Source organism: Pituophis catenifer, unplaced genomic scaffold, assembly GCF_029215685.1.
Source record: "Pituophis catenifer annectens isolate HBS135680 unplaced genomic scaffold, rPitCat1.0.hap2 SCAF_2, whole genome shotgun sequence".
NCBI classification, from domain to species: Eukaryota; Metazoa; Chordata; class Lepidosauria; order Squamata; family Colubridae; genus Pituophis; species Pituophis catenifer.
Window position 1 is genome coordinate 112430090 of NW_027256882.1, and position 72089 is coordinate 112502178.

The 72089-nt window shown below is 38.8% G+C and overlaps 1 protein-coding gene across 1 annotated transcript; it reads left to right on the forward strand.

Moving 5' to 3' along the window:
* The first annotated feature begins 13548 nt into the window (after positions 1 to 13548).
* Positions 13549 to 55848, forward strand: ARHGEF37 (Rho guanine nucleotide exchange factor 37). Its single transcript, XM_070933976.1, has 13 exons — positions 13549 to 13591; positions 27186 to 27409; positions 28043 to 28166; positions 29559 to 29706; positions 32137 to 32336; positions 33852 to 33982; positions 35773 to 35877; positions 43300 to 43410; positions 43829 to 44158; positions 44731 to 44859; positions 46064 to 46259; positions 50788 to 50960; positions 55221 to 55848. The coding sequence occupies exons 2-13, from the start codon at positions 27194 to 27196 to the stop codon at positions 55443 to 55445; spliced, it is 2088 nt and encodes a 695-aa protein (XP_070790077.1). The 5' UTR covers positions 13549 to 13591; positions 27186 to 27193; the 3' UTR covers positions 55446 to 55848.
* Positions 55849 to 72089: the final 16241 nt, after the last annotated feature.

Genomic DNA, 72089 nt, shown 5'->3' on the forward strand with positions numbered 1-72089 from the left:
GTCCATGAAGGCTTGAAGTAATGTTATGATTTAAATTTTGAGTTACGTTTTGGGAGTCTGTGGCCATGGTCACATAAAACAGCACAAAAATAATTTTAAGAGGGTCCATGATAAAGAAAAGGTTGAGAACCATTGTCTTAGAACAGGGTGTCAAACTGGATTTCTTTGAGGGCCGGATCAGCATTGTAGTTTGTCTCCGTGGGCTGGGGGGGTGGGCATGAGATGGACACCTCCTGCAGCACTTTGCCAGTCAAAAATGGGCCATGCGGAGATCCCGCGAGGCCTCTGTGTGGCCCAGCAAAGGCCAGGGAGGCCAAAAACATGCTGTGTGGGGGCCTCACAAAGCCTCTGTGTGGCCTGTTTTGGCTGGCAGAGTGCTGCAGGAATCAATGGCCTGTTTTGGCCGGTAGAGGCCCCAGGGGCTGGTCCTTTGATAATCTGGTCAGCTCTGTGGGCCAGATTTAAGCACCCCATGGGCCAGATGTGGCCCGCGGGCCTTGAGTTTGATACCCCTGTCTTAGAATGTTCTTTACTGTGGTAGGGTAAAATAACAGAATCTTTAAAACCTGTCAGAATTATTGTCTGTTCCATTTTACACAGAGCTAAATCAAGGTGGGATTATTTTGTGTTTCTTTCTTTTGCTTTCCTCTTCCTTAGGAATTACTAATCTTTTCTGCATCTCCCCCACCTTAATGGTCCATCCTTTCTTTCTCAAGGCCTGATTTACGTTCCTTCACACCACCTCTCCCATCAGAATCACTCCCCTCCCTCAGTTGCAGATGACCCAGCATCTCACCAAGGTTAATGGACAACTGTGAAAAGGAAGAGCTAGATGGACTTGGAAATTGTTCCTTCCCTTCCTGTCGCATGGCAACTGCGACTAGAGGGTCCAATATGAAAAGAAGCAAAGAGACACTGGGGACCATCTTATCATACAGGTAGCAGTTCAGAGGGATGTGAAAATTTTAGATGCAAGTGCTGAACACTTCAGGATAGCCCTTTCAGAGAGTAAGATTTTCTAATTGTCCTTGCTTGCCTTGAAAACCCAGAATACATCCCACCTTTTATTCTTCTTCCTCATCCAGAAGAAGAATGATCAATCACAGAAAGATCATCCCAATGCATGCTCTTGCATACCCCTAGAAATCAGGTACATACTCATGGATCTAGCCTTTTTTTTTTTTTGTTGTTGTTCATTTTGCAGATTTTCCAAATTTGACACCCCTTGGTCACATGGTCAAAAGCAGCTCTAAAACTTTGCATTACCATCTAGTAATTATCTGACTATGGATCATTTCCCTCTGGGAGGGGCACTGTTCATCTTCACTTAATGACCTGTCTCTTAGCAACTGATCAAGGTTACAGTGGACCTCCTGGTTCCAGAATTCTGACCTCATTCCCAGTGGTTACATGACTGCATTTCAGTTGCTTGGCAATCAAGTCATCATTATGGCCAACTGCAGTTTTCCATAGTCACATGACTACAATTTGCAATTTTTTTTGCCAGTTTCCCGCCTTTGGGGCTCGTTTACAGCAACCCCCACCCCCATAGTAATACATTGATTTGCTTAACAACAGTTGCGTTTACTAAATGACTGCTGTGTTCACTTAATGACCATAGCATTCACTTAACAACCACTGCTAAACAACCAATTTTATGACCAAAAGTCATAAAATTGTGTCTGGTCATGTGATTGCCTTGATTTACGACTTTTATAACTTATGATGGAAATTTGTGGCTCCATTACAGTCATAAATTGAAGGCTATCTGTATGTGGTCACACTTATTATCAAACCAGTGTTAAGTGCATTGACTTAGCCAGTGGTGGGATTCAAGTTATTTAACAACCGGTTCTCTGTCCTAATGATTTCTTCCAACAACCAGTTTGCCAAACTGCTCAGAAAGTTAACAACCGGTTCTCCCGAAGTGGTGCGAACTGGCTGAATCCCACCACTGGACTTAGCCCATGTTGTGTTTCAAGCTGTGTCATAATTTATGCACTGACTAGGTGAGAAGAGAAAAATACAGCAATTTACCAGTTATAAGATTTTAATGAGGAATATATAAATATAATCCGCAGTAGAAGTTCCAACTTCATGAAATAGATATTGTTACTATTTCAGATAACTAGATTTCTACAGTGAATAAGAAAGAAACCCATATTCATTACACTGAACCACATCCAGGTGGTCTGGCAATGGTTTACCTATATTTCTAAGATGAATTTCCTGTCTGTTTTTGCTGTCTCTTGCTTTTGGGAAAATTACCTTAAAGCTTTATTTATGAGCTTTTTATACCTTGCACTATGATTAGAGAAGAGTTTTTTTAACTCCTGCATTTGCAGCCTACCATTTGTAAGGAATTGCTTGTGGAAATTATTGTTGTTGTGTCTGAGGCAGGGATGAATGTTTCATTCCTCTTTCTTTTCGTAAAATGCAAAGGTGTATTATGCTCAAAACCAACCACGTCCCTTTCAGTAGTGATGGATGTGAGCAGAGAAAGGGGGCGATGACAAATAATGGATAATGCGAACAAAAAAAATAATCGATGAAACAAAGAAATGTTTTCTTTGGTAAGGTGAAGTTTAAGTCAGAAGTAATCTAGAGCAGGGTTTCTCAACCGTTGTGATATCACAATCCCTTAAAATAATTAATGAGTTTATGTGACTTCCTCTCCCCACCTTATTATACTTTGTTCAGAGCCTGTTTCGCATATGCAAACTGACCATTTCCAGAAGTCACACCTGGCAACTGGGCTCTCTTTCTGTAACCTTTGTGCTCACAGTTACAACTCCTGCAATGCACATTTGACACACCCCAGAGCAACCCAGGCAGGGCCAAGACACACTTGTCTGTCTCACCTTCCAAGGCATCTTCCAGTGGGGAAGGTCACCCTGAATCCCTAATCCTGGGCATTCTGCAAATCTACCCTAAGAAACACAAACTCACTGGATCCTACCTGTGAAAGAGTCCGTGGAAAAAAAATCTGGTCATTGCTAAATAAGGAACAGATGCTGAATGGCCCTTTTGCACAAAAAGAGGGAGTGAGGACTCTTTTCATAGGGCAGGAAGAGGCAACAAAAGAGTTTGAATATTGTTTCTCTACAAAGGGCTTGCTTTTGAAACACAGCATTAACTAGAATATTTTAATTATGGGTTCCTAAGTTTTCTTCAGTAAGGAATTACTTATCAGGAGTACTTAAATTCTTACGAGCTTTTCTAATTGCTAATAGTCCTGCCTCTAAGGGAAATCTGACAGTCAAAAGGTATCATTTTCTTCTGAGAGATGCAAGAGAACAGATATTGCATCTTCCAGGGCTGGGTGCACCAGAATCCAGCATAAAACTCCCCCAGAAAAGGCTCCAGGAAGAGTGATTGTTGGAAAATGAAGAAGGTGAACACCCTGGTCCTCATTGGATCACCTTAGGCAGTGCTTAGAAGCAGTTTGGAATTTTCCCAGGAACTGTTGTGAAGAGTGCAAAGTGTTGAAAAAGATTTCTGGTATTTAGATCCTATGCAGAGCCTAACCTACTGTCAGCAATTAACAAAGGCTCCCATTTCCACACTGAGAAGAGCTGAGGAACTCTTTCCTCGGTTTTGCTTCTGTGCCCCAGATTTACAATTTGAGGCCTTCTGGTCTTGCGAATGTGATGGCACATGATACATGATGTGATTCAGAACAGAACAGAATAACAGCGTTGAAAGAGACCTTGGAAGTCTTCTAGTCCAACCTCTGCTCAAGCAGGATCATATATGATTCCAGACAAGTGGCTCTCCAGTCTCTTCTTAAAAGTCTCCAGAGTTGGAGCACCCACAATTACTGAAGGCAAGCTGTCCCACTGGTTTATTGTTCTCATTGTTAGGAAATTTCTCTTTATTTCTAGGTTGGTTTCCTCCTTGATTAGATTCCATCCATTGCTTCTTGTCCTGCCTTCAGGTGCTTTGGAAAATAAGTTGACTCCTCTTCTTTGTGGCAGCCCCTCAAATGTTGGAATACTGCTATTATTTCACCCCTCATTCTTCTTTTTACTATACTAGATAAACCTAGTTGTCAGGTCTAGTCCTGACAAATTTTGCTACTGGGGTTAGATGGGATCAGAATGTTTGGGTGAGAGCCTGTTTCATGGATAGAGAAATAATGAAATATACAGACACTTGAAGACGGGCATGTGCACGACTTGGAGAAGGGCACCCAAGGCCTTAGAATGCTTCCAAAATGTTGGAACTTGGCTTTGGACTAGGGGGGCATGGAGCTGCAGGAAGAAAGAAGGCCCTGGTGTGGTCAGCAGTTGTATTGTGAGGCTAGCAATGGCTCAATAACAGCAGAAGGAAAAAGACATCTGGCAGGACCAGAGAAGTGCAGAGCAGCAGGGGTGGTACGGGTGGTGGAGTACAGGGTGGCCAAAAAGATTGGGTGGTGGTGGGGGAGATAGGTTGGTGGAGCGGGAGTTGAAGCACCCTTGTGGTTGTAAGGTGGGCTGCCAAGTAACTGAATTTTGATCATGTTACTTTGAGGGCGCTGCAGCGACTGGAACTTTGTGGACCAGGTGTAGCTACCATTCCTTCAGCACTGCAATAACTTTGAACGGTCATTGAATGAATGGTCATTAATCAAGGATTATCCATATAGCAATAGAAGACCAGAATGACTTATGCAAGCTATTTTTACTTATACGCAAACCAATACAATACAAATAAATAGACCCATTTGAATATGCTAGTTTTTTTTATGGGAAATTGCTAAACGAATCTGTTATATTTATGAGACACAGGATAGTGAATGTACTGTGGCTTTTTCTCTTTATTTTCATTGTTTGAATAAAAAATAATAGCAATTCACCTTATTGGAAAGCCATGCTTTTACCTTGTAGAGAATATGCATATTTTGATCTAATTTTTTCTAGGCTCACACAAGTAAATGGATTTCTGGCTTTAATAAACTACAGTCTGTCCCTGTTTGTCTCTTTCTCTCTGTGTATGTGTCATATACACAAACACAAGTGAATGATGAGTAATTCTGAGGATTGCTTTAATCTCATCAAGCATCAGCTTTTCCATTAAATAAGAAATATATAATTCATAGGTGAGGTTGTTGGTTTGTACATAGGTAGTTTAATATTAAATCATGCTTACAGCTACTTGCATTTCTTTGTTTCAGGTTCATTTCATCAATGTCCTTTATAAATTCTTCATTACAATTAGAATAAAATATGAAAAGAAGAAACATTGTTGGCATGTGAATCAATTCACTAGAATGAAGTTCAAAAAACCCGTGGAAGTTATAGTAACAGATAGGAACATCTTGTAAATTTGACTTAGTAGAATCTCTCTTTTTATATATTGTGTGTGATACATTTTTTTACAGCCAGTTCCCAAGACTCTAGGCAATTTATGCAATCCCACTAAAGCAAAGTCCACTAACATGCAGCAACATTGCACCAAAGAGCCTATAAATATACTAAAAAGAATAGAACAGAATAGAATTCTTTATTGGCCAAGTGTTTTATTGACACAAGGAATTTGTCTTGGTGCATATGCTCTCGGTGTACATAAAAGAATTTGTCAAGAATCATAAGGTATAACACTTAATGATAGTCAATATAAATCATAAGGAGTTGGCATAGAAAGAACATTCTTTGTTGTGCTTTTTTGACGTTTTTGATGTTAGGTGTCCATTTTAGGTCTTGAGATATGGTAGAACCTAGAAATTTGAAGGTCTCTACTGTTGATACTGTTTTGTCTAGTATTGTAAGAAGTGGTAATATGGGAGGGTTTCTCCTAAAGTCCACCACCATTTCTACAGTTTTGAGAAAAAGATATAATTGATAGATCTGCTTTACGATAAAACAAAACAAAATATAAGCTGTCCTTAAAATCAATTCTCAGAGTTCATACAAACAAAGCCATTTTGACAGTCTTCTAAAAAAAAAAAAATAATAGAAAATATTCTGGTCAAACCTCAGGATAAAAGGTATTCAACAACTCTGGGCCCATCCCACAGAAGGGCAGTGTTTCGGTTCATTTCTTCCTATTTTACACCCCTGATCATCTTTTCTCTGCATTGGATAGGCAGACATACTTTGGAGAAGATGGTACCAAGAGTTTTAAATTAATAATAATTACATTAACTTTTTACAGACTTTTGGAGCAAATTAATAGAGGTTTAGAGTAAGAGTGCTCTAATTTACCGATAATTCCTGCCTGATTTAGTTATCTGGTCATAGAATGATATAACTAGAGATGTTTAGGGAAAAATTAAGATTGTTCCATATGTCCGTTACTTATTTTACAGGTTAGAGCATGGGTGTCAAACTTGAGTCATCATGTTGCCATCACGTGACGTTTTGTGACATTTTCCCCATTCACGGAGCTGGAGTGGGCATAGCCTGCACATGATGCATCTGGCCCACGGGCCTCCAGTTTGACACATCTGATTTACATGATCAAGCAACGTCAGTACAAGGACAGCATACTATTATACTGTAGAATAACTGTTGTTCTTCCCATATCTATGGAATCAAAGAATGTAAACTTTCAAGTTTTCAGAGGCAAAAACCTCAGGGAGAAATTCCTGTTTATTTTGCAGAACGTTGAAATTAGTAGAAAATAACCATTTTGAAATTATGCCTTAAGTAAATTTTATGGAAATGCCATAAAAAGTGTATGAAATATTGTATATCTTGTTCCAAATCTTCAATGTTTTTGTTTCTTATTAGTTGTATTTTTATGACCCTAATTAAAAAAAATAAATAAAGCAGAATAATGCCTTACTGCTGTTATTTTGGAAATTTGTACTGTAGATTTCAGCACTGTTATACTCCTTGATTGGATCTTGAGCCCACTTCTACCTTTCCTTTTATCTAACCGGTTTTGCTCTCAGGTACAGGTACAGATCCTGGCAAATAGATGGAGAAGAAATGGAAGTAGTGACAGAGTTTATTTTCCTGGGCTCCAAGATCACTGCAGATGGGTACTGCAGCCAAGAAATTAAAAGACGCTTGTTCCTGTGGAGGAAAGCTATGGCAAATCTAGATAGCTTACTAAAAAGCAGAGACATCACCCTGCCAACAAAAGTGTGTATAGTCAAGGCTATGGTTTTCCCAGTTGCAATGTATGGATGTGAAAGTTGGACCATAAGAAAGGCTGAGCGCCAAAGAATTGAGGCCTTTGAATTATAGTGCTGGAGAAGACTCCTGCAAGTCCCTTGGGCTGCAAGGTGATCAAACTAGTCAGTCCTAGAGGAGATCAACCCTGACTGCTCTTTAGAAGGCCAGATCCTGACGATGAAACTGAAATACTTTGGCCACCTAATGAGAAGGAAGGACTCACTGGAGAAGAGCCTAATGGTGGGAAAGATTGAGGGCAAAAGAAGAATGGGACAACAGAGAACGAGGTGGCTGGCTGGAGTCACTGAAGCAGTAGGGTTAAATGGACTCCAGTAGATGGTAGAGGACAGGAAGGCCTGGAGGAACGTTGTTCATGGGGTCTCGATGGGTTGGACACGACTTTGCAACTAACAACAACAGGTACAGATGTTGAACATAGGTATCCCATCATCATCCATAGATATTGGAGAGAGAAACCAAGTGATAGGATGCATATTGTGACATCACAATGCAAGCCCTGCAATTTATATATTTGCATCCAATGTTGGGCCACAAGCACAAGCAAGCAGAATTTCTGTCATAACATCACAAAGTAAGAGCCTGTAGTACAGTGGACTAAAGCACTGTTATTAACATCTGCTGCTTGCAATCACTGCAAGTTCAAATCTCACCAGGCTCAAGGTTGACTCAGCCTTCCATCCTTTCAAAGGTAGGTAAAATGAGGACCCAGATTGTGGGGGCAATAAGCTGACTTTGTATAAATATACAAAAGTATGAAGGCTATTGCTTAACACATTGTAAACCGCTCTGAGTCTCCGGAGAAGGGCGGCATATAAATTAAAGCAAAAAAAAAAAAAAAAAAGTACTTCTCATTATTTTTTTTCATCACTGCAGTAAGTAGTAGACACCTAAGGTGTCTCCTATTAGCAGTTCTCCAAAATAACAATGAATGTAAGGTTGATGAAAAATCTCTGTATAAAGAAACATAGAACAGGAAATAGAAATGTGACATAAAAATAAAATGAAATGGCAGAGAAGAGAATGAAGATAGCAGGTCTGCGTAAATTCTGACATGCTACTGAACATGTAAAAGCTGAATGCACATGGTGCATAAATCTTTGATGGCAAAGATAAGCTGATTCTCAGCTGAGATATCAATTCCATTTTGCATTGAATAAGAAGTAACTTCAAAAGCAATGTCTTCCATTGACCATGTTTTCAATTTAAAATTGTGTTGTTGAAGAACATTTCCATATCATCTTGTCACTGCTTTGAACAGCAGGACCCAAATTAGGCATTTTGGTTTTGTGTCTGCAATTTATAATAATATCATATGAAGATCTGAAACACTAATGAGAAGCATCCTCTTCAACAAAAACAGACACCTGCATCTTAAGAGGAAGGAGGACTGTTTTTTTTTTTAAAAAAAAACAACCTGCATTATTTAGCAGTTTCCTAAAAATACAACTAAGCAGGTGCTGAAATTTGGCTGAAGTTTCTAAAAATTAGAACTCTTCTTTAAAACAGTGGAATGAACCAGAAATACATCGACTCAAAGAAGAAGTGGGAAAACATATATTTGCTTTGTATAGCTGGATCCACTAATACTTCTTTGTTTCCTTCTACATTAAACTCAGCTTGATGTTATTTTAGTTAGCCATGCTATCTTCTTGCTGATTAAATGCAAAAATGTAATTAAGTTCCTTAAGTTATTGTGGTTGTTATTATAATTAGGTAATAGGGGGGGGAAATCCGCATTACTTCTAGTAAAGTTTTCACTAACATCTACATTATGTGGAAAGTTGCATTTCCAAACTTACATCAAAAATTTTTTTTGGCCATTTTTAAATTGCAACTCTCAACTGTCTAGTAGATCTAATAGATAATAATCACTATGTCAAATAGTGTATTGATGTAATTGTGTCTTGAAAGTTGTCTGTGATATCAAGTGATGTCTAACAGCAGAATAGAAAGAAGTATCAGAAAAAGAATCAAGAATAGCCAAAGTGGTAGTTCTAGTAGGTCAAACAGTTGTTATGTCTAGATTGGAATCCAGAATGGCAACTTTTCTACAGCTTTCTTGCACAGAAAAATCTTTTGCTAATTTACCTTCTAAGGTTATTACATCACTGTAACCTGGAACCTAGGAAGCGGCAAGAAGAAATAAGTGAGAGACTCAAGATGTAACAAGGAAAGATGTAAGCTCTTCCAAATAAAGCTACCTTTTGCAATTGACTGGTGGTGATTTTTGTCAATGCTGATGGTGTTCAAGTGGTACTCCAGTGGTTTGGGGGTTGCATTGCACCCAAAGTGCCTATTACTATTAATACTATCTTTGCTTTCTTTTGCCACAGTTAAGTTTGTATCCAGCTAATAGTTCCAGCAGTGTGTTGCATCACAGTGTATTGTATGGCCCAGGCATTGATAGCTTTGATGCTGTTTACTACAATTCAATTTTCTTACTCTTTGAATGTATTCTTTACTAAACACATTTTTAACTAGTTCATGTTTGATGTCATCCAACTGTAAAATACCCAGATACTTGTAAGCTTCATCCTGATGGCTTCTGATGGTTTGTCTATTTAACATTAGAATTCCATTGCTGTTTGTGCTTTGCTCCACTTTATTGTACTGTACCATACTTCTTTAGGCCAAATTCCACTGCTATATCTATGCTAAAAATTTGTACAGTACTTGTTAGTGACTGGATTTCAATTTCTGATTTTCCATAAAATTTCAGATCATCAATATAAAACAAATGTGAGATTTTTTTAGCATTTTTTTGCCACTTGATTGCTAAGATTTTTTTACTTCTGATGTCCTGGATCATGGCAATGGCAAATAAAAAGGGTGATAATGAGCCAGCCACCCTGCAAGATGCCTCTCCTAATTTGACAAGCTCATATTTTTCTCTTCCGACCACCAATTCTGTCTTCCACTGATTCATTATTTTTTCTATACAATGTTTGTACCGACACCATGTGTTTCTAGCACTTGATAATCCATCTATGGAGTAAAGAATCAAATGCCTTGTTATAATCAATTCTGACCATATGTAAATTGTTCTTTTGCAGTAACTATTAATTAAAAGTTGGGCTTTTATACCTTTGCTTTTCCTTTAATTTCCTTTCTTTCTATTAGAAGGATGTTATTTTCTATTATGCTAAATATCATATTCAAGCATGTTATTGGCCTAAAGTTTCTATTTCATTAGTCTTTTTAGCCTGGAGTTGGAAGGTGATTGATATCCTCAGTCTTTTCACCTCCCAACATAGACCAGTTTCCCTTAAAAGCAGTATTATTTGTAGTCCATACATAAGTTTGTTGATACATGAGGACAAATTCTTTGGCTAGGTTTACTCCAATTTCAAATAAGAAACATAGAGTAAAGCCCTATTGATCAGTCAAGAGATGGCTTCACTGTACATGGCCTTCATTTGGGAACTGAAGCCATTGTCTAAGAAGAGTTACATATGGGTCTTGTTGGAGGGGGGAAAAATTTGTGATCTCGATTTGGCTTCCTCCCTCTTTGTAATCTTGTACTACACCAATCTCTGGCTCTAATCATGGTTCACAACAGCTTTCTCTTGTGGGGACTATTTTAGATATTTAAATAATAACAATAGTAACACCTCTCCTACTTATTATGTTCTCAAATATTTTTCCACCTTTCTACAATAAGTACTCTGAGCTTTACTAACTGTCTGTCTGTATTATAGTTGGAAGAACTATATAAATGTGAGATAAAATGCATGGAATTCCACCTTTAGTTTACATTCTTTATTATTGGCATATCACACTTCTGCAGTAAATTTAGTTTATTGCAGTCCAACCATAGCTGATACTGATGCTGTGTGCTTCAAATAAAAAAAGTTCCTGCCCAATATTTATAGTATAACGTTTAAAATTATCACATGGAGCTCACATGCATGCAGCCTCTTGTGTCATTTGGGTCTTTTTTATTTTTAATCGTAATACTATTTTTGGTTATTATTTAATAATAATAATAATAATAATAATAATAATAATAATAATAATAATAATAATAATCTTTAATATTCCAGGAACAAGGGTCATTCTCTGTGATGCAGATGAACTGGATTCCACATTCAAATCTAACTACTGATTTATAGACTGGGTTTCTTATTATTTAAATATAACTTTCTTCCTTATCCATTTCTATTCCAACATACCTGCAGTCCTCTGCAAAAAATTAAGGTTGTATTAGTTTTTCCTTTTTTTCCATCTAAGACCCAGTTTATTGATTCTGCCTTCTTTGCATTGACACAACAGGGAATTTTTGATCTATTAAATGGTGAGCTATATTGCCACAGCCTCTTATTTTTACACTGATTTTTCTCCTACTTTGCTGCTAGCATCAGAATGACATTTTGCTGTTCTAATGCTTTAATGTTGGCATTCCCAACTACAGCGCAAGCATGGCAGCATTTCTCTGTGTCTTGCAGCCCTCCCACCATCCTTCTTGCTGTGCTATTTCCTATAATGAACTTCAAAAAATTGCAGGCCGAGGCCTGTGGCAGAGAAAAATGACAGAATAAAGTAGAAGGAAGGCATTGGATTGGCAGAGGGAGCTAATGGAAACGCAGAGAAGAAATTGTCTGAAATAAACAACCCTGGGCAAACATTTAGGTGAGATCAGCCTGGTTGCTGGTGAAATTAGATTTAAATCCTGAAAGATAATGTTGTGCTGAATGCAGGTCAGGCTATTAAGCAGATCTTTATCTGCTCCGAAATGTACAGTCATCAGAACAATAGAACCTATTGCTCCTTTGCCAACTATAAATAGATACCTTGAAGTTAAAACATTGATATTTAATACCTGAGTTCTCTTGCCCTTATAGTTATTGACTTCCATTTTTTTTTCTCTCACCATTCACAAGATGAAAATGGCCATACAATCAAGAGAGTTGGGATGATAATATGATGCTCCTGGATGGATGGGAATAAAATAACTCATCCCTTTAAAACTATAGAATGTTACCTAGGTAACTATTTCACTGAACTGCAGTAAAGCTGTTGTATAGACTAATGCTAATTAATTTGGGCAATTGTGCTCAATTTAAATATTAAAAATTTAAACATTTAAACATTTTAAATTTAAGGCTTAATTATCTGCAAATTATTTAGCTGGCAGCTGGTATACTAATAACAACCAGCATCCCAAATGTACTATATTAGGATATAGTTTGTGTCATTCCCATTGTTATTCCAATGAAACCAAGCAATAGCAGACTGGAAAGTATGATTTAGGCAAATAAGGAATTTTAGGACTCTAATTCCAACAATCTAAGAAATCCTGGTGGTGAAGTCACAGGAGATCTAAAGGGATTTAGTCAGGGAAGTGTTTAGAAATAACATAAAAGAGTCAGAATAGGGCGGGAGGGACTGTTTGTCAGATACAAAAGTGGAGCAAATGTCCTGAGTTCCATTTAAACTGAAATGCTGCTAAGATCCTGGCATGTACAATAAACTATTGTTGATCATTTCTGGAAGTTTCTCAATCCTCCAGGGTCATTTTAAGGATATGATATGGTGGGAATTGCAAGGCTTTCTGCATGCTCGTGCATGCAAAGAGGGAGGGAGGGAGGGAGGGAGAGAGAGAGAGAGGGAGGGAGAGAGAGAGGGAGAGAGAGAGAGAGATTTGGGAAGAGGTAAAGAAAGTTGTATCATCAAGCTGAGAAACCGGTCAGTTTGCTTCTTTTTTTCAGCTCCTCTGACTTGGAGCAAGGTTATAAAGATATGAAAATGTAGTAAGAGTAAACCTTACCTTTTCTATTGGAATAATTTGTGTATCTTCTCAATCAAAACTCTCTTGATTTAGGGCTATTATGGCACACACAAAAGTGATTACTAAATGCTCAGAAAGCAATCCTAGGAGAGAGCTTATGTGTCCCTCCTCCCCCAGTTAGGCACGGAATGAATAATACAGCCCATTTATATTTGTAAGGAGATTTATGCCACACAGTTTGCTTGCTCGCAGCTGTCAGAAACCCCCTTTGTCCGTAAAAAGCAAAGAAAGCTGTCCACGGATGTTGTGCCTGGAGCAAGCTGAGGGCTGCTTGTTAGCGAAGAGGCAGTGAAAGTTCTTTGGGCTTTGAAGTGAAAGTTTTTTGCGCTTTCAAAGTTCTTTGACCTTACCCTGTGCCCCCCTGTCTCCAATTGTCACTGGTTATTGATTCCCTGGCAGGCCACCTTCCATTTTCATCCAGCAAGCACCAGAGCTGGCCAGCTGCCACAGAATCGGTTGCCTTGGCTGCGTTTAGCTGCATAGGGAGTGTACTGAACAGAACAGAACAGAAACTCTCAGCTGACACAGCCTATTTCTGCAGTAAACAGCCCGCATGCACTTATCCGAGGGGGCTGGGCTTTCAGCCTACGTAACAACTAGAGCGCGGGGGTTTATCATTAACTCTAAGAGCAGCACAGCAGCTCGAACAAGCTTGAAGCTCTGGGCTAATTCGCAGGTAAGAATTAATAAGTCAGAAGAGAAAAGTGTTTTGCCGGTAGTGAAAATATTTTCCAACACAGCAGGTCAATCAGATGTATACTTAGCAAAATCTACAGGATAGCCATTCATCAACACCAGGTAGGTTTCTATTCTTGCCTGGGTGAATGAAAAGGTTACATAAACACATTCTAGATTCTTCTCATTCCATCATCTTCGGGAGAAGACAAGGCCAGGAAGAATTGAGGGGGAAAACTATACTCTTTCTGTGATTTTCATCAGTCTGTTAAGTTTTCCACCATTAACTTTCTGACAAGCGCACTGCATATTACACGGAAATTAAGCAGGTACAAATTGAGACATGTTGTTATGCCAACTGGCATTGGTTAAAGTTTGTTTGTTTTCCTGCCACTATTAATAACATAAGGCACAAGGGGAAGGAGTAGAAATAAAGGAAACCAAACATGTCTGGATACAATTTTTCCTAGGTAGTCCGTCTATGGTGTTTACATGTTTAGAAGGAGCATGTGTTAGAGTGACGCTGCTGGGATTCGACAGTTCATTACCGAAGGCCTATTTTGATGGCTCCCCATTATTAAGAAGAGTCAGAATATAGATATTTGAAAAAAGCAGTGTGTGTGTGTGTGTGTGTGTGTGTGTGTGTGTAGGTTTTTGTTATTCTTACAGGACATAAATATTTGCAGGCAGAAATTTTGGCCTTGTTGTTGTTAATGTCAATAGGTTCTCCATGGGCATTTTGTGACAATCCCATTGAAGTTGTGCTATTCTGTGTGCTGATCTGTACTGTTCTTTCATATGATTCCTGGCATAATACCCAGCTCTCCTTCATTATTTACTGTTGTGCTTGCAATGGGACTTATTGGTTTCAAAATCTGGATGCTAGATATACTGTAGAAAGTTGGTTTGTAGCTACCTAGCCAGTGATTGGCCCAGAATTAATTCTTCAGTTGTATGTGAATACTCACACATTTTTATATGTGGGTATACATATGTGTGAGTACAGGTAATCCTCAATTTACAATAGTTCATTTTGTGACCAAAGTTACAACAGCACTGAAAAAAGTGACTTATGCCCGTTTTTCACAGTTTCAACCTTTGCAGCCTCCCCATGGCCATGTGTTCAAAATTCAGATGCTTGGCATATGTGTGTGTGTTTAAATCATATGTGTATTGTTGAGCAATATGACATTCACTTTCAAGTTTTCTGATTCAACTCCAAGGCTGAATTCTACCAAGGTTAAGCCCTTTCATCTCCACCTAGCATTCAGGGAAAGAACTTTCATACTCCTTGCTTTCCAGAGTCACATTCAGGGGTGAAATCCAGCAGGTTCTGGCAGGTTCTGGAGAACCGGTAGCGGAAATTTTCAGTAGTTCAGAGAACCAGCAAATACAACCTCTGGCTGGCCCCAGAGTGGGGTGGGAATGGAGATTTTGCAATATCCTTCCCCCAAGAATGGGGTGGGAATGGAGATTTTGCAGATCTCCATTTTGCAGATTTTTGGCAGATCTTCCCCTGCCATGCCCACCAAGCCACGCCCACAGAACCAGTAGGGAAAAATTTTGAATTTCACTCCTGGTCACATTGATGTACTAAGATTAGAAAGTACAACTTGCAGAATTAATCTAATATTTAAATCGAACCAATAAATAAATAATATAAGAAAGTTATAGCAAAGTTACACTTCGAATTTTAATGTAGACTTAATAGCTTTATATCTCTTTTTTCTAATCCTCAAATCATAGTTTAAAAAAATCCACATCCTTTCTTTTCTATCTCTACATCAAATATTAAGTATCATCTTATACTTACTTTATATTATGATTATTATTAGCAATCCAAATTAGTGCGTTTCTTTTATGAATTTTTATTTGTTTCTTGGCAAGTCATTACAAAACTGGAGCTAAATTCAGAGACTGAATTATACATCTGTTTTAAGGACTCTCAGGTGTTTCAATTAAACTCAAAAAAGTTTCTCAACTAAGAACTGCATTTCAAAGAAATAGTTGGGCTTTAGAGCAGGGGTGTCAAACTTGATTTCATTGAGGGCTGCATCAGGGTTGTGTTTGACCTTGGGGGGGTGGGGTGGGCATGGCCAGTTTGATGTCACTTGTGTCAGGGCTTCTGTGGTGGCCCGATTGCTCGGGTGAAAATGGGCTCCCAGGCTCTGTTTTCAGCTGCGACGGCCTCCTGCCGCCCTCTGCCATTGCAGCTGAAAAAGGAGCCTGGGAGGGCCGCACACAACCCTCCCAAGCTCTGTTTTTGCTGGCAGAGGCACCGCCGGCCAGTTCTTTGCTGTTTCTAGGACTGCCAGATCTAAGTACCCCGTGGGCTGGTCTGGCCCCCGGGCCTTGAGTTTGACACTCCTGCTTTAGAGCTACTGCAAACTTAATCGTAATGGGCCTGGTAACTTAGCAGACTAAAAGCATTGTGATTAACACCAGCTGTCTGCAATTACTGTAAGTTCGAATCTTACCAGGCCCAAGATTGACTCAGCCTTCCATCCTTTCAAAGGTAGGTTAAATGAGGACCCAGTTTGTGGGGGCAATAAGCTGACTTTGTATAAATATACAAAAGTATGAAGGCTATGGCTTAACACATTGTAAGCCGCCCTGAGTCTCTGGAGAAGGGCGGCATATAAATCAAATTTTTAAAAAAAATCAAAAAAACCCATGACTTTTTGTAAAAATTGACCATAGCAATTGTAGACAAACCACCTCAGATAACCTCAAAGAAAGGAAGGATAAGAATTATAAATAAGAGAAATCTTCTCTAGTAACCTGGCTCTAAGGTATAGCATTTTACACTTGTTTGGAAACAAATTGGTATCACTCTTTTTAGAATAACTACAATGTGTCTTTGAGCAATTCCAGAAACCATTTTAACTGATGAGTTTTATAACATCTGAAATTTCCAGATTAGACACAAGGACAATCCCAAGCAGAACATATCACAATAGTTAATCTTAGAGGTTACATACTTCGCTGGTGTGTGCTATGTTGTTTCAAAATCATTTTAAGGATGCATGTGGCATATCAGCCACAGCTAATCAAAAAATGATCCTGGACATTGTTTCAATTAGAAAAATGAAAAAGCGATTAAGTTTCAGATCCAGATGCATCCTCAGGCTGTGTTTTAGCTTCTTGTGGAACAGCATAATTCCATTCAGAATTACTTTTCTTACATTCTTTGACATTCTAATAAGCATCCTGATCTTTTCTGGATTCAGACTCTTTTTTTAATCTCTCTTTCAACCCATTGTTGAATGCAGGCAAGCATTCAGAAAAGTTACTCCATTAACTGAAAATGTTACAGAAATCTGCTGTCATTACAATTATATCCTTGCCCTTGATGAACAGCTTCCCCAGATACTACCATTAGACTAGAAGTAGGCAATCGTTGATGAATCAAAGTCTGAAACTCTGTCTCCCAACTTCCAGGAATGCTATGACTTAATAGCTGGCCATTAACATCCCAATTACCAACTATAAACCATACACAGTCAGGTACCACATAAATACTATGAATAGAACAGACCAATGCATACATTTTGGAGACTTCTGAAGGTCCGTGGGGATGGACTCCAGCACAAGTCTGACAGCTTGGAAGAATAAACCTCTGGTCCAGGGGACTGACTCAGATTGGATCCTGCAATCCTGGGACACATGTATTTGCCTTCATTTGCAAATCCATTAAAAGCCATGATGGCATCATTGGAATGGATGAGACCATCTCCTTTTGTTTTGATTCCTGAGTGGACAGGAATTAAAATGGAGGCTTCTGGAAAACAGTTTCTGTTTCATTTGGGTGTGGGAAAGTTAAAATGATAATGGAAGCAGGTCTCCTATTTCTCACTTTTAATTTGGAAAAAAGAAAAAGTGACTGCTGAAGAAAATTGTTGCTGAAAATTGACAGATTTTGTGTGGAATTGTGTGCTCTTAGAATGAGAAGATGCAAATGAAGTGCTATATATGCCAACCACCAGTTATTGTGGATATTGAAAAGTATTGAAGATTGAATGGAGTCTTGTGATATATACAGTATTGTACTAGTTGCCACTTCACAGACCATTTCCAGAAGACTCCATATGAAATCTGTCTGAGAGATGGGAGCAGAACCATTGCAACAATACTTCTATTCCCAAGTCAGTTAAGTGATCCAAAGGAATATTATTATTGATTTTGAAAATTGTTGAGGAGACCAAAAAAAAAAAAAAAGAAAAGAAAAGAAAAAAAAATCAACTGGATCACTTTTCTTTTGTCAAGTCCCAAACTTTATCCATTAGTATGTCCAAGGTATTCTCAATCCCTATCCTGCTCTGAAGCCAGTTTGAAATTGGTGAAGACAATCTCCTTTCTACAGAACTGCCTGCAGCTGAGAAGCTACCATCTTCTTTATCCCTTTAACAAAGCATGGCCAGATTGTTGTGGATTTAATAAGACAAACACAACTTTTGGATTAATCAGAGACAATTTGTATATTGCGCAATAGGTTCAAAGCTCTGTACATGAAGCGTTGAACAAAGACAGAAATTAGGTACAATGGTTTTATACCCTTCTAGACAAAGGATTCTGTTAACTCAGCAATTCATATGGTCATATACATTTGTCATTTTTAATTGACATTTCCTAATTACTGAGTTTCTTTGCAAAACAGTTATAATTCTTTTTGTAGATTACTGAAGCATAGACTCAAATCATCTTCTGACGATAGACAACTTTTAACTCATGTGGATCCCCTTGACCTAACCAGCCTTTAAGCTGTATGTCATTAGAATGTTCCTTTCTTCTGACAACTTAGAGGCCTCCTAGAGGAACCAAAAGGATTTTGGCTGAGTTTGTACTTTTTCCAACCGGATGCATTGCTTTTTAGAATAGAGTGAATAGAAAGTTATCCAGTGGTCATCTATCAGAGCCCGCTTCATTTACATTAAGATAGGGACCAGTATACAAATACCATTCTCTAGTTACTTCACAAGAGCTCTAATAATTGCTTTATTGTGGGTTCAGTTTGGAATGGAGGACATGTCCTCTTTTTTGCCCTCATGTCCTCCAACCAGAAGGCATAGCCTTAAAAATCAAATATTGTCTGGCTTTTTGAGTATTTAACTGAATCCTTTTTCTGTGCAGTGCTTTCCTAATACAGTATTTTTCAACTTCAGCAACTTTAAGATGTCTAGGCTTCAATTCTCAAAATTCCCCTGATCTGGCTGGGGAATTCTGGAAGCTGAAATCCACATATCTTAAAATTGCTGAGATTAAGAAACAATGTCCCAATAGCAACAGTGCTAACAGCAAGTTAACAATTGACAAGATTAATCAATTATACCCTGAAGTCTTTTGCCTCCTAACTGCTCTCCACAGCAAGCATCGTAGGCAAACAGCTGGTGCTAGCATATACCTCCCAATCTCTGTGTGTTTACTGACTTATGATCCTTTCCTCTCCAACAAATGTATATACAAATATTAAAAAGTTAGCATATCCTGTTCAGATATCTGGAAAGGCAGGACAGACAAGGTGGTATAAATTTCCCCTTTGAAGTATCCTATGTGTTGCTTCAAAGATGCACAGGCAATATGTCAACTTTACTAACATAAACAATCCTATCTTATACTAATTTCCTGCAATCGAGATAGTTTCATATGAGCCTGTTTACTTCCTGAATTTTCCATAATTCCTCTTAACTTTGTGGCCTGAGGTCAAATGATCTTGTTATGCTGTTGTTTTTTGGAGGGTGTGGATTCTATTTTTTAAATTGTTTCTTTTACATTTTTATTGTCATTGTGACAATACCAGCGTCCTGATACATTGTGGTGACCATATAAGTTTCTTTCATAAATAAATGAGTTAAAATCTCTACTTTTATTTCTGACATTGCTTTTTTAAGTACTGTAGATAGTTTTTTCCCTCTTTCCTTAAACTGCTTTCACTTTCAATTCTCTTTTCCCAATCTGTGGACAGAGTATTTTTTTTTCAGCCTGCTGGCTCATGTTGTAGATTCGTTTCTCTTACTGTCTCTTTCTTAGTAATTCCAAATTAGTGAATCACCCTTTATCTCAGACTATAGTATAGACTGTTTTTCCTTCGCTTGCACATAGCTCTTAGCTGACTATGCTTCTTTCTGTTGCTCCCACAAATATTGATTTCCTGGCTGTTACACATTGTTCTCTTTCTGGAGTGGCGTCTTCTGTCTTTTGATGAACTTATATGTTCTAGGATCAAATATGCCAACTCCTCCTTTATCACACCCCAAACACAGCAATGCATCCTGCCCTTTAGTTAGCAATTGGCAAATAGATGAAAATTCCTGTTTTCTCTAGAATGCTTTCCTATTGTACAGGGTAGAATTTGTATCATCCAGAAGTTTGGCTTCTGTCCAAAAAAACTCTGCATGTTTTCAATCTGTTAAAGCTGTACTTTACATTTGAAGGAAAAGTTTGCATTTTCCAAAGTCCTTTCCATATACTTTCATTAAACAAGAAAACACTTCTGCATTGAGCTTGCTAGTTTATCTGTAACAAAACCCTGGTTTAGAAGAATCAACAGCACATTTGGGACTAATGAGAAAAAGTCTGATGAAAGCAGAAAGATATGTGCCATGAATAGTTTTGACCTTTCTTGGAGAAACTAACCAATGTTAGCCTACAAATTAACATTTAAAAAAAAAGCATGTATCATACTCTAAAATTCAAACATCTACATTTTTAACAATCAATAATATTATTTGTCACATATTTAACATTTAAATAAACAACTCCTCAGTCTGTTTTATTCCAAATTGAAAACTCTTGATGATCTTGTTTCAAAAGCCTGATCTTGATGGTATGATTCTGGTTGGAAATTTTAGTCAGAGTGTTTTCTTTTCATTTGAAACTATTAAACAGAATTCAGGAACAATTTTCTTTATCTGTCTTAAGTTCCTCTAATTTTCTGCCAGCTGGAAGGAAATAGAACAATAGAAGGGGGTATATACATTTTCAATCAGCATTATTCACTATTTTCTGTGGCAAACAACATGTATGCGCTTCAAAAAAAATCTCCCAGCAAGCCTCCTCCAGGGATGACAGATGAAAAAGAAGATTAAACGGTTTCCATTTTTTAACAGATATAGTTTTATTGACTGTTTTTAAGCCTCGAGTCAGAAGTTTGTGACAGTCAGGGACAGTTTATCTGTGGAAGAAAGGAGCCCAAGGGCCATATTTTTGGCAAGGATCACTTGCTGCTTTCCAAGAAAGAGGGATCCCAAACAATAACAAGGCAGAGATTCTTACACACTCTGGGACTGAGAGGCAGGAAATCTGAGGGATCTGATTCCCTGGCAAGTTTTCTTTCAGGAAGTGAGGTAGATGTTAAACAGGGGCAATCTTTTTCCTATTGTAAAACGAGAGCCACAACTCTGTGACAAAGTGGAACCAAACACCCATGTTGGATTCTGAGGGACTCCGTGCTCAGATCACCCTTTTGGCAGATAGGTGAGAGCTTTCTTTTAAATGGGAGGGGGGAAGCAGGAAATGGCTGAGGAGAACAGGGGGAAAGAATTTGCAACAGGAGATGGGAGAAGGAGAAAACAGAGGCAAGGGTGGGGGGTGAAGGAAACAGGACATGGGAAGAATTTGCAGCCTTATTTCATTATTTTTCGCCACAGACTGATACTGTTCACTGGTATTGCAATACTACTGAGAATTTATAGAATTTATAGAAGAGGGGAATCTGTGTTGGTGAAGCATTTATCTTTCTCATAGCTCTTAATAATTATTCTGTGATTGCTATATGGATTTGGGGGGGAGGGGCTGGAGGTAGATGTTTTTGATCCTGCCTTCTTTGTTACTTTTATAAGTAACTTAAGGCAACAACCATCCATGATTTGGGCTAAGAGAGACTGGTTGATTCAAAGTCACCCGGCTGATTTTTCATGGTTAGACTAGAACTCAGTTTCGTGATTTCTAGGCCAGCACCCTAAACAACTACACCAGTTTGGCATTCCTAAGTTTCGTTGTAGGAACTGCTTGTGACTGAATTGCAATCACTTTTCCTTCTGATTTCATTTGTAATTCCCTCTTTTGTTCCCATTCGTTATCGACATACCACATGCCTGCATTAAATGTAGCATGTCGCAGTTAAAGTGCAGCTGGTACTGACACTGTGTTTCCATATTTTGAGGGGATTGTCTACTCTATGGTTTTGATTGAGTTGTGGATATTTGCCAATTTCCTAAGGGAAACCCTAGCCAGTTTCATCCTAAGTGTCTGTTGGAAGGAAAAAGTAGTTTTTCCCTTTAAGGATTGTTGGAAGCCAGAGCTTTCCCTTAAATTCAAAACTCCCGGCTGGGAGATTACTTCGCCAATGATTGGAGGTCAGCTGCTTGAGAACAAAATTAGTTTATTGTTTATAGGAAGGCAGGCAAGAAACTAATACAAGTACAGCGTTCCGAGGCTAGCCTGTTTGAACTGTAAGAGTAACCCTTTTTTATATCCTAAAACGTCTTTTGATTTTCTATGTGATCCTTTAGAATCTTTTGAAATTCTTTTGATTTGGCGTGTGAATCCTTTGATTTGTGTGTGTGATTGTTTTATGGTGTTGAAATCCTGTTTTTGTTTGTGATTGGGTTCTTCCGTCCTGGATCTGGCAAATAAATAATTGTTTTATAGTCCACTCTGTGTTTTTCCCAGCCCTTTGTAGTTGTTTGTTCCCTATAATCATTCAGCTTGCTATTTCTGTATTTTCTCCTTTTTCTCATGTGTTTAAATTACTTTGGCTTGATTTCTTTTCCTTTTTGGGTGTTTGTTTTTCTTTCCTGTGTCCCATATCTGTTTGGATGTTGCAGGCGCCTGTAATTTTGTCTTTCCTTTGTTGTGGAAAATAGGGTGGCTTCAGCTTCTTAATGGCCCATTGATAAAGGTGGGGGCTGAAACTCTGCCTGAGTTTCTGCTTATTTCTTTTAGGGGAATTTCCCTGCTCTTTTAATATTGAGTTTCTCATATCTTCCAACATGTCAATATAGGCAGAAAAATAAGTGGTCTTTTGTTCTATTGCTTGGGGTTCACTGATGGGTCATGGTTGGTGAGTGGTCTGGGTGGTAAAGATAACATAACAGGTGTCTTACCTTCTCACGGTGCTGCTGAAACTCAGTCCTAATCTAGGTCAGGAGTTACTTCAGAAATGGAGATTGCACTTCCTCCATTCCTCAATAAATGCTCAGGAAAGTCGGAAATGCAGTGGTGTTTTGCCAATAATGTTCTGCTGGTTCTACAGACAGCCTTCAAATATGAGGCATCATTTTCATAGTGGTGCTTTCATATATATTGAGTTGGGTATTCAGCTAAAGGACATTGGGCAATGAATAAATAGAACCATAATAGTTTAAAAGGCACAGAATAATTGAAATACCAACTTTTTTTCCATAATAACCTAATCAGGTAGCTGATACTTGTGCTGTCTACATCCTGACTTAGCTGTCCAAGCCTTCTTTCTCTCTTTAGGCACAAATGGGTTGACAGCATGTAGGCGGAATTCAGTGCTATTTGCAAGAGACATTCTCAGCCAGTAGTAGCTTCTACTGGAGACCTAGGAGGAAATACAGAAGCAAATAGAGGCACATTTTAGTCATGGAAAATCTCTATACGAATATTGGTCCCTTGGTTGTGATTTTATTTTTTAAAGAGTCATTACAGTGACTTGATTGATTTATTTAATTTGATTTTTGTTCCCTCCAACTTGAAATACGATTCTAACTAGCAAACAACAGTTAAAATAAGAATAAAAACATCAACAAACCCCTCCCAAAGAAACATCATGCCAGAGGCAATGCACATATCCATAACCCCTGAAAAATGGATTCATAAACATCCTGGCCCAATGCCCATGGAAAGAATCAACTTTTTAATGCCTTATGGAAAGTCATCAGGGCCACAGAGTAGGCATGGCAATAGAAAAGGCAGGTTTCTTTGGTTCCATCAAGTAACATAACTTAATTGAGGGGAACAGAAGCGTGCCAACTTTGTTGGATTTTTGCAGGCAAAAATAATAGGAGACAAATGGATAAATCAATTCTGTGCCATGAAAGGCATTATGGATGACAACCAGCATCTACTCTGAGAGCCAGAATAGTTCATAAGCTGGCTTTACTGCAAGGGATGAACCAAGACCAAGGAGCTATGGTAGCGTGCAGTCGTTAGAATGCAATATTGCAGGCGAACTCTGCCCACTGCCAGGAGTTCATTCCTGACCAGTTCAAGGTTGTTTCGGCTTTCTCTATTTCCAAGGACCAAGATTGTTGGGGCAATATGCTGATTCTGTAAACTGCTTAGAGAGGGCTGTAAAGCACTATGGAGCAGTATATAAGGCTAAAAGCTATTCCTATTACTAAGGCATACCCATAACTACACATAGTATCCAGTGATGGGTTACCCCTGGTTCGCACCTGTTCTATAGAAACAGTAGTAAAACCGGCGGGAGGTTCCGCCCACTGACCCTGACATCATGAAAACGCTTCTGCACTCGTGCAGAAGAGCGCATGTGCGCGTGAGAAAAGCAAGCGCACACACACGGCCCCGTTGCAAACCGGTAGTAAAGGTAAGTAGAACCCACCCCTGATAGTATCACATTTTGAACTAGCTGGGCTAGCTGCAATTTCTATGTGGTGTAGGACATTTAGGCAGTAATTCAGATGGAAAGTAACTGGGAGCAAAACCTCCTGATCTAGGAATGTGCACAATTGGTAAACAAAATGTAATTGTGCAAATGCCCTTCTAGCCATGGTTATCCTTTAAGCTTGAGTTAAGATTTTAGGAGGAGCCCAGCTTGTGCAACAGTTCCATTTGGGTCAGTACAATCCTTTTCAGACCTGTCAAATCCTGTGAAGTTGGCAAGAAACATTGGGATTCTGGAGATTTTTCTAGATTTCTTTTTTGTTAGTAACATAATGCCACAGAATCTTGAAAGATTATCAAAACAATTCTCTTGTACGAGGTATATTTTGTACTTAAGGCATGAGTCCCTTTCTCATCACTTGAACTCAAGAACCTTTTCTGTAATGGGGCTACTTCATCCTTCAGATAGCTGACCTTAACCATGAGGGACAACTACTGGGTTGCAGATCACACTTTGGGGAATCAGAGATAAATCCTTGAGATATTCCATAAAAAAAATAAATGTTGCACAACCACAGCTCAGTGCTTTGGCAAGATGCCCACTTGCCTTGAAAATGAAGTAGGAGAGAGAGCAATCTGAAGGACAGGAGAGAGGGGCATGGAACAATCTTGTCTTTTACTTCTTGATAGATATTAATGTAAAAAAGTATTCTGCATCCAACCTTGCTGTAAAGACACTATATAAGTGAACATATATCACTTCTTTCTCTTTCTATGCTTGTCATCTGACAATAACAGGTTATGTATTTATTTGATAAAGTCGATTCCCATCCATGAAAATAAATGCCATCATAAATCAGTCCTGAAAATAAGTCAAAACTTTTTTGTTGTTTTGTTTTACTCACAAAAAGAAACTGATCTATGGCTTTACCTCAATTTTTTGTTTCTTATGCAATGAAGTTCTGTACAATTAGACAAGGATCCAAGTTTTTCTATTATTTAGCCTTATCAATTATTTAAATTGATATCATTTAAAACAAACAAAACAAAATTACATAATTAGCATTTTAAAAATTCTATTTGTGATTGTTGAGATATGCTTGTGTTTTTAATTGTTGTTTTATTTTGTATTTTAATCTTTTCTATTAGTCAACTTCAACTTTTTAAAAAATGTAGGTATACTACAGGATGTCTTTGTATTATGACGGCAATTGGGATGAGAATTTCTGTCACTCATTGATGCAGTAATAAATAATAAACTAAGGGTTATAATGTAACCTTAGATGATGAAAGTACAAAGAACTGAATTTGTTAAGATTTACACCATTCAATTGAATATTGCTGAGATTAAAAAAATCCATCAGTTAAAGTAATTTAAAGGTTATCTCACTATTCCAGGCAATATTGATTTTAAAATGATGATTTCATCCAAGGTCACAGAACTGTGATTTGCATGGCTCAAGGTGCTTTATAGAAACATCATTGAGAAATGTTATGTGCCTTCAACCATGGTCAGCTTTCCCATATTTTAATAGGCAGTTTTATCAATTCCAGGCTTAACTTTTTATGTGGATGATGATAGCCACTATGTAGAATTATGTATGATGTCATGGCAGGAAGAGTCAATGAACTCTCCTCAAACTTTAAAAGCCCTTTTCACATCAATCTGTGAAGCGGCGTCATTTTGAATAAAGCTGGGGGTCATGAAAGAAAGTCACAAGGAGTGGCTTGGTCTTTTCTCATCAAATCATATTTTTGCTCAACAGTAACTGTTCTCTCATTGGTGCAATGATAAATTCAATGTGGGTGAAAGTGTCATGCAGACCACGAGAACAGCTTGATTAATACAAGGATCACTTAGAGAAAGGAGATCTCATTCTGCACCACAACATGGTCAAAACTCTGTCAGGGAGAGGCTCTTCTTTTTAGTCAGGAATCTATTGAAGAAAGAAATAGTTTCACATCTATATTACATTTCTTGCCCCAACACCTGTTAATAAATAAATAAAATAATAAATAAATAAATAACTTTATTGTCATTGTACATGTATACACAGTATACCCATACAACGAAATTCACTTAACACCCAAAGACCAGGTCCAACACACATAACAATCCCCAAACACACTCCCACCCACCACAATTTTCCACCCCTAAGCCACCCAAACATCCACACAACAGACCAAGTAAATAAATAGGGCGACTTGCTGGGAATCCCAAACAGTTGTTTAGAATTAAATTCAAGTTTCATAGTAACTAATTAAGAACAATTAAGGTTTTTAAAATTATAGGTTACCACCCAGAAACAGTGGGTAGCTACAACAAAATGTTGGTGTAAAACAAAAATTGGGAATCTGTTGCTCAGTGAAAAACTTGGATTCAGTGGGAACTGATGTAGTTAAAAGCTTGTATGATTTTGATGTAATAGTTTATTACATCTGATTAATTGGTTCTGAACATATATGCTTCTTCCTTCCTACAAAATGGCTTACTATCAACTGAGTATAAATACTCGCCAATAGAATTTTTGCTATTGGAAAATTCCTCCTGTGAATGATAAATAATATTTACAATTGATAATCCCTTTATGAATGATAAAGAATATTTACATTTTGATAAGCTGTTGCCAGTATATGTTAGCTAACTCCTTATATTTTCAAAATGTAATATTGTGCTGCCCTGAAAATAAGACTGGGTCTTATATTAATTTTTGCTCCAAAAGACGCATTAGGGCTTATTTTCTGGTTAGGTCTTATTTTGGGGAAATACGGTACTAAATGCACCCATCTGATTGACAATCTTAACTGGGGCTTATTTTGGGGGTAGGGCTTATATTATGAGCATCCTGAAAAATCATGCTAGGACTTATTTTCCAGTTGGGTCTTATTTTTGGGGAAACAGGGTAGTAAACAAAAGGGAAAATTCTTATTAAAATACACCTAAGAATTGACCTGACTATTGCTCATATGAACAATGATCAAAACTTCTCATTCTGCCTTTGTAGCTCCTAATATGGCAAATGACTACACTGAAGAACCTCCATCCAAGGTGCCGTCAGAGGATGAAGAACATATCTATGAGCATATTTATGAAACTCTGGTATCTTCTGACAAACCAGAGCTGAATCACCAAATGGCCATGGATGAGCTCATCACTACAGAGGCTAACTATGTACACAACCTTCAGCTCTGTATTTTTAATATCCGTGATCACCTCCAGAAAAAACAGGTGAGAATGAGAGAGATGGTCTGTAATCATCAGCACTTGAGTTATGATAATTTTTTAAAAGTATCTACAACAGGGAATTCTGTTTCGTATAAATAGCAATGCTTTAAGGCATTAAGGAAACTAAGCATCAGTGGCTTGTCTCAAATTTGAGACCTTAAAGTAGACTAAGCCATTAAATGAATAGTAAGAAATAGAGTGTAGGGAGAAAAGTCTTCAACTGGATATACTATGGAAATTATGTTTAAGGCAAGAGAAAGAGAGTATATTAGTTGTTAATGTATTCTTTATCAAGTAAGGATGGTGAACCCTTGACTGATTGGAGATATGGCTTGAAATGACCACTGGATCTTGTTGTGAGAAAGTTTCTTCCTGCTGTACATCTATTGTATTCTGTAGATTCATTCTTCAACAATGTGCCCTCAACTTCTGCACCTGAAGAATCCATAGATCAATAAAGCAGCATGATATAGCTGCATACAGAAATACAAAGGGATTTGTCCGAACGCACAACCCATAGATGTTTACGGTTTTAGAAGCAATATTGGGATAGAAATGTCACTGTAAAAAGGTAATAACTATCTTTGTCTTGTAGAATAGGAAAAGAAACTGAAACATTGTACTACTCTATTTCAGCTGCCTGAAATTGACCTGGAAGGATTGTTCTCCAATATAGATGATGTCCTGCAGGTTTCTAAACGTTTGTTGAAAGGACTTGAAGCTTCTGTGAACCAGGGCCAAGAACAACTTTTTCATATCAGTAGGTAGTATCTACAATGATGTATCTACTGCGTACGGTAGTTTTTAAATACTGTTGTTATTAAAGCAACAGTATACATTCTATTATAATAACAAGAGTACTTTGATAACTTTGATACAAGTGCTATGAGGCAGTGTCAGATTGCCTAATGTCTTAAAAACTGGATTCAATATCACCTTTTCAAGAATTGAAAGATCATCTAAGTGTTACTTAGCTTGAAGTTAATCAGCTATTTCTGTGATGCCAGAATTACTTTTATTATTTGTATCAGAACAAAATAGTTACTTTGAATATTGTCCAAAAGCGTAGTTATTTCAAGATAATACATGAAATTATGGACTAAAGAGAGATTATTTAACTTCCAAAAACAATAAAATGCTGTTGTGCTTGCTAAGTAAATGGAAGTCAATATGTATTTTTTTCTTAGATATTTTTAATTTTTTGAGTTCAGATTCTGGGGACAGCACGGTATGAGTCATAAAAGGGGACATTTAGGAGCCATCTGTGAAGCATCTTAAAGCACTCCAGGGAATACTGTGGATAAAGAAAGAGAAGAATGCTGGAGAACCTGATGAAAAGATAGGGTGGCTAAGGGGATAAAATAAGCAGAGGATCTTAAAGTTTAAAGAAACAATGGGTAGTGAAAAACAGTAGATAAAGGAGGAGACAGTGTAAAGTGAGGCTAATATAATCTCTCATATGAGACCTAATGATAAGAAGAGTTTTGCACTGTGATGGGTAAGTAAGAAGCAGGAAAAGGAGGAATCCAAGGGAGAATAGAGTTTCTTTGGAAACTCTGCCTGCTGAATTCAATTATCACATTTGAAATGTGAGCTAATATCCTTGGGAGGTGTGGCACGTTCAACGACCTGGAGGGTGATAGTGAAGGGATAGCTTCTTAATTTTATAATTAGCCAACTATACAGTGGTACCTTGGTACTCAACTGCTTTGAAACTCATCAGATTTGCATGTTGTTGTGAAAATTTTGCCCCAGTACTCATTGTTTGTTTGGTACTCAATGCACAAGCTAGAACCTGTCTGTGCTGGCTACCTTGTGATTCACTACATTATTCCTTATGGGAAAAATTTGTTTGGTATTCATCATTTTTGCTCCTCATCATGCCTCCCAGAATCAGTTAGCAATAAGTACTGAGGTATCACTGTACTTCAAATGTGTACACTCTTTATCAGCCTGAAAAGTTATTCCTGTATCTATATACTTACATATATGTGTATATGTATGTGTGTGTGTGTATGTGTGTGTGATACTTGCATAAAAGTGAGTCTAATTAATGAATTTTAAGAACAATTTGATGCATTAAGGCTTTTCAAGATACCGTATATGTCTTGGGAGTCTTCATTCTGATGGTTTTATAATTTTGTTATGGTAGGCACTTTATTCCAAGAGCTCAAAGCAGAAATGGAAAATGTCTATAAAATTTATTGTGGGGACTATGACCAAGCTCTTTTACTGTTGGATATTTATAGTAAGGAGCCAAGATTGCAAAAAGAAATTATGGAAACCTTGACTACCACTGTGTAAGTATACTTTATGATGGTGGCAATCACACAACCCAGATTTTTAGTATGTTAACCTTTTTACTTTTCAAAAAACACAGCCCTGGGTTTAATAAGGCATTTACATCAGTCAGTGATAGGCAGCATCTGTGCCCTTTGGATCACTTCATCCCTTCAGCTTGCTGAAACAGATACTTGAGTAGGGGAGCATAGCTGTGAGAGATGACAGCTCTTTTTCCAAATGAATCACAATACACATCCAAACCAGAGGGTGTAAATCTGCCATGGTCCACACAAATCAGTAGGACGTGAAGCAAGTCAACTAATGCCATTTGTATTTAATTTTGAATATAGAGGCCTTTTGCTAAATATGAATCATGTTTAAAAGCAGAGGAACAAGTAGATTTGCAAATATGAGCTATATGTCATCTTTCCATTGGATTTCCATTGGATTGTATTAGTTTCTTGCAATTGTGATGTTCCATGAATTTATGGCAAGATTCAAAGCTTATCCTTTTCCTTCACAGAATTCAGTGTCATCAGATAAGGTGGCCATTGTGCCAAATAAGTTTTTAATGGGATTAAATAAAACTATGCTGTTTAGCATGCTTGGTTGGGATACTAATAAAAAGACATAGTGTAGACTACACCATGTTTCCTTCTTTAGTGGATATTATTTTTCATGGAAGGTGCCATGAAAAAATGGAATCTAGTAATGCTCTGTGAGCAAAGCAAAGCTATTGAATATTAAAACCATTCTCCAAAAGCTATTAGAGACAAATTTGAATCATTATGTCCAAAGAGAGTGTATCACAGAATACCAGAGGCACAGTTATAAAGCTCAGTTGCTTAATAGAACTGGAGATGGTCTTTGCTCCAGCAGTTTGAGTCCTAGCACTGCAGGGAGGGGTGAGCTCCCATCAGTTGCCTCAACTTCTGCCCACCTAACAGTTTGAAAGCATGTTCTGTGCAAGTAGATAAATAGATATCACTTTGGTGAGGAAATGAGTTGGTACTTCATTCAGGCAGTCAGATTCCTGCTAACTCTGAACCTTCCCTGTTTTGGTGCCCATTTGCAAGGTGGCTCCAGGGAAGGGAGGGGCGCCTTGGATGCTGCTGCAGGAAGAGCCACTTGTCTTTCTTTTTGGTGCAAAGCCACCTTGCTTTCTGAGGCTCACCCTGGGAAGTGTGTGAGCATGTCCTACAACAGAGCTGGTAAATTGGCAACCGAACTACTACTTTACAATAGCATTGTGGTCTCCTGACTAATGTAACAATGCCATATGATAACAACAAAAATAACAGAGTACCATTTGCTGTCCTTGTTGGCCTTCTTTGAAACAGGATGTTCATACATAGGACATCAGCTTACACATTTCTTTCCGCCACTACTTCCAACTAGAACCCAGCTGCAGAAAAACCCTCCAAACTTAACAGAGCAGCAGCAGCAGCAAGAAACCTTCCATCAGGCCTGCATTGTTAATCAAGGCTAATTTGTAATCTTCACACACAATGGCGAATTGCCCATGTTCCAGGCAATGGCATGGTTATAGCTTACCATTGGGCTTTAAAGATTAAACATCTTAACTTTGTTGGAAATCAAGCATAACAATTGGAGGTGGATTATCAAGTGGATATAGAAGATACTTTAGAATTTTATGAAGGGAGGATGGCTATTGTATTTGGTTCATGGATTTTGTTTTGTTTTGTTTTGGGGTTTTTTTGTTTCATAGGCTCAAATAAAAAATTATGTAGTGGGTAAAGTATTGGACCAGAAACTGGGAGATGGGATTTCTAGTATTATTTTAGGCAAGGAAGCCAATTGAATGACTGGATTGGGGCACACTTTTTCACCCCAATCCACCTCATCAGATTGGGGAAAAGAATTATTATGTACACTGTCTTGAGGTGTACAAAAGAAAAATGAGATGTAAATCAAATAAATAAATGGGGATATAAAAGGCAAATCCTGCCCTCTATTAAATACATATGAAATATTCAGTTTCACATTTGGAAAGGCTGAAACAATTTAAAGCCGCTTTACATCCTGATGTTTATTTATTTAGGAGCTTTAGAGGACGCTCATTGCGAAATGACTCTGGGTAGCTTACATAAAATAAAAACAAGAAATAAAACAAGGTAAACCATTAAGAAAATCCCTGCATCTACACAAACCCACTGCCTCTAATAAAAATATCACCTACAGTGTTCTATAAGCACCCCACCACAAGACACGGGGGGGGGGGGGAATCAAGATTTTGAAGGCGTTCTGAAACATTACCAGGATAGGGGGTTGATATGGATCTCTGGGCAGAGAGGGGAGAGATCTTATTTCAGAGAATAAGCTCCATGACAGAGAAAATATGCTTTCTGGATCCCAATAGATGGCGCTGTTTGCTTCTAAGGGACCCAACATGCTCTTACTGATATCCTTATGCATTTCTTGATTAGGCCTCACACTGGTGCTTCAAACTTGAGTTTCTTCCTGGTGATGCCAGTGCAACGAATCACAAAATACCCATTGTTGTTGCAGAAGATTGTGGAAAACATTTCAGGCACTGACAGTGCCTTTGGAGCCCTGCAGGCTGCAGCCACCGCTATGGCAGACGTCAATGCCAATATCAATGAATATAAAAGGCGGAAGGAAATAGGTAAGAGAGATTGATCTTCTCTGGCCAGGAACCTTCAACTTCCAATAGCGCTCAATCCGTTACAATAATTTGTTGGAAAATTGAAATCCGGTATATCTGGAGTGAGTCAAATATATGGAATGTATTTATGCAGGACTTGTGATCTAATTTCCTTGAGTTTACCTAGGGATATGGGTGACATATAATAGAATTAGAACAACTCATGGGGTGCGTGCTGACTCCCTGTATAAATGGGGAAAGACACCTTCAGCACAATGTGATTGCGGGGCCCCTCGACAGACTATCCAGCATATAGTGAGGGAATGCCCTAACAGAAGGTATCCAGGAGATTCTAGGGACTTCCTCTGCATAACAACGGCAGCTACTGACTGGATCTCCAAACTCAACATTAAACTTTGAAATGTTATTTCTGTTTTCCTTTTAGGTTTTCTTACTGCTTTTTTATTGTTTTAATTGTTTTTAACCTGTAAAAATGAAGTGTTTTAATACTGTGTGTGACCAACCATACGCTAAATAAATAAATACCTAGGGATATTGAAAGTGTAATAATGGCAAAATAAAGGGAAAGCACTTTTAAAAATGTGATTCTAACATCATTTCTACCTTGGCACAGCAAGAGGTTTTCTGAGTCAGCATTTGCAATGTAGGAAATTAATCAGCTACAACTCACTTATAGCTCTGGGTCTAAAGCACAATGGGCAACATTATTCATACACGGATTTTTTCTGCTGCAGTTCCAAACATGCAAACAATGGAGAAGTCACTTTGGAAAGGAAAGATACATTTAAAGCAAGGGTGAAATCCAGCAGGTTCTGACAGGTTCTGGAGAACCGGTAGCAGAAATTTTGAGTAGTTCAGAGAACTGGCAAATACCACCTCTGGCTGGCCCCAGAGTGGGGTGGGAATGGAGATTTTGCAATATCCTTCCCCTGCCATGCCCACCAAGCCACACCCACAGAACTGGTAGTAAAAAAAAAATGAATTTCACCACTGATTTGAAGGCATAATTCTGCTTTGGGAGAATTGACCAATCATGCCTGAGGATGAGAAGGTCTGGGTTTGAACTTCAAAACAACAAATCCCTGAAATGTAACCATGTCTGAAAGTATTCCACCGCTTTTAGTTTCAGACGCGGTTGTGTTTCAGGGATTTGTCATTTTGGAGTTCATTTGCTTGCGAGCCCAGCCCTTCTCATTGGATGATCTCGCCTCAACCAAACGTCCATTAATGCAGCAAACTATCATTGCCTAGGAGTATAAATCCTTCCATTCCCCACCATCCACTTAGAGCTGAAGAAGCTTCTTGGATGAGAAGCAAAATGTCTTCAAAAGAAAAAACCAGAAAGTCCAGTTGCCTCTTGAAAAAGCACCTTTGGGATATCAAAGTTAAGTTTTGCCATGGCATTCTTTTTCTTATATCTACTGAATAATCCTTAAATACCCAGAAACAATTTCTTCCTGCCTTATATAATTTGTTCTGTTACATTTCTCACCTTCTCTTTTGGACTGAGAACAGCAGATAAATATAACAAGGCTGGGTATCTGACTCTGCGAGAACGTCTGGCCCGTATCAATACCCACTCCATTGCCAAGAAGACTGCGCGGTTGAGCCGCCTCTTCATGCATGAAGCTGGGATTGTGACCAAGGTAAATATATGTCATTTTGCTGTATCTCTTGGTACTGAATGCCCTGCAGTAGTCTGGAATGGCAAAAAAGAATGAAGAAAGGTTTATAAAGGTTGACTCAGCCTTCCATCCTTCTGAGGTCAGTAAAATGAGGACCCATATTGTTGGGGGCAATATGCTAATTCTGTTAACAGCTTAGAGAGGGCTGTAAAGCACTGTGATGCGGTATACAAGTCTAAGTGCTATTGCTTTAAACAGTACAGTTATAGATTGAGTATTCTAGGAAATGTAGATTCCAGGACCCTCCATCTCGTCCACAGTTTCCATTCCATTCAACTGAATTCACCCCGATGCCCTCAAGATGCCCTCAAGCTGTTTTGTGGATAGCAGTAGATGATCACACTGCAGTCTTTAAGAGTTCATGTGCTTCATTTATGGATCATGACACATTTTGGAAGGAGATCACATAACAACTTCTGCTTGTGACCCGGCTGAGGATGATTCCTTCACATGTAATGACAGGAGTAGTAATTTATGTAGTGCTGCAAGCATGCCGAGCATTTTCCATTCCTCATTACATCCCTAATTGAGATATTGGGCTTAGCACTGATTCCTGTTTGTCGAAGATAAAGTATTATGACCCTGCTTAAAATTAGCTTATCTCTGACGGCATTGAGAAGCCTGTGTGGAACTATCTATTGGAGTAATATTCCTTAACTCTCAACTTAGCCATTTTAGGGCAGTAAAAAAAAATTCAAGAACTGAAGCAAATTTAGTGAAATCAGCTTTTCCTACTGAAATAAATTTCTTTCAATTATCTCTCTTCTCTTTCCATGGTAATTTTCCAGCGGTTTGTCTCTTGCCTCTTCCAAGATCCAATAGAAGAGTCTATACTTGCATTAGACTTTCCTGTTGATCCAGAGTTATCAGAAATAATATAATTTCTGGTAATTCCAGAGATGGCAGATATTTGCTTTCCATACCATAGTCGCCTATTCATCTGCAATACTTAAATTTATAAGTATTGATAGAAGTTAAAAAAGCTTCTGATTTCTCTCCCCCCCCCCCCACCATCTTCTTTTAATGCCTTCTAATCTGGAATCAGAGAAATCCTGTCTTCATTCGTAAAATATGATGTTTCCAGTGGTGAAATGTAAAATTTGTTACTACCGGTTCTGTGGGTGTGGCTTGGTGGTGGTGGGTAATGTGACTGGATGTCCATAGCCAACTTTTTTTTTTTTTACTTTTAAAAGCATTTTTTCTACAACCTTAAGAGGCTGCAGAAAAAAATGCTTTTAAAAGCCTCTGACAATCAGGCAACTCAGCTGGGATCATCAGAGGCTTTTAAAAGCATTTTTTTTTCTATAACCACTTCGGCCATAACAATACCATGAGACTCAATTGGACAATGTGACCTGGTCTAATAGGGGGGAGGGAGAATCTAAATTTTAACTATGTGGGTTTGCGCAGGAAGTAGCGGTAGTTAGATTTGGTTTTGTCCTCATCTTTGCTGAAGTGATGTATTCAATAAAGTTTTGCATGAAGAGATTGGATCATCTCGCCCGTGCTTGCTTCGGTTGGGTTCGTCAGTTGGAACGTTGATAGACTCAGTGTTTTGATTTTAGGGATGCTTGCACTTGCCCAGGGAGATTGCTTTGAGGAAAATTCTCCCAACAGTATGATTGACGTTCATAGAAGTCCATATTCACTAGCGGCATTCTATTGTCTTTTGCATCATTGCTCAATACTAATCTTTTATTATCTGTAAATTGCCTTCTGACAAAATGTAATTTCTTTTCTTTGATCTTTAGACAGAGGATAAGAAGTTTGATAAACTGGAAGAAAAGTTTCAGTTATTGGCATCAGCTATAATTGAACTGAAAGAGAATGTGGCCTGCTTTCTGGACAACACACAGGTAACATTTTTGTATCTAATGTCCAACCAAACTCATGGAATTATAGAGCACACTTTAGAAACTTGACTAGAGGTGTCTTTTTGTGGTTGATAATCCAACATTGTCTCTATTAATGTTTCTGAGATTGCTTTAAATCATGACCGGAGAGAAATCCACAGTATTAGGTTTTAGCTTTTTTAAAGCTAAAGATAGAATCAAGATCACGTGAAGTGTTAATACCACTATATAATGCCTTGGTAAGGCCATACTTGGAATATTGCATTCAGTTTTTGGTCGCCACGATGTAAAAAAGATGTTGAGAAAGAGTGCAGAGAAGAGCAACAAAGGTGATTAGGGGACTGGAGGCTAAAACATATGAAGGACAGTTGCAGGAACTGGGTATGTCTAGTTTTTTTTTTTTTTTTTTTTTTAATTTGATTTATATGCCGCCCTTCTCCGGAGACTCAGGGCGGCTTACAATGCGTTAAGCAATAGCCTTCATTCTTTTGTATATTTTATACAAAGTCAGCTTATTGCCCCCACAAACTGGGTCCTCATTTCACCTACCTTAGAAAGGATGGAAGGCTGAGTCAACCTTGAGCCTTGGAGAGATTCGAACCAGCAGAAATTATAGGCAGCTGTGTTAATAACAGGGTGCACTAAACCCCTGTACTATCAAGGCTCTTAATTTAATGAAAAGAAGGACTAGGGGAGACATGATAGCAGTGTTATCTCAGGGGTTACCACAAAGAAGAGGGAGTCAAACTATTCTTCAAAGCACCTGAGGGTAGAACAAGAAGCAATGGGTGGAAATTAATCAAGGAGAGAAGCAATTTAGAACTGAGGAGAAATTTCCTGACAGTTAGAATAATTAATAAGTGGAACAAATTGCCTGCAGAAGTTGTGAATGCTCCAACACTGGAAATTTTTAAGAAGATGTTGGATAACCATTTGTCCGAAGTGCTGTAGGGTTTCCTGCCTAGGCAGGGGGTTGGACTAGAAGACCTCCAAGGTCCCTTCCAACTCTGTTATTCTAAAGCTGTTAGTATGAATATAGTTACTTTGATCCAATATGTCTATTTTTGCAAGATGGAAAGCTGCTAAGTCTATTTAAGAAAGTCTGTGCAGAAGATGTGGTAAAACAAGTGGCCCAACCAGCATGTATCTGCTAGTTTTTACTCCTGCTTGAACTTCAGGCAGCAGTTACACTGATGTATATGTCATTTAACTCTTGTCTTGGAAGGAATCCAGCTATATACATGCATTCTTTTTCCATCAATACATTCTGAATGTGTGAGCTGGGATATGTATTCATGAAGGAGCAGCTCAAAATGCAAACTTTCCCCATCCTAATGAGGGAACCCTAGTCTGAACCTAGCAAAACTTTCTTTAAAGTTAATGGACTTTAAGTGGGCTCACAACCAAGTTTTCATGATTCCCAGCTGCAAATATTATGAGGTTCAGAAAACCGAGTAACCTTAGTCCTCTGTCACCTGTTACGTTCATTCCTCTTTCTTCAGGGAATTGACCTTGGAGAACTTGGAAAGAAGGCAGTAGGCAAAAAAGAAGGAGCAGTAGCTAAATTGGGCTTCTAAGGATTCCAGTGAACATTCAGAAGGAAAATACCAGGGGTTTTATACATGTTTAAACAGAACCCTGGAAGCATGTCAAGATATGGTAATGCAGGTAGGAAGTTTCAAAAACATTTTTTTTAAAAAAATTGAGAACTTCAATAATGTCCACAGAATTATGAGATTAGATGTGCATCAAAAGTTAGCTAAAAGAGACAAGTGGTCCCACACTTAAAAAACACCCCTCTTTTATGGAGCATAATAAGAAAAGCAAGTGGAAGAGGAGTGGTAAGGGAAACCCAACAGATCCTTCCAGAAGGGCTGTGCAATATTTTCCGGGCTGGTAGCCATGGTCAGCCAAGAGCTGCATTCCCAAAAAATACTGAACAAAAGCTAAATTTGATGGTGCTTACATGTAATTAATATAAGTAATATGATTACTTTCCAATGATGTATTTAATTACTGCTTCCATCTGTCACATTAAAAAGTTAGTGCTATGCCAAATATTCCCCCTGCTTTAAATTTACTGTACCATTTTTGTGAAGGGGATATACTGTAGAAGCAGAGCAAATAGAACTGGGATAAGGAGAGATGTTGCTTGACTTTGTTGGTACAATTTTCCCTGCTTTCTTTTTTCTTTCTTTTTAAAACCTTTAATAGCCTTTCGTTCTGTATTTTTACAATGCTTACAATGCTCATTGTAAGTAGAAGATATAAAGAGAGTCCTTACACTACTTTAAGTGTTAAGCATTTTAAAAGAAAAACAGAGCATCGGTCACTTATAAACCATGTTAATGTGACTCCTAATTCACCTTCTTGTTAATAATGACTTCCACAAATGTCTGGCCTGGGATTACTGTGAAATTTCAATTTACCAGATGCAAGGGACTTTGCATGCAAGGGACCAAATTCTGCTGCGATTTAGCCTATTGACATAATTAAGTTTATTGTATAATACATCGACAAAAATATAACCTTTAATTCTGTTTGTCTGATCACACAAATCACATTCATCAATCTGATCATGTACCTTCCAATTTACTGGACATTTGTGAATAATAGACGGCCTCTTCCCACATAGGCCATTAAAATAAGATTTCTCTACTTAGGAACCTGTTTAGAATTGCAATTGGATACCAGCACCACAGACAAGATTTTCAGCAACACATGCAGTCTTAATGTATCTTGTCACTCTCCTCTGCCCTACAGTGCAATTATAAAAAAAAAACAATTCCTGTCTAGTTCAGGTTTCGATTCCCGAAGAGTCCAGACAGCTTTCTCAGTAGAGACCACAAGTAAGACATTACAACATTAGCCTTTTCCTGCTCTTTCCCTACAGTAGTTCAGGGAGATACTTTAAGAATCACTGATAACATATTTCTGCTATGAATTCAAGGATTTCCCTTTTAAAATGGGAAAATCTGTTGTCAACTGCAATGTCCATCAGGAGCCATTTGCTGAATAAATACTTTCTGCTGTCAAGGCTAATCTCCTGCCAAAGCCTTTCCATTGTAGGCTAAGAAGATTTTGAAAAAAAACAAAACTATAATGAATTTAGAGGAAGAGAAATTACCAGCTGGTTGGTAAAATGTAAACTACTTCCCTAAAATACAATGAGGATTAATTCTGAATAATCACAAAACCATCTGAACCTTAAAATATAAAAGGGCTTAATCAATCCAGGGAAAGTTAACTCTTAGATATAATTGCTGTGCATCTAATATTATGAGGCAGTAAGTTCAAATAATACTTCAAATTATGAATGAAGTGGACTGGAATAGACTTTAATGGATGGTAATCTATGCCATGTGCACAAATAGTGGGTTTTAGTAGTAGCAGGCCCATATGCGAATTAACTTTAGAACTGATTCCTGTTTGATGCTCGCTGTTGTAAGCGCACATAGTGAAATGGCATAGAAAATGGCCACAGAGGCAGATCTTTACAGCACCACAGTTTTGAAAGGAAAGCCTGGGAGATGTTTAGCCAAGATTTTAATCTTGCTTGCCATTTCCAAATTCAAATTTACATCTGCTCATGGGCTGCTCATCTAAATTTTAAAAGCATCAGAATGGAGAAATATTCTTGTGAGGGAGAAGTAACCCAAAGGTGCTACCCCCCACTCCCGAAAGGCAACCAGAATTTCTTGTTTTTTCCTTCTTTCAAGCTTCTTGGATGAGAAGTGAAACCTTTTCAAAGGGGGGGGGGGACCCCAAGAAAGTCCAGTTGCCTTTTGAAAAAAGCACCTTTGGGACAACCATGACCTGGTGGATAGAGAATCACCATAGACAGAGAGAAAAGTGATACATTTTTGCAAGAACTTAGCTAGCCTCATCCATTAAGATTTTTAACGTGGAAGCAAATCTTAGAAAGGGAACATATTACCGTAGCATATATTCAGGTATGCCTGAACACCAGATTGCCTATTGCTTCCTTTTTATATCCAAAACAATAGAACCAACCAAGCAGCATCAGAAGAATAGAATATTTTGCTATCTGACTCTCCAGAACCAAGGCTGGAAATAATGTGTTCAAAATTGTTAATAGCATTTTCTGTTGAAATTAATAATGCTGTTGAAATTAATAATGAACATGCTTCAGTATTTGGGGAACATTTAAATTAAATGTCCAGGAGCAATCATAATTCCAACAGCGGAATTATGTAAGAAGGCAAAAGGAAGAAAAAAATCCAAAACATCTGGCACACCATGTGGCAGGTAGGATTTTGGAAATATAGTATAAATATCCCCTTAGTTCTGAATTGGAAGGAATGATTGTGCAGTGACCAAACTTCTATCATAGGCCATTAAATGTGGGGAACCCAGGAGGGGAAAGAGGAAAAGGAAGGGGTGGTAGCAGCACACATGATGTCTTCTCTGAAGTCAAGGCATCCACCAAAGTAAAGAAAATATAGGTTTACCAGCCACTGATGCTCCTCAGAATAGGATGTCAGACTCAATTGGTAAGAAAGTTTTCCCAAAGAGAGCATTTCGTCATCAGGAATCTACAAGAGATTTCAAATCTGATGCAACAATATTGCAAATTCGTCTTAGACAATCCTTCTTCAAAACGTGTAACCAAAAGGCACATTTTAAAGACTTAAATTTTGTTTTGTTTTTTAAACTCAGACATCTGAAGTGAATTATTATTATTATTATTATTATTATTATTATTATTATTATTATTATTATTATTATTATTATTATTATTATTTTGAGATGATGGGGAGATGTTCAAGGTAGGTCAGGCCAAGAAACCAACATTGCAGGAATTCTAGCAATGCTACTTGTTAGAATTTCTTGTTGGGGTTCATTAAGACCCACTATGGCACAGTGATTAGAATGCAGTACTGCAGGCTACTCCTGTTGATTGCCGCCTGCCTGCAATTTGGCAGTTCAAACCTCACCAGGCTCAAGGTTGACTCAGCCTTCCATCCTTCTGAGGTTGGTAAAATGAGAACCCAGATTGTTGGGGGCAATTTGCTGACTCTGTAAATTCCTTAAAGATGGCTGTAAAGCACTGTGAAGCAGTATATAAGTCTAAATATTGCAATGCTATTAACAGAATCTTGAAAGCCTGTAGAGAACCTTCTCCTTTCTTAAGGACAAAGTCAAGGGAGGGGTTATCTCATTCTGATTCTCATGCTTTTTTACTTTTCCAAGTAAAAAGTAACCATTTCCCACCTGCTTCTCAAGGCCTGCTCTGTAGTCAGAGCAAAAGAAGACGACCATGTTTATGAATATTTAATTGGAAGTAGACTCTGATCAATGGAAACATCTGTGTAAATGTGCTGATGAATTTGTAAATTTGTAAAGCATTTGTAAACTTTGTAAATTTGTAAATTTGTAAACTTTGTAAAGCAAAGTTTGGGAGGCGACTCATGAAACATTTGCATTAATTTATGGTCCAACCTCAGTACACAGACACCAGGATTCTCCCAGAATGAGACTTCACAACAATATCCATAATAATAATAATAATAATAATAATTTTATTTCTATACCGCCCTTCTCCCGAAGGACTCAGGGCGGTGTACAGCCTATTTAAAAACACAGACAAAACAATGATATAAAATTTAAAATAATTAAATAAATGGCTCAAATTTAAAACCCCAATAAATTTAAATACCCCAATTTAAAACTATTGTATTGATAGTCCGGCCTGGCGGAACAACAGGGTCTTCAATGCGCAGCGAAACACCCGGAGGTCAGATATCTTACGAATTTCCGGGGGCAGTTCATTCCACAGGGCTGGGGCTCCCACAGAGAAGGCCCTCCCCCTGGGCGTCGCCAGCCGACATAACTTGGCTGATGGCACCCTGAGGAGACCCTCTCTGTGGGAACGAACTGGTCGGTGGGAGGCTATTGGTGGCAGAAGACGGTCTCGGAGGTACCCGGGTCCTATGCCAGAAGTGCCACCACCTATTAATAATATTTGTGTATAGCATTTTTAGTCTTTGTGTAAACTGCAATTTTGAAGTAGAAATAAAAACCATAACTGGATTCTATATTTATTTATTTGATTGGTGTCCTGCCTTTATTATTTCTATAATAAAAGCTGGACAATGGCAAATATTAACCTGTGATCACAATTCACCACTTTCCAACTTTTATGGAACTGACCAAAGCTTCCTTTCTCCCTTCTTTCTAATCTCTTTCCTGCATTCTCTTTTTCTTTTCCCTATTTTAGATAGTGTGCTATAACTCATGGATTTAAAAAGTGTATAACTTTATATATTTTTTTAAAAAATACTAAATTAAACAATAAAGAAACAGGAAAAAAGATTTGAAAAAGAAAACAATTCAGAAAAGGGGACAAGACAAAAGAAAAAAATAGAAAAAATAGAAAAAGAATGAATTCTGACTTTCTTTGGTACAGATCAGTGGTGAAATTCAATTTTTTTACTACCAGTTCTGTGGGTGTGGCTTGGTGAGCATGGCTTGGTGGGCGTGGCAGGAGAAGGATACTGCAAAATCCTCATTCCCTCCCCACTCTGGGGCCAGTCGGAGGTGGTATTTGCCGGTTCTCCAAACTACTCAAAAGTTCTGCTGGTTCTCCAGAACCGGTCAGAACCTGCTGGATTTCACCCCTGGTACATATAGATAAAAAACATGCATCAAACTCTTATTCTAAGATTAATATTTGCTGCATTATTTTGATGGTCCCACAGAATCATCAAATCTCCAAATCAGTTTTTCATTTCTGCCCCACAAAAAGTCCAAAAGTAAATTACCAAGTAGAAATAAAATTTGTCAAAGTCTTTTTTTTTAAATCAAGGCTGCCAGTTTTGCCATCTCCACCAATTCTACCAGCTTCATCATCCATTCTTCCATTGCTGGTGTTTGTAAGCCCTCCCACCTTTGAGCATATAAAGTCTTACTTCCATTATCATATGTAAAAATAAAGTTCCAGAACAGGTTTCTATTTGTTTGTCCATTAAGCCTAAAAGAACAGTCTCATTGTATATTTACTTTTAAAACCATTTTCATCAAAATACGTATTTGATTCCAATATTTTTGCTGCAGGTCCACCAAAGATGAAAAATGTACGGTACACTGTTTGATTACATTTTCAACAAATATTTAAAATTTGCTTTTATACATTTTGGATAATTTATCTGGTGTCATGTACCAATGATACATCATTTTATAAAAATTCTTTAAAATTAAAATTCAATGTAGTTTTCAAGCCTTTCTTCTACATATCCCCCCTTTATAATCTAACTGTATATTATTTCCATAACTCATGCATGTTTAACCTGAAAAATACTGCTTTTCAATAAATAATAATGGCATTTTAGAGACTGATTTTGTGGACATGATCCTGATAAGATCATGTTTTTAGGTTATCAGATTAATTTCTTTATCTTTCAGATGTTCCTTAGTTTCAAACCACATGAGGATGAATTGGATATAGAAACATACATTATCCAACCGTATTGTTCCCTTGCAAAAAAGCTTCACAGCACCATCTTTCCTGTCTACGTAAGTATAATTTCATTTCTAGTTTGCCAAATTTGGGAAGAGGAAGGATCGGATTGACTGATTATAGCTTTGCCTTCTCACATTTGCAGGCAAACTGGGATTTTAGGAGTTGTAGTCTCGGCATAACTGAAGACGATAATGAATGATGATAAACCAATTGTGAGATACAGGGCTTTTTCAAAGGAAAAAAAAAATTTCATCTTACCTAATGAGCCAATTTCTGAGAAATGGAACATAATGTCATATATATATTCCAAAATTTCAAAGCAAGTTCTTTGAGATTGTTCTAGATGATCTAAGATTTCTCTAAATATTAGGTATATAGCAAGGAGAAGGACCAGAGGCTTCTGATCTTCCACTTCGGAACAGAGCAAAGGAGGTCAAGATTTGAGAAAAGTCTGCATCTCTTCCTTTACAGAAGCAGAGGCTGGAACACCTGGTATATAAGCCGCTGTGCAACTTGTCAGAGACTCTGAGAGGACCCCAGAAACTAATCAAGAAGCGATCGGATAAGCTGCTCGACTATGAGGAATATGAGGAAAAGAGGAACGAGACGGGCAGTGTGACCTACGAGGAAGAGGCTATCATGAATGCCTATCTTGGCATTAATTCCTTGCTTGTATCTGAGCTTCCTACATTCAATCAAGTGGCTCTGAAGTGGCTGGCCTGCATCCTGTGTTCTTTCGTGACTCTTCAGAGGGATCTGGCCAAGCAAGTCCTCCAAGAGGCAGAAGGGGAGATTGTCCAGGTAAGAGGCGATTTCTATTTGATTCTTTCCCCCTGCATGCAACCAATAGGCATATACTCGAAGGGGGGAAAAATGTAGCATTTCCTTGAAAACACAGAAATCCCAGTCCATATCCTAAAATATTTTTATGCTGATGTGCAGCCTGTTATGAATGGTATAAATCAGAGCTGGTATTCAGCAGGTTCTGACCAGTTCTGGAGAACTGATAGCGGAGATTTTGAGTAGTTTGGAGAACCGGTAAATACCACCCCTGACTGGCCCTGCCCCCATCTATTCTCTGCCTCCTGAGTCCCAGCTGATCAGGAGGAAATGGGGATTTTGCAGTTTCCTTCTCCTGGAGTGCGGAGGGAATGGAGATTTTACAGTGACCTTCCCCTGGAGTGGAGTGGGATTTTACAATATCCTTCCCCTGCCATGCCCACCAAGCCACACCCACAGAACTGGTAGTAAAATTTTTTGAAACCCACCACTGGTATAAATAGCAGGAGACCTGATACAAAGTTTAAGAAAATTAGGAGACTAATAGTTTTACACACAGTTTCAGTCATTTAATTCTAGGCTTATTCTTACAGCTGCCCCATAAACATCTCTCTGCAACTGAATTTTGGAAAATGGTAACCAATACTTTAAAACAGGCTGAAGATCAGCTGTACTTTCTCCAGGAGAAGTTTGATACTGTATTGCCAAGTCCCGTTGTGCAGGTATGATGCTACTGGAAAAGCAGGAGGGTGGGTGTTTACTCGTACACAATTTCCTCAGTTGACTGATGAATAGTTAACTCATAAATATTTGGCATGGGCATGGAAAAAGCAGATGCTAATTCCAGGTGAACTTTAGGTCTTATCCAGTGATATTCTGTGATATTTGGATGCTTGGATTGATTTGTGTATAAACTTGGAATTTGAGTGCAAGGGAAGTGAATAATTCAAAGGCTTGCTTGCTTGTCTTTGGAGAGTTTGCTTTACCCTTTTGTGAAGTACTCAAGATGAGTTGTAGTTGATGATGTCACATTTTTCATTAAGGCACTCAGAAATCTTTACTAAACAACCTATTTGTGCATTGTATGCATTTTAGGAGAAAAGTGTATGAACCCTTTTAAGATCTTTTTTTTGAGTCATTGACCCATACATGCCGTAGTGTATATAGAAGTTATTTCTGCAGCAAATGATGGTTTTAGTATAAATTGTAGGCCAATGGATGGCCTTTGTAATAACTTCTGACTAAACAAATTTAGTTACTAGTAATCCCAAAACAATCTCAGGGCCAGTAGAAGCATTAGGAAGGATAAAACAGATAATCTTAATCAGTTGATTTTGCAGTACCATTAAATGAACTTGCCATTAAAGAAATTACTGGCAAGATTGCTTAAACTTTATAATTTGAGAATTGTGCACGTAAAACATACAGACAGATTTTAGATATTTCAATCCTGAGCAATGGAAGGGTAACAAGTAGACAATTATTATGGTTTGCATTTTTAAATTTAATTTAGGCATGTTTTATTTAGCCTACTGACATTTTTCAAAGTAGTTGACCTTAGTTCAGTATGATTGTTTGAAAGGCTGTAGCATTAAGATTCAGCAGCAGCTGTCTCGAGCAAATGTATTGCTTTTGGCCCTGTAGAAGAAATAGAACTGGTAGTATTAGAAGCAGATGAAAATAATTTTCCCTCTCCTTTTCCCAGTGTCCATTTTCTTGCAGTCCTACTCTGCCTCATTTGCAGAATTGCCTATTTTATCTGTTTTCTGAAACTATTTGTCACACTTTGTTCTCGGATATTTTTGGTTAGATGCATTAGCACTTTGTTTCATTATGATTCATGCATAAGTACATAAAACACAGCAGCGTATTTCTTCCACAGGGGATATTGTTTCTGACTCATTTCTCCTTCTACCTTTTCAATAGGCTCTTAGCTCTGCAGAGGAGAAGAAGGTCCATTTGCTTCTGAACAAACATGGCCCAGATAAGTTGTACCAAGTGACAAGTGACACCGGTGGCTGCAAAGACATGGACTTGACTCTGCAGAGAGGGCAGATAGTGGCTTTTTTGCATGGCATGGACTCCAAGGGCAACACAAACCGATGGCTGGTTGATTCAGGAGGTATTGTTAGTGTTGCAATCACCCAGAACCCTTTTCTTTGTACTGATAAGGAAGAATGTTTGTAGCTCAGGGTTGAAATGAGGGATCCTTGGTGTTCCCTGAGCTTGGTGGTTTCCTTGCAGATGTTTCATGATCTAAAGTAGGTAATCATCATCAACTCTGCAAGAAAACAAGCAAGTTCAGGGAGCACCAAGGACTTATTTTCTTTGTTACCAAGAGTGGTAAGTTGGGATGGTCTGATCAGTCTAAACCAGTGGTGAAATCCAAATATTTTTACTACTGGTTCTGTGGGCGTGGACTGGTGGGCGTGGATTAGTGGGCATGGCAGGGGAAGGATACTGCAAAATCCTCATTCCCTCCCCAATCCTAGGGGAGGGATATTGCAAAATCTCCATTCCCACCCCACTCTAGGGCCAGCCAGAGGTGGTATTCTCTGAACTACTCAAAATTCCTGCTACTGGTTCTCCGAACTACTCAAAATTTCCACTACCGGTTGTCCAGAACGTGTCAGAACCTGCTGGATTTCACCCCTGGTCTAAACCCAGTCTGTGAATATCACACATTATTCTGTTTTGTGAAATTTGAAAAGTAATGCTCCCCCCCCCACTTGTACCTGCCTTTTTTAAAAAAATCCATTGTTCTTTGAATATCTATCTCAAAAACCTAAATAAGATCAGATCTGTGTAATATTTGAATGGGAGATTATCAGGAATCCTCTGGGCTTGTAAAATAAATGATGACATGGTGTATGTTATGTGTCGTTGTTCATCTTGGATTTGCCTACTTTTAAAAACTGCTAAGGATCAGATGGTTTTTATTATGTACTGATACGTAAAACCCTACAACACAAAGGGGATGTATTTTCTTTTTCACATATCTGTATGTGGGTATACCCTGAAATCAGTAAAAGTCAAACTCAACTGAAGGCAGTTGTTTGTTTATAGACAAAATATTTTTGTATTATGCTTTTGCATCAAAATCCCATCATGGCTAATTTGTATAGCTGTATACAAATATATGCTGTTTCGTATACAACCTAGTCTACCTACCTGGTTTATATTTTTTTGAATTATATATTATTATTATTATTATTATTATTATTTATTAGATTTCTATACCGCCCTACTCCCGAAGGACTCAGGGCGGTGCACAGCCAGACAATAAAAACACATACAATACAAAATTTAAAAAATAGAATAAAATCAAATTAAATAATTTTGGCCCCGACAAATTTAAAACCCCAAACTTTTAAAACCAATTTAAAATTGAATATATAAATACTAAAAGATATTTAAAATTTTAAAAATCTTTTATAAAAGAGGGGGAAAATTAGGCCAGGCCGGCCTGGTGAAATAGTAAGGTCTTTAAGGCGCGGCGGAAGGTGCGCAGATCCGGGATATGCTATAATATATGCATATAATATATGCTTTAATATAAGCATATAATATATGCTTTAATTGCAACAAGTCCTTAAACAATGGAGGTTGGTATTATGGAAAGATGCACCTATAAATTCAAATGATCCAAAAGGACTATTTTACAAAATACATATTGGCATTTAGAACTTTTTTAGCAGGAAAAGAAGGGGTGAGTAAATTGATCTGGCTGCAGAACAGTCTTTGATGAAGTGAAGCCTTTTGATGTAAAATGAATCTGCGTCTGATATCTCTTACATGCCTACTGCATCAGATAAGAAGCTTAAGCCGTAACCACAGAAGATTTCATTGAGCCTAATCTGGTGAGGTCCAGATGTGTTGGATTACAACTCCCAAATCTCTGGCTGGTTATCAGGGGAATTATAGTCCATCAGATCTGGAGTTCAGCAATTTGGGGAAGATTATTGTAGAGTGCTATTGCTCATGTAACATGTGATCTAATAGTCTGATTAGCTAATGTGGAAGGAAAAAAGGAAATCTGCAGTCTTTCCTTTGGCAGATTTTTTAAACTTTTCAATATAGTTTTTATTTGTGTTCTAAAACCATTAATATTTTTAAAAAATACCGTATTTTTCGGAGTATAAGATGCTCCGGACTATAAGACACATCTACCTTTTTTGGTGAGGAAAACAAGAAAAAGAAATCTGCCTCTGCCTCTCAGCAATTTTGCCTCTTTGCAGCAAACAGCAAACACCCTGCTTTACTTTCATTTTCGTTTTCAGCATAGCTTGATTAGCACAAGAAAAAAAAACTGCTCCCAGCAATTTACCTCTTTGCAGCAAGCAGCAGAGGCCCACACAGCAATAGGCAATGGCAATCCCTGCAGCCTGAAACAGCTGAGATTCGGGAGGCCGATCCAAGGGACAATTAACCTGTGCTAATTAGGCTGTGCTGAAGCAGACTGTTTCTTCTTGCAGCTTGCTGCAAGGAAGTAAATTGCTGGGAGGCAGAGGCCTTAGGGTGGGGGCCAGTGGGTTGGCAGGGCTACATTCGGTGTATAAGACGCACCCAAATTTTCACCCTCTTTTAGGGGGGAAAAAGGTGCGTCTTATACTCCAAAAAATAGGGTAGATTAAGGCACATCCAGCATTTTGTCATTCTTCTAGTTTAATTGAGAGTGCTTACCACTGAACAGTTGGTTTTATATGCCTTTTAGTATTTGAGTGAATTAAAATACTAGTCACTGAGCTTCTTAGAGATCAAGAATTGACCACTGTGGAAACCAGGGTATTGGATCAAATGGACCTTTAATTTGATTCAGATAGATTTATATTAGCCAGTCACATTTTATTAGTTCCCATTGAGAATATAATTCCTAGCCAGTTGCATTTTATTAATGAGAAGTAGATCCCCCCCGCCCCCGGGACAGTTTCCCTTGATTTTCTCAGCAACTAGGTCATAGGGGGGAAAAAAGATACCTTTGTATACTTGTTAAATGATTGTAATGAAAGAGAGAGTTGCTTGCTCTCTGAGCAGTGAAAATCAAATGTCAGGAGGAAAACTAGAGCGGTGATAGGACAGCCGGACTCAAGTATCCCAGGAGTTGTAAGGTCCCCTACCAGATTTTGCATGCATTAGGTAATTGCAAAAAACAGGAGAGATGCCTCTTTACAGCAATTGTACCATAGTCCTGTTAGGCAGAAAATGAGACAGCCATTGTCCGAACTTCAGGGGGTGGTGAGTAGCTACAGAGAGGGGTGAAGGAAGAGAATTCTTTTCACCAACCAGGAGATCACTAACTGAACTATAAGTTGCCTGTCCCATGGCTGAATTTTGCCTAAAGCAGGGGCAGAAGTCCAAATTGCCCTTTCTTTCATCTCTCCCATTCTTTTATACTGACTTTTCTACCTCTCTCTGCCTTCATATTGCAACCAGTTCCTTTGCTCTCTTTTTTCTTGTCTTTTCTTTATCTATATTAAACACCCCTTCCCTTCCTCTATATTTTCCCTACAGTGTATTTTTTTCCAGGCCTTATTCTAATTCTATAGCTCTATATCTCCCCTTCTTGTCTCCATTCATCATATTTGTGCTAATGTTGGTCATCTTTCCCACTCATCTTGTTTCCCTTCTATAACATAACGTAATAATAATATAATGTAATAATAATATAATATAATATAATATAATATAGCATAGCATAACAACATAACATAACATCATAACATAATATAATATAACATAATATAATGTAACGTAACGAACAACATCACATCACACACATCACAACACAACACCACAAAACACAACATAACACAACACAACATGACATGACATGACATGACATGACATGACATAACAATATCAAAATATTATAGTTCAAGAGCCATGGTGTGCAGTGGTTAGAATGCAGTACTGCAGGCTAATTCTGCCAACTGCCAGCAGTTCAATTCTGAGCTGCTCAAGGTTGACTCAGCCTTCCATCCTTCAAAGGTTGGTAAAATGGGGACCCAGATTGTTGAGAGCAATATACTGACTATGTAAACCACTTAGGGCTGTAAAGCACCGTGAAGTGGAATATAAGTCTAAGTGTTATTGCTAAGTGCTATTATTAAGTTGAAAGACACAAATAAGAAAGCATAGATACAGTATAATAAAAAGGGTTAGTATAAAATAAAACAGTTTGAGATAAATAAGTTGATAGATATTATATTAAGCATTTTAAAACGTGTACATTCATAAATCAGTAAAAACCTATAGCCATAGTTAAAAGTTTAGCCATTGTCGCTGTAACATTAGGCTTTTTATATGAATGTAAAATTTTAATGTATTCAAAAATATCTCCTCCTGGCCTTGATTTTTAAAACAGGACAGATTACATCTTGCCAAAACCTCTTGTAAAAATCACATCCTTTCATTAGTACATCCCACACATCCTCTCTTCTTTCCTACAATAAATGCTGCCTTTTTGTCCATTCCTTTTTATATCAATCGTTATTTCTACACCATTATTTTCCAATTATGTCAAGTTCATGCCACTTTCATTGGAGTTGCAGTACAGCCATCGGCTAGCTGATAAACAACAAGGGAACAATCTGCTTCTCGTCAGCAGTCTAGCCTTCAACCAGACCTTACCTGTCTTATGTGCCATGCAGGTCCAAGAGGTTATGTTTCACCTGGAAAACTCCAACGGTACCATTATGTCCCCAACTCAAAGCCCAGAACAACGACGTTGCCTCAGGGTGATACTGCTGGGAAAATGCATCCTACTTACAACTTCCCCCAAACTCCCGATCCCCCAGCATACTTCAATGCTCCAGTTTTACAGGTGAGTAAAGTACAAGCTTTTCAGCCACTCTTGTCTTTGTCTTTCTTGTTGCTTTGATTTTCAAGGACAATAGTACGGGTTGTGTACAGGCAGTGAATTTATGGCTGGAAACTGGCAGATGATGGCATTTCCTGTCCTGTTATGTTGATTTATATTTTAACAGGGCCATTTCAGGATGCAAAATTGGGCATATCTCTCAAGTGATTTTTTTCCCCTCCCCCAGGTAGCTTGTTAGAAATAGGATCTCAAATGGATTTAAATATGGAATAGCCCAGATATGTTGACTCACCCTTGAGACATTTATAAAGTGAAACATGAGTGTGGGTCAGATTTGGGAACTGGCAAGGTGTTGGTCAAATAAAAATATATACATGTAATCAGCAATGAAAACCAAAACAAAAATTGATAAGGAGCAGCAGCCACATGAAGGATTAGTTTATGATTATGTCTAACAATACATAAGATCACAAGATAGATCATAAGATCACAGCTAGTCTTGGGCATTCACTTGCTGCTTTTGTAGGAGCTAGAAGTCAAAGTTCTAATAGGACCCTGAAAAGTTTAGTCCGCATGAATTCTGAATGAAAACTATTCACCACCATTTCTAAAACCATTTCTGCCTCACAACTAGAATCTGAACTGGAAAAGATCTAGAAAACTTGTTTCCTCTAAAATCTTTTTTATGATGTTCCTCTGATTCCCCACCATCTTTCAACTATATTCTTTAAAACAGGGACATTGAACCCTGGGTAAAATTAATTAAACATAGCCATAACCAGGAATGTCAACTGCTTCTTTTAAAGTAAGGTGGACATTACTTTCTTCCTTAGAGAAACATTGAATACTTCCTGGATCCAGCTATCCATGTCCTGCCTAGCTATGTGAAAGGGCAAAGAAAGGCCTGAATTCAAATCACAATTGGCAACATTAAAATTACTGAAAATCCTATCAAGTGAAATCGTTTTCCAAAAATCTGCAAATTCATCCAGTACAGTATGTGTGCAATCACTTTGTCCTGTTCATCTTTCTCTAAAAGATTGTAATTTAGCACAAGCATGAATCTTTAGCACAAGATGAAATAAGCACGGAGAAGAACTGCCACATTGCAATTCTTATCACCATTGTGTAGGCTGAAACATGAACTTTCATTAATGTTTGGTGTTATCTGCTTCTGGTTTTATACCTTTATTGCTTTAGATCTCTTTTCCATCACTCCACTTACATCAGTTCTCTAGTAAACTAAGGAATCAATAATTGGGGGAAAGCCTCATGGGAGTAATCCCATCATCTCTTGTCACCTCTGTGTTTTAAGGATTGACTACACTGAGATACAACAGTTTGCCAAATTGTGGGGTACACCCCTAAATGCCCCTTGGATGTCTTGTGGGATGGGGTGGATGGCTCTAACTAATCCTCCATCTTTGAGGAGATCCAAGTGTTCCAAAGAACAATCGTTAATGTTTTCCATCTTCAGATCACATCTTATCTGCAAATAAAGAGCAAATCTAGCTTGTGTCCTCTCACAAAAGTTAGGGATGCAATTACATGTGATGTAGTTGATGTTTGCCCTTAAGGCCATGAGCATAAAGAGCTACACCAAACTCCTTTCCCAAGGTATGAAGGTCAAAGTCATCCAAGAGTATGAAGAATTCCAGCACCAGCCACAAGATACCAAGATGAGATCCAAGAACTTGTAGAACAGCTCAGCAACATACTACTGTAATTGGTCCATGCATATGAGCATAGAGCAATAGTAGTCATCCTGGCAGCTGGTGCTATTAAAGCTATAGTGTTGTAGGCAAATTGGCACTCCCCCAGACATCATAAATAATGATAGTGCATTGCAGAAACTGCTGTAGGAACTGCATCTTCAAGAGACTGGTTCTGGGAACATTGAGCAGTGACTATTGTACAATTTTGTAACAGTAATGAGTCATCACCCAGTGCCACTAAACCAGAATGCAACAAGGTTCTATTACTAAAAGTTAAACCTATTGTATTGGGAGAAGCTTTATGAATGTCTCTTCTCTGGACCTCTCAGATGAGCTGCTTTTGAATTTCAGTCCAAGTGTCTTCTGAGAAAGTACTAAGTCCATAGTACAAATAGTTCTTGTAATAGGTAAGAGGTCCAGAAGAGGGTAAAGCAGGAGAATGAGCAGCAATGGAGTTAGTATGCAGCCATAAGCATGCAAGGGAGATTGGTCTGTGCATAATATCATCACCTAATGCCGCTGAATTCAAAATGGAGCGAACAAAATTGTTTTTCATCCACTTCCCAAAGCGACGATAGCAAATGGTGCAGCAATATTTAACTCTTTACTGGTAAAAGAAACAGAAAACCTGTAATGCACCCAATGGGGACAGAACCCACAACACTGAATAATATGTAGTATCTGGCTTTCCTTCCCCATTTAAATCAACCTCAACAGCACTGAACGAGGGCTTTTTCTCAAGAACAGCAGTAAAATATTCTTTAGAAGAGCAATAAAGACAGATTCATAAGGAATCTGGATAAGGCCTGGAAAGTATTAGTCAGGAGGAACACAGACAAAGGACTCTGCAGAAGGCAGATCTCGGCTCTCCCCTTCAACCCAGCTGAGGATAAGATCAGGGGTGAAATCCAGCAGGTTCTGACAGGTTCTGGAGAACCAGTAGAGGAAATTTTGAGCAGTTCGGAGAACCAGTAGCGAAAATTTTGAGTACATTTGGGTGGCCCGAGAGTGGGGTGGGAATGGAGATTTTGCAATATCCTTCAGAGTTTCCACCCATTGTTTCTTGTTCTACCCTCAGGTGCTTTGAAGAATAGTTTGATTCCCTCTTTTTTGGGGCAACCCCTGAGAGATTGGAACACTTCTATCATGTCACCCCTAGTTCTTCTTTTCATCAAACTAGACATACCTAGTTCCTGCAACCGTTCTTCATATGTTTTAGCCTCCAGTCCCCTAATCATCTTTGTTGCTCTTCTCTGCACTCTTTCTAGCGTCTCAACATCTTTTTTACATCGTGGCGACCAAAATTGAATGCAATATTCCAAGTGTGGCCTTACCAAGGCATTATAAAGTGGTATTAACACTCCACGTGATCTTGATTCTATCCCTCTGTTAATGCAGCCCAGAACTGTGTTGGCTTTTTTGGCAGCTGCTGCACACTGCTGGCTCATATCTAAATGGTTATCCATTAGGACTCCAAGATTCCTCTCACAGTTACTACTATTGAGCAAGGTATCACATATACAGTACCTGTGGATTTTGTTTTTCTTCCCTAAATGTAGAACCTTGCTTTTTTCACTGTTGAATTTCATTTTGTTAGATAGTGCCCAATGTTCAAGTTTGTCAAGATCCTTCTGTATCTTGAGCCTATCTTCTGGAATGTTGGCTATTCCTGCTAGCTTGGTGTCATCTGCAAATTTGATGAGTTCTCCATCTATCCCCTCGTCCAAATCATTGATGAAGATGTTGAAGATCACTGGGCCTAAAACAGAGTCCTGGGGTACTCCACTGCATACTTCCCTCCATGTAGATGCAGTTCCATTGAGGACTACATGTTGAGTGCGGTTGGTCAGCCAGTTACAAATCCATCTGGTGGTGATAATGTCTAACCCACATTTTTCTACTTTATCTAGTAGTAGGTTATGGTCTACTTTATCAAATGCTTTACTAAAGTCCAAGTAAATTATATCGACAGCATTCCTCTGGTCCACTGATACCTGTTCTGTCTCTGGATATGGCTACTTGTCATAACTTTCAGAATAAATTTCTACTTCTTCAAGATGTTTGCAGAAAGGCACCCCAGAAAGTTGCTTTATGTCAGAGTGTTTACAGTGTAACTACATTTCGAGACCACCCAGGAGCAAAATACAGGAGACAGAAGTTTGTCTTACAAACAGTGATTTATATACAATTCTATCTACAAATATACACATGGTAGGAACACCCCAGACAAGCAATCAGTCTTCTTCAACTCTACCCAGAGAACTACAATGCAGATAAATGAAGAGAATGATACACAAGGAGAGAGAGGGGGGGGGGACACCCTCTAATGGCCTCCTTTATATAGACAGCTTCTTAAAGGGCAATAACCCTGCTGACTCATCCTCAGTCTTAAAGGGGTTGGTCAGCTTTAAATCTTCATTACTCTGACACTTTGCCTATCTGGATAGGACTGAGCTGGCCATGTTTATTTAATTTTTTGATATCTTATCCTGTATTATAATGATCAAAATCATATCCAGTATTATAACCTTGTTTCTTTTTTTCTTAGGTAAGTGCTGCTTATCCTTTCACAGCCAGGAGCAACCAGGAAGTCAGTATGCAAGCAGGCCAATCAGTGACTGTGCTGGAACCCCATGATAAAAAGGGAAGCAACGAATGGTTCTTCGTGGAAGTGAATGGACAGAGGGGCTACGTGCCTTCCAACCACCTGATCGTGTTACCCCCACAACCACCTGGATGGGTTTCACCCGTTTGGCCATTTCCGGCTCAGTAAATGCAACTGTTAAGAGATGCTTGGTTTAGAAGTCAGCTATGTTTTCATTGCCTCTCTTTTTCCCTTTCTTTCATGACATTCAATGGGCAAAGAGGCTGACAATGAGGCCAGGAGGCCTCTGGAATATTGTGAGTTTCAGTTTCAGAAATTCAGAATGAATTTGTGCCATATTTATTGAAAAAAATGTGAAGGGATGTAGGTACATAAGCTACTTATAATTGTGATGGTATTTCTTGATCTAAGGCTGACAAGGGATCTTCCAAATATTGGAAAAGAAGGGTTCTTGCAGTAATCTAGAATAATTTCTACACCATTATCATTACAAATAGTCCTCATTCAATGATCTCATTTGGGACCCACAACTCAGTTATTAAGTGAAGTGTTTGCTAAGTGAACCCACAACTGTGCTTACAATCTTAATTCGGCTTTGTTTTACAAACCTGTAAATGTTGCAAAGCTACTTTTACGTTACTGTCATAACTATGAATTGTTGCTAAATGAGACAGTCACTAAATGAGGACTACTTGTATTTGATCAATGCATGGTCTCAAACCAAAGATATCTGAAGGACACATAAGTGCCTTGTGCTTAGTGCAACAAAGGCTTAGAAGGGGAATGTGTCTCTTCCTAACTCATTCCAGAATACCCATCTCAGTCAGTTAGCAACCCATCATGACAAAGAAGCTGTGAGCCATAGTCTAGTTGAAGCCCCGTTCTTCTTTCACTGGTATAATGTCCTTTTGGTTTTATGATAGTGAAGAAACAGCTAAAGGAACCATCTCAGCATTTTCCAATGATTTACGGTAGAACTCCCAGATTACTATTGTAAACCCAGTTGTTCTCTTCAGTAATATATCAGTCTTAATAATCTGAACAAAATGGCTGTGGTGTGTTATAGTGGGTAAAATATTGGACTAAGAACAGGGAGGAACTGATTTTGAGTCTACCCTCATGGAAATTCAGTGGCTGATTTTCAGCCAGTTACTCTCTTGTACCCAACTCACTTCACAGGGTTTATGCTACTGCAAAAAAAAGAACAGTGCTATGAAAGCCATATTTAGTTCCTAGAAAAAAGGTAGTACAAAAATATAAAATAAATATTTGCTTTAAGTGGCCTTCATTGAGGTGATACAATGCCTATTCTCATTATTGGAGAGAATGAGCCTTGGTGGCACAGTGGTTAAAGTGCAGTATTGCAGGCAAACTCTGCCCACAGCCTGGAATTTGATCCTAATGGGGCTCAAGGTAGACTCAGCCTTACAAGATTGGTAAAATGAGGATCTAGATTGTTGGGGTCAATATGCAAATAATGCTTCTACCTTGTAAACTGCCCAGAGTGTACTGTAAATTATGGGGTAGTATATAAATTTATAAACTCTTGGTGTATCAGTTCAATAATGGTTAGAAAACTCTAGAAGACACTATATCTGATTAATGGAGATTCCACCATATGAAGTATTGAGCATTGTTCTAACATGCATTATGAAAAATTGGAAGCATGTTCAACTATTGGAGAACAAAGAAAAATGGAAAGAGTTATCACTTCACATGACGTGGTTGTTACCAACTTTCAGGTAGAAATATGGAATGGCAAAATATTGCTAGAGTTGTGAAAGAAGTAAATTGATAGGTACACAGAAAACTAAATTTGTATGCACAAACAATATATAATTTGTTTTTACTTTTCTCCAAAAAGAGGAAGAAAATATGCATATGAAAAATAATCTGAGGCCTTTCTAAAGACAATGAAAAATGGTATACACTGTAGGGCGTGTCATTTCATGGGGTGAAAATTAATTTTTTTGAAATCTGCTGCTATTTTTGCAATTGCACAATGTTTACCTTGGTATGGTAAATCCATGTCTGATCATATACCCCACAAATACTGTTACCTTTATTTTCTCAAAATTACACCTTATACTACAAAAACTAGAATTTTTTTTCTGCATCAATCTTATCTAGCTAAGCAAAAAATAATCCATGCAATAATAATAATAATAATAATAATTTTATTTCTATACCGCCCTTCTCCCGAAGGACTCAGGGCGGTGTACAGCCTGTTTAAAAACACAAACAAAACAACAATATAAAATTTAAAATAATTAAATAAAGTGGCTCAGATTTAAAACCCCAATAAATTTAAATATCCCAATTTAAAAGCTATTGTGTTGTTAGTCCGGCCTGGTGGAATAATAGGGTCTTCAGTGAGCAGCGAAACGCCCGGAGGTCGGAGATCTTACGAATTTCCGGGGGCAGTTCGTTCCACAGGGATGGGGCTCCCACAGAGAAGGCCCTCCCCCTGGGCGCCGCCAGTCGACATAACTTGGTTGACGGCACCCTGAGGAGACCCTCCCTGTGGGAACGGACTGGTCGGTGGGAGGCTATTGGTGGCAGGAGACGGTCTCGGAGGTACCCGGGTCCTATGCCATGGAGTGCTTTAAAGGTGGTAACTAACACCTTGAATCGCACCCGGAAGACCACTGGGAGCCAGTGCAGCTCGCGCAGGAGGGGTGTCACATGGGCACAACGAGTTGTGCCCATAACCACCCGCGCGGCAGCATTCTGGACCAGTTGGAGCCTCCGAGTGCTCTTCAAGGGGAGCCCCATGTAGAGAGCATTACAATAGTCCAACCGGGAAGTAACAAGGGCATGAGTGACCGTGCGTAGGGCGTCCCGATCCAGAAAGGGCTGCAACTGGTGAATCAGGCGAACCTGATAAAAGGCCCCCCTGGCCACGGCCGTCATATGCTCTTCTAAAGACAGCCGTGCATCCAGAAGGACACCTAGATTGCGAGCCCTCTCTGTGGGGGGCAGAGATTCACCCCCAATAGTCAGCGATGGCACCTGCTGACTATATCGGGGCGCCGGAAGCCATAGCCACTCGGTCTTGGAGGGGTTGAGTCTGAGCAAGTTCCTCCCCATCCAGACCCGCACGGCCTCCAGGCAGCGAGACATCACATCAAGGGCATCGTTGGGGTGGTCAATCATAAACTAACAGCAGAAAGCAATTATCTGAGTTACAAAAATGTTTAAGCGAGTTTCATCAAGTCTTATGTTGATTCGTTCTTCGACATCAGCCGCCATGTTTCTTGGCCTCTGATATAACCCTCATGTTTCTCATGTGTATGCACTCTGCTTTCTGCCTCTGTAACCTGTTTCATACATCCCTCTATTGATTGAGCATGAAAGGGCCATTGTGGTTACTTGCATGGGTTCATCAATGAATTTATTTATGTCCACTGTAAACAGTTTGCAGGTCAAAGGTGGCTTATATACACCTCAGACCAGTCAATCAGCTCCAGCAGAGTGGATGCTCTGGCTTAACCTCTATCCAGTGCACGGCGCCACCTTCACAGCCGGTATTAACATTTGTAGAATCTCCTCCAATGGCCTTCAAGCTTTTGTCAATGCTTCTCTTCTTCATGAAATACACCAGATTATCTGCAATCACTTGAGCAGGTTTTCTTGTTTTTGAGCCTTTCTCTGGAGTGAAATGATAAAGATATCTTCCACCCGGCTCACTGCACACAGAATAATGCTCTTCTTTGATAGTACTGGGGAATTGTCGGTTTGAATTGTTTGCTGGGGAATTGCTGGTCTGAAAAGTTATGATATTTATGTAGTTATTTACCAAACGCATCTAAATTATATTAAAGTAACCAAAATATCTTCACAATCCCCAAGGCACATCACAAACTTTGAGCACCCCTAATGTTTGGAAATTGAAAGTTGAAAAATTTTGTTGGAAGAAATGTCCATCTGGGTTCAGTTCCAAGTGGGGAGAAAGACACTGGAAACATGGAGACTGCTTGGAAAGATGGTTTAATGGTAGACAGGACCACATGGTTTTAAGGTCCTGGGCAAAAAGGCACATGGGTGTGAGAGAGAGATTTATACCCGCTGTTGGGCTTTGAATTTGAGCTTGTATTCTGATTGGTTGTCAGACTCCCATGGGGCCATGCAGGGGTAACTTTGTAGGTTGTCTTTTGAGTCCCAGGCTTGGTTGAGCCTTGCTGGATGATGCAATCTCCTCAGGTGCCATGTGTTGAGTTCTGTTGCTAGATGGGTAGAGGGGTAATCCTATCTTTGTTGGATCTTGGGTGAGGGCATTTGCTTATGAATAGACCTAGCTATCTCTTTATTGCTTAAGTGCTGACATCTGCTGTGGGCTGTTGAGAGTGTGGGGGCTATTAAGAGTGAGTCTGCTTCCTGCCTAAAAACATGTTTCTCCATTTCTCATCCAGGGAGGTGTAATATTCTGCCCTTTTAATATTTCCTAGAATATTTCATTTTTCTAGGAAAAAATGGGTTTCTGAGTGCTAACTTCCTGCAACTTGACATGCCCTAATTAATATACAGAAACTTATTGTCAATGTATACTTCCTTATTAAAATATTCCCTCCCCCTTCAAAAACTATACCCTAAAAATAAGGAGAAGAATTGGAACTCCAGAGATCGATTTCCAGTGAAATTAGAATGTACAGTAAAGGGGACTTGTGCATGTGAGATTAACATGAGGCATAATGCAATTTTTCAGTGCCCTCCATCATAGACTATGCTTATCTTCCCTCATCCATGTACCTGTAATCACATCAAATTACTTTTGGAATCAGCATAGAAAACGAATGCATAAACTGATCTGAAGGCTCAGGATGATGTGAAATATTAAAGTTTTAATGCTTCTGGGCACAACTGATAAGGCAGCTTGCAGTGTTTAAAAATGTAACTAGATCTCTTCAAGTGTGGCTCCTGAAAAATGCATGGGTTTGCTCTTTGACATACAACATTTTACCTGAGATGGAGAATAAAATGAATGGGTAACATTATGTTTTAACTGACTCTTAACAGAACCCATATGTCTCTGGATTTTGTCATTGTACATCCCAATGCAGACGCAGTAGACTCTTCGTAATGTGAGAGATTTGTAGGATAAAGGCCAAGAAGCGACCTTATAACCCCAAATTCCCTTCCTTATTTTTTTTTAAAAAAAATACTGTAATATTTAAATCTTCTAAATAGCTGCTGCTTTCTTTGTCAACTATGCAACAAGTAAGGTTATTTGGGCCAATTCTCAACTTTAGAGTTAATAACCTATACTATTGTGACAATTAACTTGTACATTACAGTTGATGTGCTTACATGGGTAGAAATGGCCTTGTATACATCTTGTAATCTGTGGAAACTTCCTATGGTATTGTTAGATTCATTTACTACCAAAAGTAACTGTCTGAACTGCTGTGAACTTTGTCTTAAGGTCCAAAAATTGAACAGTAAAAAGAATGAGACCAGAAATTTCAGACTCTCTATATTTATAACAATGGTATATTTGCATTACGTTAACTGTGAAAGAAATAAACAGTATTGATTCGCTGCTTAAAGATGCTTTCCAGGTGTCAGCGCATGTTTCTTGTCTGAATATGTGTTTTCTTACTTTCTGTTGTTATGCAACTCTTTTACCACCAGATGGCTTACTTCCCCCATTTGTCTCTTAAGCATACCAGGCAACATTGGAACTGGCAATCTATCCCTTTACGTTTCGAATAGAAAGGACTAGATTGTTGGCATTAAAAGCAACAGTTAATATTTACTGCCTTGTTTCCCAATGCTGGCCTTCATGACTAATCATTCTAGTACATTGCTTTTCAGAATAGTTTGAACAGTTGGCAATGGTATCTTATTTGTTTACACTGGAAGACTGAAGATACAATCATACCTTTCGTGATTTCATGCCCTCTACATGGATTGGACTACAGTTCATATATACATGTGTGTGTGTGTGTGTGTGTACATATCTATATATATTTGTTTTCTGCGGTTTTTGCGGGTGTTTGTATGTAGGTCTTTGGTTATTTGGGTTTTCTCCCGCGTAAAATTTTACGCGGGAGAAAACCCGAATAACCAAAGACCTACATCTATATATATCTATATATATCTGTATCTATATTTATATATCTATATCTGTCTGTTTATCTGTCCGCCTATCTATCTATCTATCTATCTATCTATCTATCTATCTATCTATCTATCTATCTATCTATCTATCATCTATACACACACATATATATACACACAGAGTATATATATATATGCATATCTACAGTATATGTATGTGTATGCACACGTATATGGATGTGTGTGTGTATTCCTATGAGAGAGGGCATCAATTTTATATTAATGTGTGCCATTATGTACAGAGAAAAGTAACAATAAATCTCTCCTCTCCTCTCCTCTCCTCCTCTCCTCTCCTCTCCTCTCCTCTCCTCTCCTCTCCTCTCCTCTCCTCTCCTCTCCTCTCCTCTCCTCTCCTCTCCTCTCCTCTCCTCCCCTCCCCTCTCCTCTCCTCCCCTCTCCTCCCCTCCCCTCCCCTCCCCTCCCCTCCCCTCCCCTCCTCTTCCCTTCCCTTTCCTTCTCTTCCTTCATCTCATCTTCTCTTTTTTCTTTTCTCATATCATCTTACCATCTTATCTACTTCCCATCATCCTCCGATAGCTTGGTTCTGGGAGTTGTAGTCCCAAGTTTCAGGATAGCGGCAGAGAAACTAGTACTTTGGGAGGGGTGAGGTGGGAGGGTTAGGAAACACAGAAAGTGCATATGTGGAGCTACAGGGTAGATATTTTCATGTAAAGATGATTAGGCATGGGTGAGTGTAGAATTGGTTGCATACCCCATTCTCTTCCACGAGTAGGAATTCTCATCACCGAAGGCTGTATATCTGCCAAAGTTGTGAATCACTGCGTAGACCATGCTGAATCTACATATAAGACATGGATTGTCCTGAGCTGCCTTTAGACAGTATCATAAAAAGGAAGGGTCAAGTTTGCTTTTGAGATGCAAATGCCAAACTAGGAGGCTTTATACCATAGCAAGATTCAGATCAGGACAGCCTGGCCATTTCAACTGCCAGCCTGAATGATAAGTTGTCATTTGTGACATACTTGATATTATATGCCAGTTTCAAGGATAGGTCTACTGCTCCCAATGTCAAAAAGATACTTGGGCCCTGATTTGATAGGCATGTGCAATTCTGAGGCCTGCAGCAGTCAATGGTAGGTCTGCCAAAGTGTAAGTAACACCGGAATCTCATATTTGTTTCAATACAGAGGCAGCTAAGAAAGGGTTTAAGTTATTGTCTCCATTTGTCATTATGGACCATTTGCATCCAGATCTCTTGCATGCACCTGCATGCATGCATATACACGCACAGATGCGTGCGCGCGCACACGCAGAGCTGCTTTTTCTACTATCACATCCCATCACATGTTTCAGTTGAAGTTGGCTTGGTCTCTACCTAGGGCTACATAAGCAGTCATCCCCAAGCTAGTGCTCCCCAGAAGCTTTGAACCATAGATTCAAGAAGTCTAGTAAACACTTTGGGGATTTAATACTTTTTGAGTACCAGCATTAAGTACAAAGTAAACAGAATGATCAAAATGATAAATATCCATGAATCACATTTGTGTAAGCCATGAATATGCTCACACTGGGGGGGGGTAGTTCATTTGTATTTAGGTCATACCATTTTACTCTGCAAGTGGGAAGGCAGGTGGCAGAATATTCCACCCTAAAAAACAAAGCAGTTACACCAGGAAGCCAGCATGTTAGGAAAAAAATGGTCGCACAGCCTGATTTTCTTCCTGCCAGTTGCATTTCTCCTATTACAAGATTATTCGTTTTAGTGTGAGAACCATGCAGCCATGTAAATATCATCCTCTGGACTGAAGTGGTGTAGACCAAGCACAGGTTTATTATCTCACTAACCACCAAGTCTCAAGATAGTTATGGGAAACCAGATCAATCAGAGGCGACATGCTAGGAAAAATATGGATGCTTTTGAAAGGATAAGTCATACTGAGAGCAGGACTGATGGGGAACCTTTTGATGAGAAACCAGGGAACAAGCTAGCAATCATCTAATCTAACCCACTCTTTCAAAACTATTTTCTCAGGCAGGGAACTGCCAATCTTTACTTTGAAAAATGTCATTCCTCAGCCAGGTTAGGTCTGATTTCCCTTCTTCGGTATTGAGCGGCAGGTGATACACCAACTGGAAGAAGGCTGCTGAAAGAGAGATAAAGCCATCTGGAAAAGTTCAAGCTACTTCATCAGCTAGCAGCTGTCTTGACTCCAACCTGGGAGACCGAGGAAAGACATAGTGGGAGTTGGGGATGGATTGAAGATAATTTAGGAGAGCAGCAGTAGAATCCACAGTATTTTAAGTGGCATGGCCCTAGGAGTCGAAGTGTTGCGGTCCATACATTTTGGTGGCTTCATCTATCACTACGATGCCAATTCAGCTATGCAATGCTGTATATTTCTCAGCAGTTTGGAAATGGTACTAGGAAGGAAGATAAAGATAGGGCCAAGGATAGAAGTTTCCCCTCTGAGTGGCCAGTTCTTGTCTTCTCTGAGCTAAGTAGAAGGCTCAAGTCTCTTTCAACCAACATATATGGGCAAATAAAGGGTAGCATGCATGCCTTTAAATAGCATGGCAAGGACATACCCTTCAGCCAGGAATGCTCTGGCGGTCTTAATGGAACATGTTGTGTTTGTATTTTGGAGCCAATGAACAGTGCTTGGACAGAGCCTGACCCAGCTGGTAATTCATGGATGTTAGGACACGGATGAAAATCTCTGGCTTCACACTTAGGATCTGATGTGGCTTTCATTACAGGGAACCTTCCTTGTGCACCGTTCACTCCGATTAGGGCCCAAGGTCAGACCTAAGATAGATAAACTCTCATTGCTCTGTTTTCAGCACTCTAGGCTTATTTCAAGCTAGAAATGCTCCACAGATATTCACAGTCGTCAGCAGTTCTCTCTGTTAGTCAGCTGGGAACTCTATTTCCTCCAAAGAAACAGCCAGGGAATTTACTTGAACTTGATACTAATTGAGAGATGTTTCCATAGGCCCTAATGAAAAACAAGAGAGTCAGCTAAAGAGATGCAAAAGACAGGGAATGTTTTTGCCCAAGCAACATTGTTAAGCAGATTGATTCAAATTCCTCTTTTTCTGAACTAAAATTCTGATCAGATCGAGCTGTTCTTCTCATGTGTATATCTGTAAATGTTTGCAATGCTATTCTCACCTTAAAAAAAAAAATAAAGTGTCACATTTTAGGATGAATTCCACACAAAAATGTATCTTTTGTGGCAAAACGTTTTTTTAATGTGAGTTTTATGGGAAAGAGAAAAAATAAATAAAAACGTAATACTATAAAAAGAAGGAATATAAAGTTGGACTATCTGACCAAGGATAAATTATTTGTTTGACATTTTTGGTGACTCCTAATGGACTTCCTGTTGACCTAGGATTGAAAAGAAGATGATTTCTGGATTGTATATGGATAAAAGTTAGGCTATAGGGAGAAGAGTTGGACAAAAAGTATTATATTATTCTATAATTATAAGTATTAGATTAGCTTATACTCACTGTGATGAAAGTTGGAAGCCATTTATTATTGTCATTATTGCCTTCTTATTTTCTCTTGTATATTTTTCTGCACCTTCTAAACTGTTATTTTATTATTTTTCCTTCTGGTTTAGTTTGCATTAGTTTTTACTAATATATTAAAAAAATGAGACAGGGGATGATCCTTTAAATATAGAAATCCTTAAATTAGATCATGACAAAAGAATGGTTGATGGATATTTTTTAAAAAAGTAATTGTATCATGTTTCTCAGAGTTTGTCTTTTCCATCCTGAATAATTTCTTTTCCTTTATAAGGATGCTACTAGCACCCCTTTCTTGATGCAATACCATAAATATAGTACAATACTATATACAACATAAAAATTACACTAAACTTCTGCAGCTTCCCAACCTTTCTTTTTTGCTTCAGGAATCCCTTGTAGGTATATCAGAACTGGGGTATCTTGGAATGCAGCTATGTCCTGTGATAAAATGTCCTGCACTGTCTTGCTGGTCTCTGAGGTGATTCTTTGCTTCTGGAGCATTCTCTGGTAAGATGGGAACCAGAAAATGCTTCTGCACATGTTGCAAAAACCTTTTCTGGTGTTTTCAGGGAATTGAGTCTAGGAAATACACCTCTACATAGTCACAAGGCCCTTCCTACTGTTAGACATTCATGACATATATTTAACAGTAACAGAGTTGGAAGGGACCTTGGAGGTTATCTAGTCTAACCTCTGCTCACGCAGGAGACCTGTACTAGGGATTCGAACCACCAAACTGCCAACCTTTCTGATCGACAAGCTCAGTGTCTTAGCCATTGAGCCACCTAGTCAGGCTGAAGTCCCAGAAATGAACTCATGAAGCACCTTTGATTCGTTCATCCAAGCTGCTTTGCTTTTCAAAGCAGCTTTTGGATGCTTCTCTTGAAGCTTTGGTCAGCTTTGGTCATCCCTAGCTGTTTTCTTTCCAACCCAAACACCAAGGTTTAGTTGTCAATAATTCACTTTGAGTGTGTTCCTTAAGAGGACAGAGACTACCCTGGCACCTTTGAAGTTGATTAGTTTACTGTAGCAAAGACAACAGAGTGGTAGTTTGTGCATATGGAAACTGACAACTGCAAGACCAACCAATTTAACAGCTTCTCACAGCCTTCACTGGGATGCTAACGATGCATTGCCCAACACATGCGTGCTATTTTATTTCTTGATTTTTCCTGCACATATTTAGGGACACTTGTGAATTTGGTAAGGAAAAATAAGACAAGAGGATTTGTGAGCAATAACAACTCTTGTAAGCAGAGGAGGGAAGGGGCTTCCTGATGAGCTGAACTGTTGCTCAGAGCAACGCACAACAATACAGGCCATGAGGTTCATTAGAGACAAGCATGTAGGAAGAGATTCGTTCCTGAGGCATACTTTAGGAGTTTCTAATTTCCGCTGGTTTAAACAATATGAAATAAACAACCAGAGAATTGTTCTGGTGGTCCTACCAGTAAGCTCCATCCAACTGAGTTTTTAGGCAGATTCCCTAAATCTAAGCTGGAACGCTGAACCGAGATGGAGTGTGGTGCGCTAAAAGGAAATCAAATCCTTGCCTTGATCTGATATGAGCAGAAAATAGCCCCGAGCCAATCCAGTAGAGGTGCTTCATCGTGGAATATTTTTTCGGGAACATGAAAACAGGAGTGAAGCTGTCACTTTTGTAAGGGAAAAAAGGCTGAGGGGGTGAAAGCAACATGCCCTCCAAGGGAGATTCTCAGTCTTCCCTCATGGCTCTGCAGCAAATGCCAGGCCTCTGCAGCCTCTTAGAGGAATGCAAGCAGCATTTCATGGTTGAATAGGCCCCTCGGCATCTGATCTTTCACTACGCTGCAAGCGATGGACAAGGAAACTGTCGCTACAGATATGACAATAATGCCTGCCCACATATTGCTCTTCTCTGATTGCCAGAACTCAGGCTCTGTTGCTGAGTGGGGAGAAGGACACAGGCTAGCAAGACATACAATAGTAACTCTGTAGAGCCAGGAAGATTGATGCAGTTTGAATAGAAACAGTTTCATAAAATGGCTGCACTGCTCTTCCTTCTGTGCTGCTGCTGCTGCTCTGACTCATTGCTGTGATTTCTTCAGCTTGGTCCTTTGGAAGTAAATCCCATTGTTCAATCACCTACAATTCACATGACTAGACATGTAATAGGGTTGTAGTGTAAAGCCTGATTCCACCCCAAATAAGACAGTAGAAAGGTAAAGGTAAAGGTTCTCCTCGCACATATGTGCTAGTCGTTCCTGACTCTAGGGGACAGTGCTTATCTCTGTTTCAAAGCCGAAGAGCCAGTGCTGTCAGAAGACGTCTCCATGGTCATGTGGCCGACATGAGTATACGCCAAAGGTGCATGGAACGCTGTTACCTTCCCACCAAAGGTGGTCCCTATTTTTCTACTTGCATTTTTTACGTGCTTTTGAACTGCTAGGTTGGCAGAAGCTGGGACAAGTAACAGGAGTTCATCCCATTATGCAGCACTAGGAATTCGAACCGCTGTACTGCTGAATTTTCGATCGACAAGCTCAGCATCTTAGCCACTGAGCCACCACGTCCCTTTAATAATAATACAGCAGACAGTAGAGGATGCTTTTTGAATCTCTTCTCTGCTTTTCCCTTAAAATGTGGTTCTGAAGGCACACTTTGTTCCTAAGAAAGTCTTCTGATGCTTCGCTTGCTGCATTAGAAGACTTCTCAAATGGCAAGGCCATTTCTGCCCCATAGTAACTGTAACAGTGGCAACCATCCTGAATTTTCCTACATTCAAGAATTTCGTAATATGGTTTTGGGGGGAAGGGCATAGTAATGGCTGTTCCAGTTCTCTTCCTACCAATAATATGTTTCCCTCCCCCCTGAACATTTTCAATAATAAAGGCAACCTTCACGGTGGGCAAATTGCTGAGAAATGCTTCTTAGTTCAACCTGAGTTACAGTACAGAATGAAGGGAAATTATGAGGAAGCCATTTTCTTCACCTGTCCTATAGCAAATAACAATATATGTTCTGGCCTTCGGTTCATCTTTGCTTTTATCTATTTTGAGGAGTGTGCTTAGATGCCCTTCTCAGTGGACTGCCTCTAAATGTATTCTATTTCAGGTCCGGGATGGAATCAATGAGAATTGGAAAATGTAGAAAGGAGAAGCACCTAAAAAAAAACAAAAAACCCAGGAGTCAGGACCAATTATTAGAATCGAGAATACAATGAAAACGATTCAGAATAAATTCTTAAGACCTTGAATGAGCTGAACCCCTTTTATTCTTCATAGCACACATCCTTTTTTTTTTTTTAGGCTTCTGTCTTTTGTCCTGGAAAATAAAACGTTGCTGCCTTAACATATTGAATAATTAAAGCAGTGAGTTTGTAATTTGACTCTTAAATCAGGAACATCCTTTTGTCAGGCTCATGCAATAAGCTCAGAAATTCTGATGGTCAGAAGTTGAAAACCTTGGACATGAAGAAGACTGAATGCAGACTTCTGATTTCAGATGAGGAAAGAATAACTGAAAATAGAGGGAAAAATGAAAGGTATTTGTATAAGATCAGAAATATGATACTTCAGCTAAGATAGAAGTACTTAAGAGTAATCATAGGAACAGTCTAGTACGGCAAATAAGATTACAAGAAAATTCAGTTGAATATACTGAAACCTTTTGCAAAGAAAATTTGAGAAAACAGAAGCATTTACTGAGACAGAATATGTTCTGAAATGATTCCATTAGGAAGTTGTTGGAAGAAATGTCCATCTGGGTTCAGTTCCAAGTGGGGAAAAAGACACTAGAAACATGGTGGCTGTTTGGAAAGATGGTTTTCAATAGTGGACAGGACCACATAATTTGAGATTCTGGGCAAAAAGGCACATGGAGTGGAGAGAGGGATATATTTATATTTATAAACTCTCTTGGGCCCTGCCTTAGAGTTTCCTGTTTCTGTACAAGAAATGTATCCCATTGGATGTCAGACTCCCAGCGGGCGGGGGTCTTAGCTAACTTTGCAGGCTATCTGTGTCCCATGCTTGGTTGAGCCTTGCTGGATGATGCAATCTTGCCATGTGGTGTGGTGGGTAGGGGGCTAATCCTATCATTGTCCTGAGGGCCATGTCTTAATCTCTTCATCCTGGAGCTGAAGTGGGGGGCAGGGAGCTACAGGAAGCTGCTTTGTCTTTAAAAACATGTTTCTCTTTTTCTCATCCAGGGAAATATAATATTCTCCCTCTTTAATATTTCCTAGGATATTTCATTCTTCTAGGAGGGGGGTGGGTGCTAACTTCCTACAAAGTGAAATATAAAAGGCAATTGATCAGCTTTCAAAAAACAAAGTACCGTGTACATGAAGTAGATGAAATATTCACTGAAAGTTGTGGGAAAAGAGGCAGCAAAAGTGGTAACAGTTCTAACTGAACAAATAAGGAACAAGATTAACTGATAGGGAAAAAAATCTGTACAGAATACATTACTAAGCAAGAGAGAACACAAAATTATAGGCCCACCCTACTACTTCTCCATACAACCAAATGTTGCTTAAGATCTTACAAACAAAAACATGGATGGAGAAAGGAATACCAAAGGAACAGACAGAGGCAAAGGAACATAAGATCAGATAGCTAACATAAAGTGGAAAGAGCAAGAGAATGTCATTTATGGATTATAGCAAAGGCAGAACATGGAATTTATTAAGTTAATGGATGTTCCAAAACATTTGACTATTCTACTGACGATCCTTTACAATGGACAAGAAGCTATTGTAAGAACAAACTGAATTTGGAGAAACAGATTGATTCAGAACAGAACCCAGAGTGAAACAAAGATAATTACTGTTAATTTATTGTCATAATGTTAACTTATACCATGACTATGTTATCAAAATGACAGACACAGCTGGAATCAAAACAGAAGGCCAAAATATTAACAGTTTGAGATATGGAGAAAATGCCATTTCATTAGCCAATATCAGAAAACCTAGAAAAGTTTATTATGAAAATAAAAATGGAAAAGGCACACTCTGGGTTAATATTAAGTATTATGAGGTCAAAGGTAGTGTCAGGAGACAACCCTCAATGAAATTATAGGCAACATGGAAAAGGTAAAAACAATAGACTAGATAAAGATGGGAAACATGAAAAAAATGGAAATCCTTTTTGATGGATACAAAAAGGTAAAGATAGCGGTAAAGGTTTCCCCTGTCTGACTCTAGGGGGCAGTGCTCATCTCCATTTCTTAGCCAAGTCAGCCAGCATTGTCTGAAGACCCTTTCTGTAGTCATGTGCCCATCAAGATTATACACAGAGGCACATAGAACATTGTTACCTTCCAACCAAAGTGGTACCTATTTATCTACTCACATTTGCATGCTTTCAAACTGCTAGGTTGGCAGGAGTTGGGGCAAGGAATGGGAGCTCACCCTGTCACGCGGCGCTCAGATCTTGAACCCAGGCTGTCAGCTTTCCAGTTGACAAGCTCAGCATCTTTAACTGCTGATCCATCAAGGCAGGCTATAAATCTGATACAAATAGTTAATAAAATCAATTAGCTAACACTGAGGAGAGAGGCAGCGATAATTTTAAATCAGATTTAGAGAAAATGATGAAGGCTATGATATTTCAAAAGCAATAACATCATCACAGAAGCTGAAACCATGGTGATGCAGTTTAATCCTGGCCCTGGAAAGGGGGAATGGATGAATGAATTGTTCAGAAGCATTTTCAGGAAAGGTTACTCAGCTCTAGAAATGAAGAAAACATGAGAAATAAATGTAAACTACCTCCCCCATTCTGATTTCATTTGGTATAAGTGTGGTAAACAGAAACCGACTTTCAAGATTATATTATTATACCTTTCTGAAATCCCAACTATTTCTATTTCTTGACCTTGCCTTCCTTGACCATCCTGGTCTTTCAATGTGAGAACTAAAAGCTGAAAAAGAATGAAGAAAGAAAACAGATAACTTTGCACTATAGGTCTGGAGACAGTTACTAAGTGTATTATAGACTTCAAGATCCAACCTATTAATCCTAAACCAAATAAATAATGATTACAGGAAACATTCATCAAGTAGAAATTCACATATTGTCAGTAGGTGATAGAAACAGATGAGAAGGTGGAGTGGGGGGTGGGGGGTAGACAAAGAAATTACAGATTGGCCTTGTTAGACCTATTTGGTTCCTGTCGGAGATAGGTTGAGATAGTGTTTGTCCATCCAATTATCAGGAGTCAAGCCTGACTAGATGTTTAATCAACTAGCGATCTAGGTCAGTGATGGCTAACCTTTTTGCCATCCCATGCCAAAAGTGGGGGGAGTGCGGGGGGTTGCCCGCGCATGTGCTCACACCCATAATTCTATGCTCCCCGCCCCTGTGCATGCACGACCCCCCCACGCTCCCTCCACTTTTGATATGTGATGGCCAGGTAGGCCCGGTTTTCGCTCTCCTCAGGCTCCAGAGCCTTTCTAGGAGGCTGGGGAGGGTGAAAATGGCCTTCCCCAACCCACCCTCCAGAGGCCAGAAACAGCCTTTTACCTGACTTCTGGTGGGCCCGAAAATCAGCTGGCTGACACGAGCATGCACGCCGGAGCTTAGCTCACGTGCCCACTGATATGGCTCAATGTGCCACCTGTGGCACACGTGCCATAGGTTTGCCATCAAGGATCTAGCTAATAACCTCAGGTGTAGTGGGCTCAAATCAATGCAGCTAAATGTATCCAGATACTGCAGTCCTTAAAAGGAATAATTTGCTCTGGCTGGTTGTTATTCTACAAGGATTCATCTTTGCATCCTACTGATGCTCATTATGTTGTATTCTGGCATTATAATATCAAGCGAACTAACCCCACAGCATCTCTGGATATGCCTCACTCCTTCCAACATTGTTCAACAATGTTTTTTCCTCCTGTACTATTAGGGCTCAGCTCACATGAAAGCCAGCATGCATACAGTACAAATGCTTTTCTCCTACACACAGTTGAGCTCAAGCCATGCCTGCTGGAGCAATACTATAGAGGCAGGCAACCGGGTGGATTAAATAGCACTGGTGTGCATGTTCTCTTGTGGTCCATAATCAGAACCCTGCATGTATTCAGAATTCAACATATGAAGATCTTCCAGAGCGCCTGTATGTTTACATCCTACCGAATACATTAGTCTCAGCAGATGCCTCCTTTCCCTAGTGGATTTTCTTTACTGAACTGGGGTGGCCATGTTT

Coding starts and splice junctions, on each gene's coding strand:
- ARHGEF37 (XM_070933976.1), top strand. CDS start 27,194: ATGGCAAATGACTACACTGAAGAACCTCCATCCAAGGTGCCGTCAGAG. Junction 29,707..32,136: donor GAAACCTTGACTACCACTGT/GTAAGTATACTT, acceptor TTTCTTGATTAG/GCCTCACACTGGTGCTTCAA. Junction 46,260..50,787: donor ATGGCTGGTTGATTCAGGAG/GTATTGTTAGTG, acceptor TGTGCCATGCAG/GTCCAAGAGGTTATGTTTCA.